Below are 60,009 nucleotides of genomic sequence, written 5' to 3'. Positions count from 1 at the left end.
TCACCTCACTATTACAAATGCTGTAAAACTATAACAAATTCTCTAACCCGCACGATCACCGTCCTGATTCTCCTGACCTGTAGGATTACCCGCTACACAATTTGAATAGTGTACCGGGATTGCAACAACACAAACCCGGTAAGCTTTTGACAGCTCGTATGAGTAAATGAAAGGATTGCACGATTTAAAGTAACCAAATCGACTCAAGCATAAATTTAACTCAAGTATTTTCTTTGCATAATAATTGAAGTGTACAACGTCACTTCAAGCATCAATCAACTCACATCTCAACATGACTACTCAAAAACAAACAACTGTTTACTCAATATATACTCACAGGCTTATGATTTATTTATATAAATCATCCCATGCAGTATATTATACTTACAGGCTTATGATTAATTAGATTAATCACCCCATTCAGTATATCATACTTACAGGCTTATGATTAATTATATTAATCACCCCATTCAGTATGTCATGTCATACCCAAGGGCATATGATAACTCGTTTATCCCCCAAGCAGTATGATGGCAGACAGACTAGAGCTCTAACTGTATCGTAAAGTGTCACCTGGGCCAAGGTTCACCTTACGAATGACTGCTTTTCTCAATTCACTCGACTCCTCATTTAATTCATCTCAACGACTCAACTATCGCACTTCACTCAATTACCCATTATCATAGACAACACAACATCTAAGATAAATCACATATTCCAAAGGGTAATGCTCAAAATATAACTCAGTAAATTACACCATCCAATATATATTCCACGTAAATATATATATACGTAGTCACCCACACAAGAGTGACCACTAATACCAACTATAGTTCACATGCAATAAAATCTAGAAATTCATTTTTTTATAGTTAAATACATTTTACTTACCTATGGACCGTAGTCGATCAAGTCCATATAATTTAAAACAAATATTTATTTTCATAAAACAATTTCCACAATTTCTCAATTAAATAAAATCACCGAATTTCGGTTCGTGAATGAACCATGTGCGATTTACTCACCTCGATATTCCCGCTGCGTCTTCAATTCAACACAATACACACCGAAACCGCTCACCCAAGGAAGACCGTCAATCACCTAGTCAAACATGACCTTAACTTAGCCAACAACTCAAAAACATACTCAAACAACAATCCAACGGTCGGATCGAAATTAAATGATGATCCAACGGTCGGATCCTCACGGATCGCCTTTAGGATCACCCTCCAAAAATCATCACGAAGATCCAACGGTCGGATCTTCCTGAATCGTCCTTACTAACATCTTCACAAATTTATACGAAAATCCGACGGACGGATTCTCACGAATCGCCTCCCTAATCACTGTTTTGCATTTATACGAAGATCCAACGGTCGGATCTTTGCCCATGACCACACAAAGCCACTGGGACAGTCATAAGATCATCATATCAAAACTACAAGTCCATCTGACGGTCCTAACTTCACAGATCACAAATCTAACGATCGAAATCGATCTAAACTTAAAAATTCATAACTTAATCATACGATATCCAAAAATTGCGTATAATATATCAAAATGATCGTATTGAAATATAGAATCTGAAAATGCACAGAAACCATATTTTTGATCCCCGGAGGTGGCCGGAAAGGGCCGCCGGAGTTAGTGGCAGAGCCGCCGCCGACCACCACCAATGGTGTCGGGGCCGGGCTGCTCTTCTTCCTCTCATCATGCTTAACAACTTTCATAACTACCATGTAAGCTGAAAATGACCGGAAGTGGTTGAAATTACCTAAAACAGTCGAGGTGGCCGGAATTTTTCCAGAAACCGGTGAGAATTTGCAGAAACCGGCAAAGCTCCGATCAACGTAAAAATGTCCTCCTTTCGCTTCGATTCCTTCAGGAGACTTGTTCAGAACTTAAAGAAGAACGCACTGGTTCAAGAATCACTCAAAACGAAGCTCTACAGCTCGAGATATCTTGATCGAAAGCGTCGGTGGCCGGAAAATTTGCAGAATCCGGCGAGCTCCCGTTCGACGTAAAAACTTCCACTACTCGCTTCGATCCCTTCTGAAGAGTTGTTCAGAACTTCAAGGCGAGCTCACTGGTTTAAGAATCACTCAAAACGACGTCCTGTAGCTCAAGATATTTGGATCGATAGCTCCGGTTTCGTTCTTGGTTGGGTTTGACTTGCAGCCACTGCTACGGGCCACGCCGCCGTGTGAGGCTGCTTCTGAGAGCTTCAGGAAGTTGAGGCGAGCTCGAGGATGAAGTTTGGTGAGTATTGGTGACCGGAAGCACGAGTTATCAAGCTTGGAACTAAAACGGTTTTCAAAACAAACCGTTTTCCGCCGTCGTATCCGGTTGTTCTGCAGAGAAAGGCTGCCGCCTGCAGCTGCGCAAGATCGAGTTGAAGCTGTGGGAGATGGTTTGGTACAGATTGGTGGCCGGCGGAGAGAGAGAGAGAATTGAGAGCTTTTGCTCTGTTTCTTGGATGCTTTCGAACGAGAGAGCGAGAGAGAGAGAGAGTGAGAGAGCTCGTGACAGAGAAAAAGAAAAGAGAAGCAATTATGCTTGGGACGAAAGAGAGAGACCGAGACAGCCAAAAGGGAGAGTGAAAAGCTAAAGGAAGAGGTGAAATGTTCGTATTATTCCTCCAACGAGGTTCGTATTATTCCTCCAACGATCGAGGTTATTACAATCTACCCCCCTTAAAGGAATTTCGTCCCGAAATTCAAGCACCTAATTCCACAAAGAGCTGTGGATACTTCGCTCTCATGTCAGACTCTAACTCCCATGATGCATCACCCTCGTCATGATGACTCCACAGCACCTTCACAAGATCAACCTCCTTCTTACGAAATCTCTTCGTAGAACTATCCCAGATACGAACAGTTCTAACCACAAAGGTCATATCTCAATGGTAACTAAATCAATTCATCACTTCACAAATCACCACATAGAAACTCAATCATAATAGTAATGAGTCACGTATCACTACTCAACAAGTGTTATATCATCTCATAACACAATCACGATAAGGCGTAGCCTTGGCTAACCCACACAATCTCCTCAACCATGAGGCATACATCACACAACCAACCATCCACAACCATTCCAGAACAAGAATCACAGGCAAAAGTTTAACTACAAATATTAGTCAAACTTAACCACACAAAATAATGTGTAGAAGAACAATGCTTCACTACACTCATAATTTAAAGAAGGTTAAACACCTCCACAACATCTTCTTATTTATCATGGGCCACTTGGCCTTCTTGTGGGCTCTGGGAGGGTCCACTAGTACGTGTTCACTCCAATGATGATAGCTTGGGCTAAGCATTTGAACCGGCCATTTGGGCTGACCATTTGGGCTGAACATTGGGCTTCCATTTGGGCTTAACATTCGGGCCGAACATTTGGGCTGGAAACTCGGCCCACCAACCTTCAGCTCGGCTACGGTATGAAGTTGTACATACCGTTGGTATACCGTATCGACTTTACATACATATACATACCGTACATACCATATGTATGAATACCGTACAGACCGTATATACGTATGCATACTGTACAGACCGTATATACGTATGCATGCCATACATACCGTATATTCGTCCGTATATCGAGCATATACGAGATCCAAAAATATTTGTAGGAGGTAAGGTTCGAGCTCCCGACCTCAAACACGAAGGTTTTGCTCCCAACCACTGAAGCAAGAGCTGCTTTCATTAATATATGCACACGCGTTATATTTATTATGTCATAGGCGACATAAATAAAATAAAGGGGGAGGCAAGGTTCGAAACCTTAACCTGCTGCACGAAACCTTTGTCCCCAACCACTGGAGCACAAGCTGTGCTTAATATAATGTGTACAAATTTTATACTTATTATGTCATAAACGAACATAATAAAAATAAACGAGAGGCGAGGTTCGAACCTCAGACCTCTTGTACACGAACTTTACACTCAACCACTCGAGCACGGCTGCTCACGTTATTATCCATACCAATCCTTTTATTTAAACCAACTGTTTCAACAATTCGGCCCAAAACATCCAAGACTGTTGCAGAAACCCAGCCCAACGTATCCAAAACTGTTACAGAAATCCGGCCCAACTCATCCAAAACTGTTTCAGAAACTCGGCCCATCATGTCCAAAACTGTTTCTGAAACTCGGCCCATCAGGCCTCCTCCCACAGCTACAGTGATGCCTTGATCCGAGACAGGCCCAAGTACGGCCCACTTGTGTCACGGCTTATCCCTTCCGTGATTTACGGCAGTCAAATCTGCTTTCGGCTACAGCTGTCTGCCACAGCGCCTCGAGATTCCCTCGGTCCCCTTACACGCTCTCCACGCGCCAACAACTTTTCCGGGTTTCAGGGCGACTTTAATCCAACGCGTAGAATGAATCACAGGAATCGTCCATCCAACGGTGGAGATCTGCTCACCTCGCTCTATAAATAGGTGCATTCTGGAGAAAAACTGTTCACACCAAAGAAAAGAAATTTTCCCCAGCCATTCTCTCTCAAACTCTTCAGCCTTCCTCTCGAAACTCAAATCCTTTCTTCATCAATTTCAATCCTTCTCCTCCCGATCTTCTCTTCCATCTGGTAGATTCAATCTCTTCTTTTCTCTGAACTTTCAGATCTCCAACCCACCATCATCATCCTTAATCCCTTTAACAACAGCTCCTTCAAACACCCGACAACTTTACTCTTCGATCTTCACATCCCCTCAACCCATCACCATGGAACCACGAACTCTGCAACTGATGGAGCTACAAACCCAGCAACAAATCGAGGATGGAGGAAACAACCAAGCAGCCGGGAGTAGTGCCAACACAGATTTCTGGCGAAGCCGTGCCAGGTGGGTTCCTACTCCAGATCAAATAAGGATCCTCAGGGATCTTTACTACGACAAGGGAGTTAAGACCCCAACTACAGAGCAGATTCACGAGATCTGTCTCCAGCTGCAACAGTATGGACAGGTTGAGGGCAAGAACATTTATTTTTGGTTCCAGAATGTCAGGGCTCGAGAGAAGCAGATGAAGAGGTGCAATCAGGCTGCTCAAGTGCCCATGGGAACTAGTTCTCCTGGTACTGGTGGATCCATTGATCTCAATTTTGGGTCCACTGGTTCTACTGGTGCTGGTGGATCCATCGACATCAATTTTGGGCCAGCTGGTGGATCCATTGACATCAATTTTGGGTCCACTAGTTCTACTGATGATGGTAGATCCATTAATCTCAACTTTGGTTCCACCGATTCTACTGGTAATGAAGGATTTCTTGATTTAAATTTGTTTCATACTCTTCCTCACACTTCAACACTAATACCAGTACAACTCTTTTGGCACAACAGGAGGACAAACATCCCTGCAACAACGAGGAGGAGATCACCAGGAGGTTGAAACTCTTCCTCTGTTCCCCGTGCACGGCGAGGACGTCTTTGGTAACCCGAAGACTACTTCCGAGGAAGGTAGCGCATTTGGTTACTATTCTGGTGGCTCAGGCGGTTACCACAGTGGCTCAAACGTTTCTCTTGAGCTCAGCCTCAACCCATCCGGAGCTGCTGACTAGGCTTAGTATAGCATAGTCCTCGTTTCCCTTTTTTGTAATATAAAATCAATAAGATTGTGTGCATGTTTTCTTTTCTTTTTGTTTAACCAACAACAACACCAAGGATCGAACCTTGGTCACCCAATACTATTTTCAAAACCATAAACAACTCTACTGCACACATCTTTCATAATGATGCAATAAAAACAATCACTCAAAAAGAATCCAACAATCAATTAAGTCGCATCGAGGTCTAGCTAGTATCCTCTGAGTCAAACCAAACACAAACAATTTCATCGATAGGATTAGGGATTTATAAAGCTAAACACATCCTGAGTTAGCTAGGAAAAACCCACGTCTTTAGAGTTACTCTTACAAATCTTATAAAATCTCAACCATTTCCTCTATTAATTGCTCCATTAAACTTACCACAATTCATACCCTATGAATTTACGATTTAGAAACCGAATCAAACTCCATATCGCATAGTAATTCACTTGAACCACTATGGATACCCAACAATGTCACTACAATCAATACCCAAAATTGCACTTAACCATTTCTCCTAAAATCCATCACCACAGAAACACACCCTCATCTAATAACATTTACAGAGAGTTGACTCTAAATCTCCCCATTATTTACCGACCAAGATCAAACTCCATTTCAAAACTTTAAGTGTCCCGCCTACTTAAACTTAGAACACAAACAACCTCAAATTCACTTCAGTCCAACTCCATACTATGATCCAAAACTTAAGAAAACTAGTTCACAAAATCAATTTCCTTCACTTAAATAAAACTATGTCCACAAGTCATAGTCAGGTCAACAGACCAAGGTGTCCAAACGGAGAATTTTCAATCCAGTTGTCTTTGTGAAACGCAAAATATCAATCAAAATGATGCTCGCAACATCAACCACGTATACAAAACATGTTCCTCGAATCTCGATTTAAATTTAGAAATACTAAAACTACCACTAGTCCCACTTCAAATAGCCCTTAAGATTTTAGGTACTCGGAGAGAACTCAAATATATAGTCGTTCGTCTCAATCACTCAAACACGAGATCAAACTCCGTTCTCGCACCTCAAACTCTGCTCAACAACTTACAAGCACATGGAAGAATTAACCACAATAATTTCTTCCCTAACCGCAACACTACTCACAACTCCACATGAGTCTAGAATCTATTCAGATGCATCTATATGTCCAACTTAAGAAGGCAAAATTACTATCAATTAATACTCGTATCCACATCAGATACGAGCATAGGTCCACACCATGCCTTCAACCAAACACTTCTACATACAAAAGGAAACTCATTTCCATAAACAATCCTCACTGACTCATCAGAGTTAAATCCGGAGGTTTCCATTCCTCGAAGATCACAACTCGCGGAAACTAAACTTATTCTAATACGAACTTAGAAGGCAACTCTACCGTCCTACGGACATACACGCTGTCTAGACCCCATACTAAGTCATACCCAATGATTATACCAATACCGAAGAGTATATGATGGGGATCCGCTGCAGACGGGCCATCACTCGGGAAGTATTGATTATCACCAAATATGTACCTTACGCTCTGATACCAAACTGTCACGCCCCGAATTTTGAATAATCAATTCAAATCCAAAACATGAATAATAACAATTACAATTAACGTCCTGAATTTTTTCTCACAAACAACCACACTTCACACCTCTCAATATTACAATAAATCAAATCCTCAAGTTAATTATTACAACACACTCTCACCAAATCAAATTCTAAGGCTCAATGAGCTTAACTCACCTCACTATTACAAATGCTGTAAAACTATAACAAATTCTCTAACCCGCACGATCACCGTCCTGATTCTCCTGACCTGTAGGATTACCCGCTACACAATTTGAATAGTGTACCGGGATTGCAACAACACAAACCCGGTAAGCTTTTGACAGCTCGTATGAGTAAATGAAAGGATTGCACGATTTAAAGTAACCAAATCGACTCAAGCATAAATTTAACTCAAGTATTTTCTTTGCATAATAATTGAAGTGTACAACGTCACTTCAAGCATCAATCAACTCACATCTCAACATGACTACTCAAAAACAAACAACTGTTTACTCAATATATACTCACAGGCTTATGATTTATTTATATAAATCATCCCATGCAGTATATTATACTTACAGGCTTATGATTAATTAGATTAATCACCCCATTCAGTATATCATACTTACAGGCTTATGATTAATTATATTAATCACCCCATTCAGTATGTCATGTCATACCCAAGGGCATATGATAACTCGTTTATCCCCCAAGCAGTATGATGGCAGACAGACTAGAGCTCTAACTGTATCGTAAAGTGTCACCTGGGCCAAGGTTCACCTTACGAATGACTGCTTTTCTCAATTCACTCGACTCCTCATTTAATTCATCTCAACGACTCAACTATCGCACTTCACTCAATTACCCATTATCATAGACAACACAACATCTAAGATAAATCACATATTCCAAAGGGTAATGCTCAAAATATAACTCAGTAAATTACACCATCCAATATATATTCCACGTAAATATATATATACGTAGTCACCCACACAAGAGTGACCACTAATACCAACTATAGTTCACATGCAATAAAATCTAGAAATTCATTTTTTTATAGTTAAATACATTTTACTTACCTATGGACCGTAGTCGATCAAGTCCATATAATTTAAAACAAATATTTATTTTCATAAAACAATTTCCACAATTTCTCAATTAAATAAAATCACCGAATTTCGGTTCGTGAATGAACCATGTGCGATTTACTCACCTCGATATTCCCGCTGCGTCTTCAATTCAACACAATACACACCGAAACCGCTCACCCAAGGAAGACCGTCAATCACCTAGTCAAACATGACCTTAACTTAGCCAACAACTCAAAAACATACTCAAACAACAATCCAACGGTCGGATCGAAATTAAATGATGATCCAACGGTCGGATCCTCACGGATCGCCTTTAGGATCACCCTCCAAAAATCATCACGAAGATCCAACGGTCAGATCTTCCTGAATCGTCCTTACTAACATCTTCACAAATTTATACGAAAATCCGACGGACGGATTCTCACGAATCGCCTCCCTAATCACTGTTTTGCATTTATACGAAGATCCAACGGTCGGATCTTTGCCCATGACCACACAAAGCCACTGGGACAGTCATAAGATCATCATATCAAAACTACAAGTCCATCTGACGGTCCTAACTTCACAGATCACAAATCTAACGATCGAAATCGATCTAAACTTAAAAATTCATAACTTAATCATACGATATCCAAAAATTGCGTATAATATATCAAAATGATCGTATTGAAATATAGAATCTGAAAATGCACAGAAACCATATTTTTGATCCCCGGAGGTGGCCGGAAAGGGCCGCCGGAGTTAGTGGCAGAGCCGCCGCCGACCACCACCAATGGTGTCGGGGCCGAGCTGCTCTTCTTCCTCTCATCATGCTTAACAACTTTCATAACTACCATGTAAGCTGAAAATGACCGGAAGTGGTTGAAATTACCTAAAACAGTCGAGGTGGCCGGAATTTTTCCAGAAACCGGTGAGAATTTGCAGAAACCGGCGAAGCTCCGATCAACGTAAAAATGTCCTCCTTTCGCTTCGATTCCTTCAGGAGACTTGTTCAGAACTTAAAGAAGAACGCACTGGTTCAAGAATCACTCAAAACGAAGCTCTACAGCTCGAGATATCTTGATCGAAAGCGTCGGTGGCCGGAAAATTTGCAGAATCCGGCGAGCTCCTGTTCGACGTAAAAACTTCCACTACTCGCTTCGATCCCTTCTGAAGAGTTGTTCAGAACTTCAAGGCGAGCTCACTGGTTTAAGAATCACTCAAAACGACGTCCTGTAGCTCAAGATATTTGGATCGATAGCTCCGGTTTCGTTCTTGGTTGGGTTTGACTTGCAGCCACTGCTACGGGCCACGCCGCCGTGTGAGGCTGCTTCTGAGAGCTTCAGGAAGTTGAGGCGAGCTCGAGGATGAAGTTTGGTGAGTATTGGTGACCGGAAGCACGAGTTATCAAGCTTGGAACTAAAACGGTTTTCAAAACAAACCGTTTTCCGCCGTCGTATCCGGTTGTTCTGCAGAGAAAGGCTGCCGCCTGCAGCTGCGCAAGATCGAGTTGAAGCTGTGGGAGATGGTTTGGTACAGATTGGTGGCCGGCGGAGAGAGAGAGAGAATTGAGAGCTTTTGCTCTGTTTCTTGGATGCTTTCGAACGAGAGAGCGAGAGAGAGAGAGAGTGAGAGAGCTCGTGACAGAGAAAAAGAAAAGAGAAGCAATTATGCTTGGGACGAAAGAGAGAGACCGAGACAGCCAAAAGGGAGAGTGAAAAGCTAAAGGAAGAGGTGAAATGTTCGTATTATTCCTCCAACGAGGTTCGTATTATTCCTCCAACGATCGAGGTTATTACAGTCATATCAAAATATAACAACCAAAGCTAGTGAAATAATGCTATTGTAGTGGTAAGTGGTTTAACTAGGGCTGTTACCATTACTAAATGGCACTTAGGGACACTGGTTACATAGTATTCTCGCACATTAAAATAATCTTCTCTCCAAAAATAAAATTGACTGCTCCAAACTGTTGGCCCTTACTATTTCTGAAAAATAAAAATTCTTTTGCATAAGAACTTTGCTGTTACCTTTTTTGTCTTACACAACAATACCTGGGAAAAAAAGATTGTATTTACAAAAGAACGAAGGACATAAATTGATCATCACATTGCAGGGGGTTTTTTGTTTCTAGGAAGGTAATATGAACAACACAGGGTAGACTTCAAATTCCAGCTACTGTACAGCCTTCCAATCAGAGAAAAACTCAAGATCTAATATACACAAGTAAAACCATGCAGATTAACAGAAGTCTTCCTTTCAACTGTACAAGAAACATCAAATCTCCTTTGAAGCTCCATTTCATAACAATAACTATGTGATACACGTGAACTGTGATAGACTTTATTTGTTTTTAAGAGAAAGAAAAAATTTAGTGATCGCAACGAATGATGCAATACAAGTGGACAAGAGGTCCACAACAGAGAAAAAACAGCAAACCCAGAAAGCTATACCAAATACAAGTAGTTAAACTACAAAACACCCAAGTGACTGTAATCTTAGAGTTTGGCTGCCTTCCAGTCAAGCAAAATATAAGAAAGGCTTCACTTTCTAAAGCCTATCGATAAAACTGACTGTGATCTTAGATTTTGCCTGCCTTCCAAGCAAAATATAAGAAAGGCCTATTGATAAAAAGCCCATAAAGCTTAAAAACTTGGTCTATGCCAGCTCCTCCAATCCTGCAGCTCTAATCTTCAAAGATCTTCTATTTCTTTTCATCCAAACCACCCAAACCCAGAGAATTTTAGCCTTTTATCTTTTGCAAAAACCAAGATGTCATGAACTTATTAGAGACAGAAACCCCACTGGTTCTCCCATCTCAATCCAGCCTCCATATACAACTTCTCCCAGAACAGTAAGGCAACTTCACACAGCAAAAAAAAGAGGCACAAAGATACTACACTCAATCCAGCCTCCATGCACAACTTCTCCCACAAATGTGAGGCAACTTCAGACTGCTCAACATGACACACCAATGAGAAGAACTCGGCCTTCTTTGTTGAAGCATATGTCAGTTCTTAACCCTTCCATGCGCCACATACCACCCTAAAGTCTTGATCTTGAGCGGAACCTGGGTATACCATATAAAACTTGCAGACAAGAAAATGGATCTGAATCATCAGCAATCATAAATCTATAAAAAAGATTTGACAAGATAAAGCTACAAAAGACTCCAGCTTCTGTCTCGTCAAATCCCACTTGGAGTCTTCCAATTTGACTCTTTCCTAAAACGCCAACAGCAAAGATACCTTGCCTGTTCATCATTTGAGTTTCTTCTAGAAACAAAATCCCAGCTCAAGAGGAAAGGGATTGGAATGGCTAAACTATCTGAAGGAAAAGATGTTTTGGCTGAATGAATCAATTGTATTCAATCATGTAACATATATACAGAGCACCTACTATACATGCATCTCGTGGTTCTCCAACAAGTTAGGAGACCAGTAAGGTAAGAAAACTAACACAATTACAATTGGAATCAAAACTATACAGACTGTCCTATCAAATCAAATCAAATCAACTTAATACAAATATATTCTTGCATATCAAGATAATCCCAATTCAATACTGCAAGATTTACTTTCCAACACTCCCCCTCAAGTTGGAGAGTGTATATCAATAACTCCCAACTTGCTCATGAGCTGTTTGAACTTTTCATTTCCCAAAGCTTTTGTAAACACATCTGCTAATTGGTGTGAAGAAATCACAAATCGTGTAACAACTTCACCTTTCACAATTTTGTCCCGAATAAAATGACAATCCATTTCAATATGCCTAGTTCTCTCATGGAACACAGGATTCTTAGCAATATGCAATGCAGCCTGATTATCACAATGTAAAACAGCAGGACTTGGAACAGGCAAATGTAAATCAGTCAATAAATAGCGTAGCCAAGTAAGCTCACAACAAGTACCTGCCATTGCTCTGTATTCAGCTTCTGCACTTGATAAAGACACAGTCTTTTGCCTTTTGGTCCTCCATGAAATTAAAGAATCTCCTAGGAACACACAATAACCGGTAGTAGAGCGGCGGGTAATAGGACAACCCGCCCAATCAGAGTCACAAAACGCCTTCAGGTTTAAAGAATTATTGGCATGAAGAAGTAAACCTTGACCAGGAGATGACTTCAAGTAACGAACAACTCGAAGGGCAGCAGTCATATGTTGCAAGCGAGGTTCATGCATAAACCAGCTAAGAATATGTACTGAGTATGTGATGTCAGGCCTAGTAATGGTCAAGTAAATCAGCCGACCAACTAGACGCCGATATGAGGCAGGATCTTTAAGTAATTCTCCTTTGTCTGAAAGCTTGGATTCTTCCATGGGAAACTCAACCGGCTTAGCACCCAAGTAGCCGCTATCTTTGATAATTTCCAAGCCATATTTGCGTTGGGATATGTAAATGCCTTTCTTGGAGCGAGCTACCTCAATGCCAAGGAAGAATTTTAAATCACCAAGGTCCTTGATGCGAAAACGAGTATGGAGGAACTGTTTCAGAGCATTAATAGACTCCATATTGTTTCCTGTTATTAAAATGTCATCCACATAGATTAACAATACAGTGAGAGATGTACCATGCTTGCGGACGAACAAGGAATAGTCAGCTTTGGACTGAGAAAAACCAGCAGCAAGGATAGCCTCTGTGAACTTAGAAAACCATTGACGAGAGGCCTGTTTTAGTCCATACAAAGACTTGTTGAGGCGACACACGAGATGCTCCCCCTGTCGCCGAAGACCAGGAGGAGGGGACATGTAAATTTCCTCCAATAAATCACCATTCAAAAAGGCATTATTGATATCCAATTGATGCAAGGACCAATTGAGACTAGCAGCAACAGCAAGAATGCAACGGACAGTGATCATTTTTGCAGTAGGAGAAAAAGTGTCGTGATAGTCGATACCTGCGGTCTGAGTAAAACCCCGAGCAACAAGACGAGCCTTATAGCGCTCGACAGACCCATCAGCCTTGCGTTTGATTCGATACACCCATTTACAACTGATCGGGCGCTTTCCAGGAGGCAGAGGAACAAGACTCCAGGTCCGATTATCAACAAGAGCTTGAAGCTCAGAATGCATAGCTTCCTGCCATTTTGGATCAACTGATGCAACCTCATAAGAAGTTGGCTCCTCATCCCGACTAACAGTAGCAATATAATTGAGGTGAGCAGGAGAATACCGATCATATGAAATATAGTGACAGAGAGGATACCGAGTACCAGGGGTGAAACCGGACAAGGCTGAGGACGACGGATGTGGAGGCAGAATCACCTGCGAGCAAACGTAGTCCTTAAGGCGAACGTTGGCTTCTCGAGGGCGCTGAGAACTGAAGAAAGGATGCGTGTTTGGGGAAGAAGGAGGACTGAAGAAAGGGTCAGAGAGTGAAGGGAGAGGAATGGGCTGGGCCGTGGTTTTGGTGTCAGTTGGGCTGGTGTTGGATAAATGGTGGAATTGGTCCTCAAGAAAAATGACATCTCTATTAGTGAAAATTTTTCGGGTTGCAATATCATAGAGTTTGTAAGGCTTTTGTCCCATAGGATAGCCCAGAAAAATGCATTTGGTAGCACGAGGAGAAAATTTTGAAGACGGATTGGGAATGGTTGCAAAAGCAAGACACCCAAATACTCGCATCCGAGAATAATCAGGAATTTTATTATGAACAATTTCAAAAGGGGTTTTCCGGTGAAGCAGCAAGGTGGGAAGGCGATTGATGATATATACGGCAGTGAGGACACATTCTCCCCAAAAATTAATGGGTAGATGTGATTGAAAACGAAGGGCACGAGCGGTTTCAAGGATATGTCGATGTTTCCGCTCAACGACACCATTTTGCTGTGGTGTATAAACACAAGAATGTTGAAAAAGAACACCTTCGTCAAGAAATAAATTTTGTAATGAAAGAAATTCAGCCCCATTGTCCGAACGAAGTTGTTGAACTTTTGTGTTGAATTGAGTGTTTACATAATTAAAAAACCGACGGAGTAGAGGTTGTGTTTCGCTTTTGTGTCGCATTAAAAAAATCCATGTAAATCGGGAAAAATCATCCACAATAGTCAAGAAATAATGAGCACCAGAAAGAGAAGGGGTTTTATAACGTCGCTTACCCACACCAATCATCGTCCTCGTAGCCAAGTCCTGTAAAATACACCAAGATGGAAAAAACGTCACTGAACAAGATAAATCATCGGTTGTTTTTCCAATAGACATGAGATCAACTCTAAAACTTGGCACACAGAGGACATCATTTAATTGAAAAGAATCGTTAAATCGAATTGATCCAGTCATAGTAATTCCAGCCGTGTCTCCACTAGGTAAAGAAACTGGTGCCAAAGAAGGATGCTTAATATTTATCAGTGATGTAGGAGAAGAAGTAATATGATGAGTTGCTCCGCTGTCGAGTATCCAACGATTTGGAGCAACATGTAACAAACCTATAGCATATTCAATTGCAGAAGCAGCATTGGCTTGAGGAGTCAAGGCAGCAATTACTTGAGTGTACTGATCCTCAGTGAGATTAGGAAGCATTCCTTGAAGGTCCTGGAATGTTGGGGTAGCATCAACATGATTAGCAGAGGGACTTCCTCGACGTTGTCTTGTAGAATTAGCTTCCTTAGGTCCTTTGTAGAGACGATGACCAGGAGGATAACCATGCTTTCTATGGCAGGTTGCTTCAGTATGATAATCCTTGTCACAATAAGTGCAATGCTTGATTGGGGCACGAGGACAAAAATTGCTTCCTTGGGTATTGCCTTGATTCCCTTGCATCTGTGGTTGTGATCTAAAATTGCTGTGTACTGCCATTGTTGCGGTGTTAGATGGGGCAATAAGAGAGGAACCAAGTTCCCGTTGTTTTTCTTCTTGAACGAGGGAAGCATAAGCTTGTCTCACCGAAGGCAAAGGGTTCATTAACAAAATCTGTCCACGAGTAGCAGCATAAGATTCATTTAAACCCATAAGAAATTCCATCAACTTACTGCGATCATTTTGCGCTCCACAGGTGCAAGTGATAGTGTTGTACGAAGCAAGCTCGTCCCATAAGCCTTTCAACTTTGTGTAGTATGCTGCAATGGATGATTTACCTTGTTCAATACGGTAAATGTCTCTTTGAACTTGAAATATGCGTGGGGCGTTGCCCAACGCGAATCTCTCTCGCAGGTCTACCCAAACATCATGTGGTGTGGTGCAGCAGAGCACTGAATCGGCAAGCTCAGGTTCAAGGGAATTGAGAATCCATGAAAGAACCATGTCATTGCACCTCTGCCATAGTGCATGTTCGTCAGGTTTCTTTTCTGCAGAGGGTTCCTTAATGGTTCCATTGATGAAGCCGGTTTTGTTCTTGGCACTCAGGGATATCCTCATAGCGCGACACCATGAGTTATAATTGTCTCCTGACAATTTCTTGGAGACAAGCAGAAGACCGGGATGGTCTGAATGATGAATGAAAAACGGATTGGCAGTATCATCAGAGGAAGCGTTGCTGGTGCCAATTCCACTATTAAGAGTTTCAGAAAAAAACTCATCACCAATTGCCATTGAAAAAGGTTGCGAGGCTGCTACTTAATAGCAGAAAGGGCTGCTTGTAATTTGGTAGAAAAACTGGAATGGAGAGGCTGCTAGTGACTGCAGAGAGAAGAAGAGCTAGGAATTATTCCTGCTTTGATACCATGAAGGAAAAGATGTTTTGGCTGAATGAATCAATTGTATTCAATCATGTAACATATATACAGAGCACCTACTATACATCTCGTGGTTCTCCAACAAGTTAGGAGACCAGTAAGGAAAGAAAACTAACACAATTACAATTGGAATCAAAACTATACAGACTGTCCTATCAAATCAAATCAAATCAACTTAATACAAATATATTCTTGCATATCAAGATAATCCCAATTCAATACTGCAAGATTTACTTTCCAACACTATCTTATTCTGGACATAAGGAATCTTGATAATCTGCAGGACTCATTTTACCACCTTAAGGACTCATTTTACCACTTGAGGACTCATGTAGTAACTAAGAAAATTTACCACTTTAACGACTCATGTTACCACTTTGAGGACAAAATAGTAGAGGACTCATTTTACCACTTTATGGCAATTGTATGCATGTCATACGTTAACACATTGTAGAATATCCCATTTTGGAAAGAGAGTCGGTAGTTAGTTCTCTAATCAATTCTCATTTATTAGTCATCTTCTTCTCGCTGACCCTTATTTTCAGTAAAAATGATAGATCTACATATCATTGGTATTTTAATTTTTTATAGCATGTTCTGGAAGAGAATCATGTATCATTGAGTATTTTTCTCCAGCCAATTATGGTTCATCCTTAGTTGGTTCAGTTAGATGGAATTCAATACCAGATTTTGCTCTCTCGTATTGTAATAAAAATAGTCCGAGTTTTCAAAACTATAATTTAGTGAAAAATTTGTTTCAGATTGTTCATACTTTCTGACGTTAACTCTTAGGTGCCCCTACGTTTTGTAATTTTGAGAAAATTAGATATAAACCCAAAAATTTAAGCTTCTATTGAGAAAAACCCATACATATTTTTCTTTCAGTTTACACCCATTCCACATAAGCAAACCTTTCGTATAGAGTGTATGTCTATAATTAACAGCTTTCCTCATTTTTTGATATATCTAATATACCCTTCCGATTGTAGAAAGTCAAATTCAGTATCTTCCTAATTAATCTTAGCATCTATTTGAATTTAAAATATTAAACTAAAAATCAGTTTGTTTTAACTTTACATAATCAATTACATCCCTGACTTCTTCCTTGCTCTATATTGTTATTGCTAACTTGAGTATATATTATATATGCTCATTATAAAAGTATTCTATTTGTAACACAAACTGTTAGTTCTTGTTTTCCTTACACATGTAGGTATTTTCTTTCCAATAGAATTTCAAATATTTTTTCCTTGATCAATTATTGTTTTAAAAGATGGAATACTCGAACACTAAGAGAGAATGGTTTTCCTGCTTTACAGAAAGGGCGGGGGCAAACATGCACGGTACTTCTCGTACATGTCTCCAACGGACAATTGAAGAAATGTTCTGAAAGAAAAGAAAGGAGTTAGAGACGGGGTCAGGGAGTGGGAAAAAAGTTTTATTCTATGAATAGCATTACGTTCTCACTTCTAGGCTCACATTCAGTGCCTTTCTACATACTCAAAAAAGGTCTAATTGTACGATACATATATCTTGTTCTTTGATTACTTTTTTTTTTTTTAGGTATATTATCATGTTAATCCCATGATAACTTTTCACTCTCAACTATTACATTTTTAATGTACTTACTACATTGGTAAATGTGATTAAGTAGGGCTCAAATAACATAACCTTCAATCTAAAGATAAGGTTGACTCACAAGATATATTCTTCCACAATTATAGGTATAATATGGTAGGAAACCTAACAAAGAGGTATGATACAAAAAAAAAATGACTCTTATATATAGAGGTGTCATAGGGGAAAATAAATAAATAACCTCATATTTATCAGATACCTTGAAAATCAAGTTAACTAGAGTGGGTTTTGCACAAGAGTGGATTGATACTATTCTAAGTTCCATTCGAACTGTGCGCTATTCTATTTTGTTGCATGGGAAACCTACAGGTTATATTTCTCCATCCAGAGGCATCAGGCAAGGGGACCCTCTTTCTCCATATTTATTCATTTTGTGTGTTGAGGGTCTCTCCTCCCTTATTTCTCATGCAGTTTCTCAGGGTTCTCTGAAGGGGCTGAAGATGAGTCCTCGGGCCCCAACTATTCATCATTTATTATTTGCCGATGACAGTTTTCTATTTGGTGAAGCCTCTGTGGTGGAATGCACTACCTTCAAGACTATTCTGAATGTTTATGAGCGTGCTTCTGGTCAAAGGATTAATCTAGAGAAGAGTAGTGTTGTCTTCAGCAAGAATGTGCATCCTGATACTAAAGCTAATATAGCTTCTATTTTGGGGGTGCAGTGTGTTGAGGATCATGGAAGATATCTAGGGCTTCCCCTTCATGTGGGAAAATCAAAAGTGGCAATTTTTTCTTACCTTAAGGAAAGATTAACTAAGAAGCTGATCAGTTGGCGCACAAAAATCCTGAGTTCTGCAGGGAAGGAGATTCTGATTAAGGCAGTGGCTCAAATTATCCCAACTTATGTCATGAGTTGTTATATGCTTCCTAAAGGTCTTTGTGATGACCTCCACCAACTTTGTGCTCAATTCTTTTGGGGCGGTTCAGATGCTAATCGCAAAATTCACTGGCGGTCATGGGATAGGATGTGCCTATCTAAAAGTGAGGGAGGCTTAGGTTTCAAGAATCTGCATGCTCATAACTTATCTTTGCTTGCTAAACAGGGATGGAGGTTAATCACTAATCCTAATTCCTTGTTGTCTCGTTTGCTCAAGGCTCGGTATTTTCCGGATGGTTCTTTCCTGGATGCGGATATGGGGGATTCTCCTTCGTATGCATGGAGAAGCATTATGGAAGCTAGAACTGTCCTTCAAGCTGGATTATTTTGGCAGGTTGGCAATGGCTCCTCTATTAATGTTTGGAGTGATCAGTGGATCCCAAATGTTTCTCATCATCAACTCTGTAAACCGACTGCTTGTACCATTGAGTTAGTCTCTTCCTTGATTGATATGGATTCCAAAAGTTGGAGGGTTGATATTCTGCAACGTCTATTTTCTCAAGAAGTTGTTGATGCTATCTTGTGTGTTCCTCTCAGTTATAGAAATAGACAAGATCGTTTGAGTTGGAAACTTGGGAAGAAAGGTAAGTATTCTACTAAAACTGCCTACTATGTAGCTCGGGATGTGGTGATGGGGGATGCCTTTGCTTCCTCCTCTCATGGCGATCCTTTCAGTGTTCTTTGGAAGTCACTTTGGAAATCTAAGGTACCTGGGAAGGTCTCTATATGTATTTGGCGAGCTTGTCATAATGTGTTACCAACTAGGGAGAGTTTGAGCAAGAAGGGCTATACTGGTGATATGGGTTGTCTGCTTTGCCATCACCAGTTTGAGAGTGTTGGACATGTGTTATGTGGGTGCCCTACTGCGCAGGAAATCCTTACTGCTCCTCCTTTTTCTATTCAGGTTCCTATTACTCATTCTTTTATTTTTAAGGAATGGTTACTTGAACAGGTCTCTACTCTTTCCTCTGAAAATTTTTCTAAGCTGTTGATGCTTTGATGGGGTCTTTGGAAGAATAGGAATGATAAATTGTGGAATGATAAGGCTAAAAATGCTTCTACAATTGTTGCTTGTACTATGGCTTGGTATGAAGAGTTCCTTCAGGCTAATAGGGGTATGACTTTGGTAACTGATAGGCGGACGAAAGCTAGAGTATTTTGGTCCCCTCCTATGAGTGGTTTATTGTGCTTGAATGTTGATGGTGCTTATGTTTCTTCACTACAACATGGAGGCATTGGAGGTGTTCTGCGTAATGAGAAGGGTGAGTTCATTGTAGGCTTTGCTTATAGAGTGGCTAATGTGTCCTCTGCTTACCATGTTGAGCTCCTTGCTATTAAATCTGGGCTGGAGCTTATTCAGGCACTTGGTGTATCTAATGTTGCTCTAATGAGTGATTGTTTAGAGGCTGTGAAGGCAGTGACAGCTGAGGATCCTGACTTCTCTACTTTGGGAATCATTGTTGAAGAAATTAAAGATTTGCTAGGTGATTTGCTTTCCATAGGTGTTCATCATACTTATAGGACTGCTAATCATGTTGCTCATAGGCTAGCAGGATTTGGTTTTGATTCTGACATTCATATGGATTGGTTTGTTCAAGCTCCAGAGTGTGTTCTGGATGCCCTTCAGTACGATTGTAATCGTATAAATCATTAATACAATTTCATCTTTACCTCAAAAAAAAAAAAAAAAAAAAGTTAACTAGAAACAGTATTTTAAATGATCAGGTACCTTATTTATACAAAACTTTTAGGTTGTAGTTGAAAATAATCTTTTCTTTTTTTTAAAAAAAGAAAAGTTTATTGAATTAGCGAAAGATATCGCTCAAGAGGGCATCCCAATAAGGAGCATACAATAGCCAAAAAAGGCTTGATCTTAGAGCTAAGATAGAACAAATAAGAAGGTGTACTACACCAACAAATTGTCCATATACAATAAAATACTGCTCTGAAACACTTATAGAACAACTAGCAAAAACTGAAGGTAAATCCTCAGCCTCCTCAAGATAATTACCAACAATAGAAGCATTGTCACGACCTTGAGATTTGTAAATCAAACCATCAGAATCTGCTATCCGGGAATGCAAGAAGTTGGCAAACCAATCAAATCTATACTCGTCCCAGCCTAAAACACACTGCTCGCCAAGGCACGCAATTGTGGTACTCATAGCGTGATTGTACTGAGACTCTTTATAGAATGTAGAAGTGAACAATCTACCTGTAAGTAAAAACAGCACCCCCAAAGAAGAGATAATAGAAAAATTGAACAAAAACTCGATCAAAGTATCTCCCGGGTCCCAAATCCAGCCCCCCTTGAGAAGTTGAGCCTAACAAACGGGTCCTGATTTGGGCCCAACAGCAGCCCAAAGCCTTAACCAAAATTGATGTGGACACCCAACTCCTGTGCAGCACCCAATTACAGCATCTCCGCGTGACCACTAGCCTTGACCGCGTCTGCATCTCCGGCATCACCACTTCCATCACAGCCTTGGCAGCGCCAATCAATGCCGACGCCTTCAACCACGACCCTAGCAGACCACCAAGCCCCATCACGACGCAGAGCAAAAGCTTTTCCGCAGCCATGCCGGAACATGGTATCTCCTTCGTCGTCGACATTCGGCGTGCACAACCACACACCACTCCCATCACCGTCAATGAAGCAAAGAAACAGCGAAGCCTCCATCTAGGGCCGGGATCCCAAAGCCATCTTTGATCCCCTGAGCAGACAACCCGCCCAAACAACGATCATTGCTCGCTTGATCTCGGAGAAAGGAAACAGATCTATCTGATCTTTTTTTGAATTGATGGTATGAGGGCAGCGTGCTACCCTTTGTCGAGATCACGGTGGACTTCGCTGGAATCAAGTGTCTCAGCACTCGGTGGTGGGGAAGCCTCGAGTGCTTCCATGGTTGAGATATGTCGATGGCGGCTTTGGGAAAGCGAGAAGGGCTCTCGCTCATGGCGGCTAGGTTTTTAAAAATCAAAACTATAGTAAGAAGTCTTTGAAAATAATCTATATACCTTAATTATAGAATTCTATCTTATATATAGAATAAATTCTCTTTCACCTACATTTTTCAAAAAAAAAAAAAAAAAAAACCAAAATTCCATAATTCTTGCAATAATAATGAAATTGTTTAAGGAAAAGTGATCTGGGAGAATGAATGTGTATTCCATTGATAATCGGGGCCTTTTTATATAGAGAATTACAAGATACAGAATCTGAATTCTACCAGGAAACGTAATCTTACTGTGATTCCCCGAAATTCTGTTATTAATTTCTGATGATTTCAGAAATTAGTGAGTTGTTGATTTGTGCGAGTATAGTTCTGGGTGCCTTTCATTGGCTTTGGAGTTGAGTGAAAGTGTTTTGGACCAATAATTATTGGAAACATTTTATTTTCAAGGAGTCAAGGGTTGACTTTTTATTCGTTGGGTTTCTCCAAAAACTTCCTTCACGAAAGTTGTATATCGTATCGGTACGAGTTCATGGACATGCGACATGCATAAATCAGAGATCATATGAAGAAGTATGGTTTGCTGAAGTTTTTACTGTTTCAGGAAATTACTATAAATAACAGGTTTCCGGAAATAAATATCATAACTGATACTTTGGGAAATTTCCATTTTTGGAAACCATTCACTCCGTTCTATCTCAATTTTCCAGCCATCTCCGGGGAGCCATTTGTCTAGAACGACTCGCCACTACCTCGGCTTGCTCCCCCAGCAGCTCACTTCCTCAGATAGCCACGGAGGCTGAAAGTTGGAGTGGCGTGACCCGATCGGACCTCTTTATTTGGGTGACATTTGGACATGAAAGTTATCAATCGATTTAAAGTGTAGAAGGAGAAATAGGGATTTTGGTGTCGATCCGGCAACGGGAGAGTCCCATGTGCAGCCGCTTCTGGCGGTGCATCTGGCCTCCCCAGGAGCAAATCCTTACTCTGTTATTATCCACTCGTCGATACGAGCTTTTTGATATATGGTTTGTAGAATTTGACGATCGTTTGAAATGTGTTGGGTTCATCATAGCCTCGATTCATTCGGTTTTAAATCCGTGAGGATCCGATCGTTGGATCAACTTGTCATTTTGACAAAAATCAATTTTAGGAGTGTTCCGGAGACTTTGGGTAGTCTCGGATGATGTTTCATCTCGATTGACGTAGTCTTCGGTATAGTTCGCGTGTTTCGAACTTAGAAGCTTGATGTAATTAGGTATCGAGATGTGACCTTGATGTAATTAGATACTCAACAGAACTGTTTTGAGCGGATTGTGGCGAATCATGTTTATCTCTGTTTATGTGTGAAGACGTAGGGGGATTCAGAGGTGACAGGTGAGTAAATTTCACAGTGTTCTTTTATGAACAAAGAACCTTATTGTCTTGGAGTTATTTATTTAACTATGACTATATTTAGTATTAGTGGCATTCCTGAGTGAATGACTATATATATATATATATATATATATATATATATATATATATATACAGGCGGGTTCTGAAGCGGACGTCCGCACTTCGCTAAAGTGCAGACGTCGACGGTTCTGCGGCGTTTCAAGCGGTGACGGTGGCTCGGAGCTTGCCAGATGGAGGCCGGAGGCATCCCAGACCGTTCTGGGCAGCGATCGAGGTCGGAGCAGATCGAGGTTGCAGGTTCTGGGCAGCGACCTGACCTGCAACTGCAATTTTCTGGGCAGCACTGCAACCTCGTTGCCGGCGACTCTACCCGACTGCAGACTGGTCCGTCCGACCCCTGGCCTCCGTCCGGCAAGCGGCGCCACTCCGTCGCGGCCTGAGCAGAGTTACAGTGTCGACGTCCGCACTTTAGCGAAAGTGCGGACGTCGTCTTTGGAACGCCTCCGTATATATATATATATATCTTGGTGAAATTGTGTATGTAGTTGTGATTATAGAATTTCATTTGTTGAGATACCATGGGTCTAGTATGACCATCTTAATTTTGTGATTTAAGATATGGTAGCATGTGTGGGAATATCTGCGTTACGACTGAAGAAACCAGTGTGGTGATCTTTGATGATTATTGTGTAAAGGTTGTGGAAATATTTGTGTGATGATCGGTGAAATATGTGTGATAGTTGCCCTGTAAAGGAGGTTGGTTTGCTATTAAGTTAACAACAATTGAGATGGTTGCTGTGATGATTTCTCTGTAAAGGAGGTAGGTTTGTTATTAAGTTAACAATGATTGTGAAGGTTGCTGTGATGATTGGCTTTACCTTCAGATGCGAGAGTATGAATTTTGTGATTATTACTATGATTTTGATTGATTGATTTTAATGTAATCTTCTGAACTAAACTATATGCATGGATTACTATGATTTGAATTGATTATTTTAATGTGATCTCCTGAACTAAATTATTCGTAGGAGTTACTGTTAGCATTGAAGCCACCCTCAAGTATAAGGGCCAAGTTATAGTATAGTAGGGGTTTAGATCAGTAAGGGATATCGTACCCAACGGATTGGTAAATCTCACTCTAGCTAGGCAGACTTAAAGGAAAACTAGAAAGAATATGCAAATGTAAATGTACAATCACAAACAAAGGCTCACAAGTGAACCAAAGTTCATGGTGAGTATGTGCAAGATGGTGTGTAGAGATTTGATTTTGATTTTGAGAATGGTTTCGATTCAAATTGAAACAAAGAAAGTAAGTAATGTAAACTAAGCTAAGCTAAACAAGTTGTTATCAAATGGATGGAAATTAGGGCATCGGGTTTCACCTTTTGCCTCCTTGCAAGCATTAAAGCAATTGAATATGAATGATGCAAAGCTGATTGTCCAACTACCCTCTTTGTATCCGGATAAGACTACTAAGGCTTAAACCCCTTTCATTTTATTAACTCTAACCGGATAAGTCTAGAGCTAACTACCTAGAGACAAATTCAATTACTGGATAGATCTCAATCATTTGCCCCTAAATGCATAAAGCTTAGAGTTTAGGTAACAAGCAAGCAAACCAATTCTATCTCTAGGTGATTTTAGCTCACTACCCTCACATGCACACATGGTGTGCTTTCATGTTCCCTTTTGCCTAAAGGTAATCAATCTCTAAGCAAAACTTCATGTCATGGCAAACACATAACTCAAATTGATTAGGTCTAAGTAATGCATTAAACTATTGAATTAAACTCAAATTGATTAGGTCTAAGTAATGCATTAAACTATTGAATTAGCATGAGAGAATGACAATATGAATTTGCATCAATTTATAAACAAAAGCATCAATACAAGCAAGTTTGGCTAGGGCTGAAAGCCCGAGCCCCAACTAGTTCACTACTCACATATAGCTAGATACACAAGCTTCAACATTCTATGAAACATCAAATACATAATGAGATAGGGAGTAAAGGGTGACTGCTGATGATGCCGGAAGAGGTAATGGAGATGGGTCTCCAAGAAAATGATGTGGTGGTAGTCACCTCCTTCTCAGTCCTCCAAGCTCTTGATATTGGTGAGAATGGTGAAATTTAGAATCTCTAAGGTGAATTGTGGTGTTGAGTAGTGGTGGAAATGGGGGTTGTAGTGGTGGAAATGGTGGTGTCTTCTCTAGAGAGAAAATGGGTCTTGGCTAGGATGAAGATGATGGAATGGAGTCAAGAATGATGAAGATTAGGTCTTTGGCTTCTTTTGATCAGCTATGTCCTTTTGGTCCCAAGATGTGCAGGAGATGCTCTTACACCATTGTCCCTCAAATTGTCCCAAATTTTCAAGGTGACAAAAGGATAAGGTGTAGGGAGATGTTTGAATTTAAAGTGGTGGGAGATTCTCACAACCATGGTCCTCCTTTGCTGGAGAAAGGATCCTCCATGAGTGGCGGCTCGCCGGAAAAGTTCACCAGAAAAGTTTGCCAAAAAAATCGCCGGAAAAGTCGATTTGCACTTTTCTTCCAATCTCCGTGTCTTCTTCTCCTAGCTTCAAATCTCCATATTTCACGCCTCAAATGATCATTTTATTCTCAATGCATGGTCTCTTACAAATAAAAAGAAATGGATTAAAAAGGGTAAAATAGCATGGAAGACAAATCAATTTTCATAGTTATGGGGCACAATTGCATAAGTAATTTGTGACTCAACAGTTACTATGAATTGATTTACCTTGTTTTAAATTGTTATTGCCTTGTTGTCTTCTTGGAATTATTGTTGAGGGTTTGAATGATTTGAAGGGTCAGAGTGGTGACAATTGTTCTCTATGTTGAAAAACAGGGAGTGATTTATATGGTGTCATTTTGTAATTAATTTGTCGTTGTGCATTAAAATGATTTTCAAACATTACTTGAGGCGGTTTTGTTTGACTGTAATTTATGTAATTGGATGCTAAGTTGAGAATCAAAACATGTGGGTTTTAGTCACGAGTTGACTTATGTAAGCATGATATGGAAGGACATGGAACTGATGGTTGTAGTTGTGATATATGTTTATCGCTTGTTTAGATTGAGATGACTTGAGTGTCATTAGACATCACCACTATTAAATCGGTCAGGATTGCACCTGATGTTAAAAAACATTTTAACATCAGTTTGTGAAGAAACCGATTTCTATTGTTATTATGGACATCAGTCACCAAATAAACCGATGAGAAAAGTTTCGTACGGAAAATTTACAAAAACGCGGAGGGACTAAATTGAAAAATTTGAGAAACGCGGGACTTAAAATTTCATTTCCCCCACACTTAGTTATTTTTCTCACACGACTTGCATTGACTTTGAGTCATTCCCAAACCCTAACTCATTTTCACCCGACCTCCTCGTTTTCCTCCTCCGCCTCTGAGCTAGCCATCTTGGGCACCTCCATTCCCTTCAACTCTCTCAAGCTCGATTGTAAGCATAATCAATCTCTCTCTCTCTCCCTTCACCGACGACTACTTCTCCTTGTACCCCTGCAAGCTCGAAGACTGGTCCTTCTCTCTCTCTCTCTCTCTCTCTCTCTTCCGTTCTTTCTGTTTCTCTTGTTCTGAATCTGAACAAGCCTCTGTTGATTTCGTAATCTAACAATCTGTTTCTTCTGTAAAGCTCTAATTGTAGGCGTCGGAGAACCCCATGAGGGAAATCAAGGTCCAGAAGCTCGTCCCCAACATCTCCGTCGGCGAGAGCGGCGATCGTCTCACCGAGGCCGCCAAGGTCTTTGGAGCAACTCACCAAGGCCGCCAAGGTTTTTGTTTTTGTTTTTCTTTTGTATCTACTTTCTGATTATCTTAAATTTTGAATTTGGATTTGGATTTGATTTGCTTGCATAATCACCGGTGCAGAATGAAAAACCCCTATTAATTAGCTGTCAGTGTTCTATACTTGTCTACTCTACTCATCTTGATCGCTCAGTCTCAGACTCTCTATACGACTGTAAGTTCACTTTGTAGAGCTTATTATTTTCAATTGTGTGCATTTTTCTTACTTAGGAAAGATGATCGATGATGGTATTAGCTATGTATTGATTCATTACTGTGTTTTACAGCAAAGAGAAGCAGAAAAACCGAACTCTTGATGTCGCTCTATTTGCTTTCCCTAACTTTCTTTTGTTTGCTCTGCAGTCGGTGTCTATTTGATTTGGAAACCTAATTTATTTTCGTTAGTGCTTTCATTTTGTTTCTGGTTTCAATGGCATTTTGCTCAAAACAATATTTTGTTATATATTTGCAGCTAACAACAGTAAGATAAGAAGATATCAATCTATTGATACCCCCATGTTTTTATATTCAAAGATATCAATCATCTTTATGCACTAATTTTCTCTCTAAGGGCCATTCAAAAGTGGGTATCTTGATTTTGAATCATGGATTGAGATAAGCATATAAATCTCAGGATGTGTTCGAAAATTAATTGCTGCTTTCCAATCGATTTTGGTTTTGGTTTATATATATAGAGTGCTCTATAGACATTTCTGTGACGTTTGTATGCTTTTCTGCAGCCAAGTGAACATGGGATTTCATATGTATTGAAGGAGGATAAGGCTATAATCATAGATTCATTGACGGGGAGTTATAAACATGTTTCTGTTTTGTTGCTTTGAGTTTACTCATACAAGCTTAAAAAGCTTACCGGATTTGTTGTTGCAACCCGGTGCACTATTTAATGGTGTAGGGGTTAATTCTGCAGGTCAGAGTAATTGTGGCTGAAGTTAAAGTCTTGCGGTAGCAGTTGTAGGAGTCGAAAGCTAATTTTGTTTACTCTGATTTTATTAGACTTCTGTTTAGTGGTAAGCTCATTATGGAGCATTTACTTATTATTTTGTTAACACAACTTAATTTGTAAATTTTATGTAGGATTAAATTATGTTTAGTCCTTGTACTATGCCCTTTTTTCGTTTCAGTCCCTAACATTCTCAATTAATCTGAAAAGTCCCTAACGTCAAAATTTCCGTGTTATTGGTCCCTCCCGCGTCAAATTAGGAGTTGGCATTAGGTGAAATGTCCAATATACCCCTATGTTATTTCTTTTTCATTTTTAATTTCTTTTTCTCCTTTTTTTTTTCTTTTTCCTTTTTAATTTCTTTTTTTTTCCTTTTTAATTTCTATTTTTCCTTTTTTTCTTTTTTCTTTTTCCTTTTTAATTTCTTTTTTGCTTTTTTATTTTTCATTTTTCCTTTTTAATTTCTTCTTTTTCCTTTTTTCTTTTTTCTTTTTAATGACCATCGTATCCTGCTGCATCGGTAGCGCCACGTCGGCGAACCAATCCAGATCGACCCGAAACCCCAATTCTTGTTCTCCAAGCCGGCGGCCCTGTTTTTTTTTCTTTTTTCTTTTTTCTTTTTCCTTTTTAATTTCTTTTTTCCTTTTCCTTTTTTTCTTTTACCTTTTTAATGACCATCGTATCCTGCTGCATCAGTAGCGCCACGTCGGTGAACCACTCCAGATCGACCCGAAACCCCAATTATTGTTCTCCACGCCGGCGGCCATTTTTCTTTTCCATCACTATTCTTCTTCTTCACTTCTGGTTTTGGTCAACTTGGCCATCAAAAACCATCATTTCAACCAGACCCAAAATCCAAATCACCATTTTGAGCAAGACCCAAAAACCTCAGGGTCTGAAAAAATGGTAGTTTTCAGTGAAAAGTTTCCAAATTGAGGCTTGATGTGGAGAGAGAAAGTGAGATTTGTGTGGGAGAGAGAGAAGTAGGCTGTGAAAACAAGAGGGGAGTGGTTTAGCGGCAAATTTCCGAGTTGATTGGGATCTGCTTGTGTTTGGGAGATGGCGTCGGCGACGATGGAGGCGAGGGCGGATCCTAACAGAGGGAGATGGCTTCAGAGAAGGTGAAGAAGTGATCGATCAGCTCCTAGCCTCTTGCTTTTGCTCGATGTCCATCTTTGCACCGCCAAGCTAGGACGTCTTTGCTGGGTTTGGTTTCAATTTGGGGAGAGAAACAGATGGATTGTGGAGTTTGATCAAAATGAGATTGGTGGGTTGAGGAAGGAGAAAGTAGGCAAAACGAAAAGAAAAAAAAGGAAAAAAAGAAATTAAAAAGGAACAAGAAAAAAAGAAGAAAAAGCAAAAAAGAAATTAAAAAGGAAAAAAAGAAAAAGAAGAAAAAGGAAAAAAAAATTAAAAAGGAACAAGAAAAAAAGAAGAAAAAGAAAAAAAGAAATTAAAAAGAAAAAAGAAAAAAAGAAATTAAAAAGGAAAAAGAAAAAAAAAGGAGAAAACAAAATTAAAAAGGAAAAAGAAATAACATAGGGGTATATTGGACATTTCACCTAAAGCTAACTCCTAATTTAACGCGGGAGGGACCAATCAGACGGAAATTTTGACGTTAGAGACTTTTCAGATTAATTGAGAATGTCTGGGACTGAAACGAAAAAAGAGTCATAGTACATGGACTAAACATAATTTAATCATTTTATGTAATATAATATTTGACTCTAAATAAGAACGAGTCTGTATTGACATTGTGGGTTCTGGACTTCATTGTGTACTTGTTTTTAGAGAAATAAATCTACAGGTATTTAGGGTTGATGTCCTAACTATCACCCCCAGTGTGTTTGTGTTTGTTTAATTGTTTATTTCTTGTGTTTGAAAATTGGGGCGTGACACTTATAATGATTGGGATATCTTGTAGATATCTACCCTAACCTATTACAATTGAAACAAGTTACTAGAGTTTGAACTAGACACATATTCTAGATATCTTTGACCACTACCTTTGTCCTTGCAACTGTGGCTCACTCCACAATAACCTCTCACTCAATTAACTTGGCTATCTTTGTAGTGTCGTTTAGGGCTGGGCGTCCGGACCCGAAAAACCGAAGACCCGACCTGAACCGAACCGAGCAAAAAAGCCCAATTCGGTTCGGTTTTGATTTAGAAATTCTCGGTTCAGTTTGGGGCCCGACCCGAATATATTTTTTCGGTTCAGTCTCGGGCTTCACATATTTGGAGACCGAAAGCCCGATCTGGCCCGATTTTCCTCCATTTTGACGATCTCAGCCTCTGTCTCTCTCGACAACATCTCAGCCAGTCAACCCGTTCATGGCTTCATCTGCAAATCTAGCATTGCATCCCTTTCTTTAAGCATCTTCTCTGTTCTCTCTTATCCAATCTTATCCTCTCTAGCTTCTTCCTCATCAGTTATCGCACTCAGCTCCTTAGCCAAAGAAGCGTCCATCACCGCAGTTTCGAAACCATCTCAGCCAGTCAGCCCTTGTTCTTCCCCAATTTCTGAAAACCCAACCCCATTATCAACAATTCAATCCCAGACCTATTAGCAATTTTGGCTGAAAACCTGAAACTCCAGACCTGTTAGCAACTCCACTTTGGGCTCCGGCGGCGGCGGTACCCAATCAGCAGCAGAACAGTTAGATCTAGAGATCTGGGCACCTCTTCACCCAAGTCCTTGGGTCAACCCAGCCCTATCCTCACTCCTCCTAACCGAGCCCCTCTTCACTCTCCCCTCCATCCAACGCGCCACCGACGAACTGCATAATGGGGATTAATTAAGGAGGAAGAATATATATATATATATATATATATCTCTCTGAATAGAACTGCAGAAGAATAAGATTAAGAAGTGTCGAAGAAGAGACTAGAAAAGAAAGAGGGAGGAAGAAAAAAAGAAGAAGAAGAAGAATATATGAATAGAAGTATAGAACTGCAGAAGAAGAAGAAGAAAGTGTCGAAGAAGACCAGAAAAGAAAGAGAGAGTAGAAAGTAAAAGAGGGCAGAGCCTTTTGTTTTGTTTTATTTCTACCGCTTAGGACAAATAAATATAAACGTCGAATGTAATGTTCCCATAGCGTCTCATGCTCCAGTGGTTGGGAGCAAGGATTTGGTGTAAGAGGTCGGGGGTTCGAACCTCGCCTCTTACCGAATATTTGTATATTTTGCATATTGGGCCCGAAAAGCTTGAAGACCGAACCGGCCTGTTTGGGATCGGTTTCTGTTGGTTTCCAATTTCAAAAAAGCCCGAATCGGCCCGAACCAATTATTTCGGGCTCGGTCTCGGTTTTACCAAATTTCAGGCCCGACCCGAACCGAGCCCAGGCCTAGTGTCGTTATGCCTTTACATCCCAATTCCCAAAACAGAATGCTCCACCGGCAAAGAGAGCTTCTTCGCACCAGAAGGTGATGTTATATAGTGTTTTTATTTTATTTTTTTATTTTATTTATTTTTTTAAGAAGGATGTTATATAGTTGATTTTCTTGGAATCTTACTGGTGACTGTTTCAAAAGGAATGAAGGGCTCTTTCTTTGCAAAGGTATCAGAGTTGTACGTGATGAGCTTGGGATTGCAGGTAAGACAACATGGTTTGACTCACGTTATTTAGGAATATGATGCAAAGGAAATTGTCTTTGATTTTCAATGTTTGGAGGAAAATTGGTATGTGGAAGGTGTTTTTATTAAAGAAGTTCAGTTTATTATGTTTCTTTTGTTCAGTTCTTGTAATTTAGTCCCACGTGATTGTAATCGGGCGGCACACCTTTTAGCAGAGAATGCACTTCTGGTCTTTGACTTTCATGTTTGGGTCAATGATAGTCCTCTATGGCTAGCTATCTCGTATTGTATACTCTAATGTATGTTAACTATTTATTTCAATGGTAATTCACTACTAGAATAATGTCATTAGACATCGTCACTATTAAATCGGTCAGGATTGCACCTGATGTTAAAAAACATGTTAACATCAGTTTGTGAAAAAACCGATTTCCGTTTGTATTATAGACATCAGTCACCAAAGAAAACGATGAGAAAAGTTTCGTTCCAAAATTTAAAAAACACGCGGAGGGACTAAGTTTCAAAGTTTGAGAAACGCGGGGACCAATTATTTCATTTCCCCCCACACTTGGTATTTTTTTCCGCTTTCTCTAAAACTGTCGAGAACCCTAGCTAATGACTTCAGCAGCTCATTCACCTCAACTGTCGACCTCATCGTTCTCCAAGCTGACCTGCTTCGAGTCCCCGTCCTCCTTCTCCAAGCTGACGTGCTCCAAGTCCCTCTCCGACCCAAGCCGACTGGAGCCGCCTCCGACCTGACCCCAAGTCCTCGACCTCGCTCTCTGACCCCGTGTTCCCCTGCCTCGCTCTCTCACCCCGAGTTCCCGATCTCGTTCTCCAGACCTCGAGCTTGAGATCCGATCTAACCTCGAGCTTATCAGGGGACCTGAGCTTGTCATTCTCCAACTTGAGCCAGCTCTAGCTAGTTCTCCAACGTCTAGTCTCGTAGGTCCTCTCTCTCTCTTCTCTTCGTGACCACCAATACTGATTCCCTGTCCGGTTTTGATCTAAAGTTCAGTTTTTTTTGTTTAATTCTTGTGTATTTGAGTTGGGTTTGTCTTTGAATGGCTTAAATCTGTGGTATTTTGAGCTGGTGCCTATTGATTGTGTTTGATTTTAGTTCTTGCACATGTTGGCCGTCAATCTGCAGAGGAAGATCCTAGATTGGAACAGGAACTGTGCAGCAACAACTGCGAGAGCTTTTGTGACTGTGAAAGCCTCCAACCCCAATTTCAGAACTTTCCTTCTTCCTCTTCACTCTCGCAGGTAAACAGACAATTGAGCTTTTAATTTCATTAGGAAAATTGGAATTTCTGAAATTTATTTGGTCTGCCGCTTTGCCTTTTAATAGACCTATAATCTTCATCTAGGTATCTGCTAAATCATCTTGAAATTTAGGATGAGGGAAAATGACCTTGCCAGAAGCCTTCTGTCAATTTAGTTACTGTTGAAGTAGTCTTGGACATTAGGGGAATTGTTTGGCTTTACAAGAGTTATGGACTTTGTTCTTCTTATTGAGTTTGGCATGTTTGAATTGTCTCCTGTAGCAAATACAGCTTCCTTTCAATAAGAATTGTTGGCTGCTTAAGATCCAAGTCACAGTTAGTCTGTAGAGATGAGAGGGTGTTTATTTCACTACTCTAGTGCAGAGTAGAAAGTATGATATTCAAGTGGTCAATTAGGTGATCTGTTATTGAAGAAATATTTCTTTTTCATATGATGTTAGTTGGATGGCCTTGTAGTTGCTTTAGTTACTGTAGAGTCTAATTCTAATGGTTTTTAAGCTTCCTGGCATGTGATTATGAGTTATGAGTTACATATGGTTCTTAGGTCCCTGTGTCGTGTTAGCGCTACAAACAATGAAGAGGCTGCTGCCAAGGTAGCTGCAGCAAATGCTGACAGAGGAGCTCCAACAATGTATCGTCCTTCACATATTAAAACTGGTTTGATCTCACTTTCAATATCAGGGCATAGTTTTCCATTTAGAGTATTCTATTTTACTGTTAAGTTTTGATCAATTAAAACATTGAGACTCGGTGCCGGTTCCGATTTAAGGAAAGTATCCAGAGAGAAAAATTAGAATAACTTTTCTATAGTTAACTTTTGAAGGACCACTTGCAGAAGATTAGAATAGCAATACAAATAATCTTCTACCACATGTTCGAAACCGCATTGTCATGGACAACAGATTGAGTTAATATGAGCTTAATAATTACAGTAAACAACTATTTTGCAGCAAATTTCATAGAGAAGCAAATGACAAATATACAAATGCTTGTTCTAATAGTTTTTGATAGATTAGAATCCTGTTGCAAATGATCAAAGATGATAAAGGAGATATGAGTAAGAGGTTCATTAAATCTAATTCAATGGATTTCAGTATATAACTTATGGGGTCATGCATATAGAAAAGATAAAGTACCTTGTCAAGATAATTGCTTCTTCTTTTTTCTTTTTCTGTTTAAACCGGTATGTTATTTACATTACCCTGAAATTGGTAAGGGCTAAACGGAACTGAAGTACATCTTATGACAGTGATAATATCATCCAAATTGACAATCATCTTATGAATTCCTTCTTCCCCTATATTCAGATTTGACAAGATCATAGCAAAGGAAATCCCATCGACCATTGTATACGAGGATGATAAGGTCCTGGCATTTCGGGATATCAACCCACAGGCTCCCGTGCATGTTGTTATCATCCCAAAGAATAGGGATGGGTTAACAGAGCTGGGAAAGGTAACATCTGGCCATTTTTCTACCAAACCTGCTTATTCTTACATTAATCCTTAATTCAATGAAACCAATCCCATTTCTGTATTAGGATTTGTTGAGGAAATTATCTTGTCATATACGTTATGTATATCAGTCTGCAGAAGAAAAAAGGCTTTCTTTTGATCTATGCATTCTGTCATTGCAGGCTGAATCTAGGCATGTGGAAATATTGGGTCAACTTCTATATGCTGCAAAAAAAGTTGCTGAGAAAGAAGGTATTCTTCACGGGCAGAGCAAATACAAAAGACAGCAAATACGATGGTGAGAATTTGTTTTTGGAGTACTTTATGTTTCTGCTGCTACGTACTAAGATTTGGTATGGCTTTCAGGGTATGTGGCATGGTTCTTATGATAAATTGGATAATGATTTGCACATCCTGTAAGTACAAGGAAATTTGTTTACTTTCTTACCTGGTACCTTAAACTATATTTTCTTTTCGTGGTATGGTTTTGCTTTTCGTTCGAAATTTCTCATCTTTTTGTGAATTGACTGAAGATAAATTGTTTCTTGGGATTAATGGAAGCGTTTTAATGGGATTTGCAGGTTATATTACAAGACTACTGGGAGAAGCGGAGGATTTGGGTTTGCGACCATGTCTAGTGATCAGGAAGTAGAAGCAGCTGCTCGATAGTTTAATAGCTATGTAAGTCACCATATTATATCATTTGTTTGTATATATGCGAAAATTTGAAACAAATTCTAGATATGAGATAGTTGGATTGGTGTAAAATTGAGTTAACATTTCCAGGTGGTGAAACATTTGAGTTAATATTTCTAGTCAGAGTAAAATTGCACTGAGTTTCTTTTCAGATTGCTTAATTTGGAAGCGTAATTGGTTCATACAAGAGAAGAGCTGTAAGATACTTGCTTTAATTTGTGCGTATTTAGTAGTCGGGGGACTCTGTATGGTCATTTTTTATTCTTCTGATGTTAAATAACCATTGAGAAATGGTGGGAGCGAATGACCTATTGGTTATTGGGCCAGGAGTACTTGGGCATTTAGTTGCAAAGAAATGGCGGGAGGTACTTATCTTTGTCTACATTTTGATTAGTTTTAGTGACGAAATAGTCAAATTTAGTTCAATTCTGTAATGGTTAAGCAATTGAGCTTATAGGAGCATACGGGTTGTGAAATATATGGGCAAACGGTGATCGTTGGTCACCATGAGGAGTTGATCGAGGTGGTATTAATTCATGTTTGAAGGGGGACCATAAATTTCCTAATGTCATTTTCTGTGCTCCACCATCTAGAACCTCCGATTATCCCAATGATGTTTGGTGAGTATGTGAGTTGTTTTGAGTTAATTGAATTGAAATGTATGTGGAAGGCAATCTTTGTTTTCTTTTTACTAGATTTTTAACATGCTTTAGAATGCTATATATGCACCATGCTGCATGTCTTCTCAGTTATCTTTTCTTTGTTAGAATCTATCCGAAACTTTGTGGTCTGGAGGTAGATTTGAATCAATTACCCCAAATGAAAATATTCAATTCAGTTTCAACCATTTGAACCTTTGGGCATTTCTATAGGTTTGATTGCTTAAAGCTCTTCATATCTACTGCATATATTGCAAGCCCCCTCAACTTGTCCTTGGCATGTCTACGTAAGTTAATCCTTCAGTTATCATTTTCTTTTTTAAAACCTACCCGAAAGTTTGCTATCCAAGATATAGTTTTGATTAATAATAAACTTGCATATATATTATATTCTATTCAGTTTCAACAATTTCAACCTTTGTGGGTTGTTGTATTGTGCTCTTGTATTCCTATCAGTTTTATAGTATATGAGATATTAAGATCTTGTTGGCTGGCACAGAGGTGATTAATTAGTTTTCTTTATGGACTCCACAATTTTAGGGTATTCATGCCCTTTGATTGTTGTTCTATGCATTCTTTTTTTCAGACCTAACACGATAATATTAATTTTGTGTCTTTTCATGAGGCCTGATTATTCCACTGAACTGGTTAGCCTTGCTTGTAGGAGCCTTTCAGCAATTGCATCATCAACAGGTGAGTGATCCTAGACTTTCTATTTGCAGTCGGTTCTATTATAGGGTGGCACTACAGGTGAACCTTTGTTCTCAGTTATCAAATGTGAGAGGTGTCCTTTTTATTCTATTATATGCATCTAATTGCACATTAGTTTGTTACTAAACTTCCTTGTATACTTGAGTAGTTTATGACCTCCCTCGCTGCTTGTATCCCTTCACTGAAATATTTTTATTGTTAGTGATCTCGTAAGTGAATGAGAAAACCAAGTCCACCAAACCATAAACATGTGATACTACAGAATTCCAGTTTACTACTTAATTACCATCAATGGATTGGCAGTGGATTCGGGTTGGACTTCATTTTGACTAGTACTATATATGTTTAAATAGGAATTGCTTTATTAAACTTTTGCTGATAGAACAGTCTCTAGGTATTAAATAAATTGTTTAAAGTCAATTACTTCTTTTGTTTTTCTTTTGCACTAGTGCATAGCTTTCATACATCTTCTTATTGTTTAAATTCAGATTCATGGAGGATGCAGTGGAATTGGCATATTTGCTATTCATATGGCTAAGTACCAGGGAGCAACTGTATCTGCAATAGCAGGTACTGATGCAAAGATAGCTAGGCGGTAAAGGATCGGAAAGGGTATACCCAACAACAACTTGACGAGGTCCGCATTGAAGTAGCCGACTACTTACAGACTCTGCTGTAGGTTCTGACCAGTTACTTGATTTTGAGTTAGGCTAGCTTTTAATTAACTTTTTTGTAGCAATTATGAACAAACATGAATACTAATTGTTAGGCTAGCCTTGTAGTATATAGGTGCATGAAATGGGGTTTTATTTTGCCCATTTTGTAAACTGTTAAGGATGATGAATGTCGGATATAATACCCCAATTTGCAATTTATAATCACAGTTCTATTTTGTGGACATCATCCTCTTTATAGAATGTGATGTTTAGATATAAAGTTGAAATAAGTTTTAGCCATAAAAACTGATGTCCAGTAATACAGATATATCAGTTCCAAAATGAAAATCGATGTTACTAAAATATCCAGACATCGGTTCATTGTCAAAAACGATATACTACCGAGTGCCAGACATCAGTTCTGAAATGAAAATCGATGTTACTAAAATATCCAGACATCGGTTCATTGTCAAAAACGATATACTACCGAGTGCCAGACATCGGTTCCGGAATGAAAATCGATGTTACTAAAATATCCAGACATCGGTTCATTGTCAAAAACGATATACTACCGAGTGCCAGACATCAGTTCCGGAATGAAAATCGATGTTACTAAAATATCCAGACATCGATTTTTAAATAGAAACGATGTGCAATAGATTATTAACATCGTTTTCTCGTTACACACTGATGTTAATATAAGTAAATATATCGGTATATGTGGCAGATTACGTTTCAAAATCATGAAGAACAATAAATGTTTATGGGAACCGATGTCTGTAACAGTATTACTCATCGGTTCTTAAATCAATAACGATGTTAAAACGCAAACTTGTGTTGTATAATCTATATTTCTTTAAGCTTTAAATACAATAAAATGTGGGTTTAACAATAGTAAAGCATGCAAGTTTGTTATCATTTAAACCTATTTACATCGGTTTATAATAAGGAACTGATGTCTACACGAATACTAGACATCGGCTAAAAACCGATGTCTGCATTTTCCGGATCTTTCTCATCACCCACAAAGACATCGGTTGGGTTTTTGTTTCTCATCGGTTTTTTGCCGATGTCTGGGGCCTTAATTCTAGTAGTGTTAATATTCCACATTCTCGATCAGACGAAGATAAAAATTGTTGATTTTCTTGACACTATTAATGACATATTTGATAGTCTCCCTCGATCATTCAATTTCGGATGATGATTAATTTGATAACGCAATAATCAATAACACAACAATTACCTCTGCTCAAGCCTGAGATACATATATATGCACCTGTTTCTTATGAGGCTATTTCAGACTCTGCAGAAATAGATGTATCTAAGATTTCAACATATATAGTTAATTGTTGTTTCATAAACTTGACCAACATTATTGATTATTAAAAAAAGAATGCGCCTCACGCGCCAAAGAAAAAAAAGAAAACCAACATTCATGTTCTCCTGGCCGGACGTAGCTGGCGATTCTGCCGCTGCGTCTTGATCCGGGAGGGGAGCTTTGTTTTCCTCAGCTTTTCTTAGTTTCTCTAGTTTTTTGGCCTTCTTAGTAGGTACTGGTGTTTGAAGGAGGATAGCAGAGGTCGGGTGGAAGATCCATCATCGCCGACTTGGTTGCTCCGAGTGTAGGCAGGCCTTGTCGGGGTAAGACTGATGCAGCATGGAGGGAGGATGGCGAGATCAGGATCTTTCCGCCTTAGCACTGATCGTGGAAGCGGCGCAAATCCATTAGAGATTGGGGTTTCAATTTCTGCAGCAAGGCGATCCCTGGATGATGGGTTGGAGGAGGGCGACGGTCGGTGCCCCGGATCTGGTTTTGCTCTTCATAGAATTGGGGACTCTTGTATGTTGGAGAGGGATTTAATGGTGTTGGGTCCCTGCTGGATCGTAGTGGTGTCTTACGGTGATCGGAGGAGGGTGGATGGCAATAGGTTGTTGGGCGGTGGGTGTAGCGGCCCACAGCATGGATGTCCCTTGCTGGGACGAAAGGGGGTTGGGCCGGGTTTAATGTTTGTTGGGCCCTTGTTGGTGGGCAGTTATTACTCGTTTCTAGGGTTTGGTTTCTTTTGTTTTGTTTTTCAGCAATAAGTCACTATCAAGGTTTTGTTTTAAGTTTTAGTTGTTGGGTCGGGTGTGCTGCAATTTTAGGCATAGACAATCTTCTCTTCGACGGTCTAGAGGTCATTCCTGTTCTGGAGTTGGGTCAGTAGCGGTGGCGAAAATGTCTGGCGGTGGCATATTGGCATAGACAATCATCGATCCTTAGCCTTCTAGTGGGTTGTTCCTGTCTGATTTCGGGTCGGAGGTGATGGCGATTTAGAGTATTTGTGGATTGATGGTGTTGACATTAGGGCGGCAATGGTATTGGGTTTAATTTAGTCTTAGGTCTGACGGTCCATCATTTCAATTTGGTCTGGTTCAAAGTCACAACGAGTGTAGACTTGGTCGATCAAAGGCAGGTTAGGAGTACTCTGGGTGGCGAGTTAGTGTTGACAAAGTTGTGTGTCAAGGATTCACTGCTCCTGCGTATATTGTCTTTGCCTTTTAATTGTTGTGCAAGTTTTAAGTCTGTAGTTGAGGTGGGGCCTTTTGGCTCCGTCATTCAGTCATTTTGGAGTTCCAGTGTGAAGTCCAGTGGCCATTTATGTGTATGAGATGGTGTCAAAACTCATTGTATCCAGTTCATTATTAATGAAGTTTCTTCTTGATAAAAAAAAAAAAACATTATTGATTATTAAGTTGACAGACCTGATACTCAATTAACTTGCTGATTAGTTTGGAATCATGTTATGACAGCCATGCATGAATTGATCAAGTAGATGGTGCCAGTTTAAAAATTGGGTTCATGGAATGAACGAAGCATGGCAATTTGCTCTTGTCGATATCTCATGTATACGAAATTTAACATTAAAATTATTCTGAATTGAGCAACATGTCGTAAAAAAGATGTAGCATATGCCCTCGATCAATTATATCGAGTAGCATAGAACAAACAACAAAATTGAGCCAAGTAATTCATATGTAATATAGATGAATATTGATTAGAACATTGAGATAATCCATAGGCAATACTTGTTTGTATTTTGGAGAGGTTCAAGATTTTATTTTGAACAGGTATACATATAATTAAGAACTAATTAGCAGGCATTTTCATGTGTATGTCTCTGTGGCTACTCGTTTCTGGCTTAGATTGTGCAACTATGATGAGGAAATAAATAAGAACATGCCTTGATTTCCCTACATCGATTATTTATATATATAACGTCATTCTTGGTATTAATACTAAGATTATAGGCTATGAAGTGAGACTTTCCCAAGAAACATAAGATCGATCTATAAATCTATAGTATGGAAAGTTTAAACTGCAGCTCGCCTCAGTGTCCTCTTGCGTGGTGTGTATGTCTCTTTGTATGCACTGCAGGCTCCTCATAATCAAGTTGCAACAAAATTGTAGGATTCTTCGGCTTCAGCTGATTTCTGATGCCTCCGGCCGCTCTCGTTTTGATTATTAATGTTGTTGTTATAGTATTGATGATCCTCATGATCTTTCCCATTACATTTCCTTAATTGGCCTTCCTCTCTTTTTCATGATCATGTGTTGGACGTTCCTCGAATTTACAGTGCTACTATTATCTTCGACGCTGTTTGGACTCTCTTCCTTCTGCTCGTCCATATCGATCGATCTTTGTATATAACTATGAGTCTAGCAGCTAGCTAAGTCTTTAAGACATATAAAGTAGATATATGATCGAGAGATTAGGTAGGGCATGCGTGTCACGTGGCAGTATGAACAGACAATCAATGCATATACATGGGTTGTTTTTGGTATTTCATTTTAATTAATTAAACATGTGTAGTTTTGGAATACAATGAAATCATATATAGAAAAACATGATTGGCTGGGCGTACCAACCACATGGCATGTCTGCCCTACTTAAGAATTTCTCTATATGATCAATGTTAGTCACAGATGAACTTATTCTAGCTAGCTAAAAGGCGAGAGGCAGTTGAAAGCTGTAAATGTTACAGCTTGCAAAACCCCAAAACTACAAAATGAAGAGCTTTTGCTTATGGGAAATGGGAATTTAAGTACATTTTTTCCCCACTCCATTAATCAGATGTGTCATGGTTTGATTATCTTACTAAAAATAAAAAAAAGATGTGTATATATCCCTATATAGAAAACCAAGGATGATGGTCATGCGTTTTCAAAGGGTTTTGTCTATTTACACTAATTCTAGGATTTTTTCCCCTTACACCACTCACTTATTTTTTTTCCACTTACCCAGAATGACTCTTATAAGTTGTTACCTAATACCCAATTAAGTTTTTTTTTTTTTTTTTTTTGAGACTATTTTGCCCTCACCCCTTTATCACATAGAGAGAGAAGACATAAGGGACTTCACCGGAGGTCGCCGGTCGCAAGAATTCGAATCCGGTAACCGGAATCCGAATCTGGTAATGGTCATGGGAATCCGAATATGGTCACCGGACTAAACCAAAAACATCACCGGAGGTCATTGGAGGTCCCCAAATAAGTCGTCAGAGACTTTTATTGCACCCCAATAAACATGTATTGCCCACTTTTTATTGGGGGCTAATTAATAAATGTTTATTGGGGAGAAGGGGAACCAATCTCCCTAAAATTAGACAAATAAAACTTTGATTGAGAAAGAAGATCAGAAGATTACATAAATTCGACACTTTTTATTGGGGGCAATAAAAGTTTATTGGGAGGTAATAAAAGTTTATTTGGGGCAATAAAAACTTTTTCTCCATACAAACCCATTAAAACCAAAAATGCATTGTTAAAAAAAAAAATTTCAAAACCAAAAATGCAACACATCATTGCAACCAAAACCCACATGAGCTTGCAGTTTTCATCTGAGCCTCTTTCATTTTGTTCATTAATTTCACGTTGGCACTGTGACCTTGCAAGCCCAGAGCTAAAGTCAAATTGTTTACACTTGAGGCCTGCGAGCCATTCTTACCCAATTCCTCAGGTTCTTGCTTCTTGACTTGATCAATATATGTTTCACTTCCTATACATCTTCTCACTCAGCACTGGTCTCACTCACTAGTGTTCTCCACATCCTCCATGTCCTCAATCCTTTTCTCAACTGCCTTCCTCTACTCTTCTATCAAAACAACAGCCTTGTAGCCAAACTTCCAGCAGGGCCGCTCCTCATCTGAGCTGGGTTCGACAGTTGAGGAGTTAGGTGTCGTTGAAATTTGGGTCCAGCGGCAAAGCAGAAGGCGAAAGCTGTTTTTGTGGTTTCAGCCATGGGATTGGGAACGAGAGCTAAAGGAGGACGGTGATGGCAACACCGTCTGGTTTGAAGAACTGGTGCGTGGTGTACATCGCTTGGTTCTCGTGGTTGTCGACGTGGCTATCATACGGGCTTCTTTTTAGCAAATGAAGCTCCGACGGCTTGCAAACGGCGTCGTATTCTAGGTTCGGTTTTCCCGTGAGGTTGGCTCGCCGAGCCCTAGAGTGTACGGATAGCTCCGCATCTCGCACTCGATCGAGTAGAGGATCTTATGCGGGGGGGGGGGGGGAGAGAGAGAGAGAGGCATGGATATAGTTTATTAGTTAGGTTAAGGGCAAAATTGACATTTTACTTTAAATTGGGTTAGTAGGAATAAAAATCTATTGTTGGGGTAAGTGTGTTAATTTTAACTCATTCTTTGGCTTTGGGTCAATACCCCTAAAATATATGGTGGATCAAAAATGTTGTAATTGCTATCTATGAATACAGATATACAGCTAAACTATTAATTATTACAGCTGAGACTTCGAGAGAGTAATCAGTTTGGTTTGAAATTTTTAAATGACGCACTATTACAAAGATTCCCCTCAAATCCCGTCTATTTTTAGGCAGTGCTTTGTAAAGGTATAATGTAATTGACATATCCCACTACAAAATTTCTGTTCAAATCCCGTCTATTTGAAGTTCATTTTTTTTTTTTTATTTTGTAACTGACGGTGTACATTCAGCTTGAGATTTCCAAGTCCCACCAAAAGAAAAATCATGCAAACAGTACCTGATTTTTAGCCCACTATAAACTTTAATTTAGTATCTTAGTTTTCTAAAATATGATAATGTACCTAAAAGTTTTGACCCCAACACAACATAAATACCTGGAGCCGTTAACTCGGTTACGGCATTAACCAATAGACATAACTTGCAGGGTACGTATATGGGTAATTTCAGTCTCTAATGTATTTTCATTCAATCCCTTCTAATATGAATCTACCCACCACAAATGAAAATTCAGATGGAGATATCAATCGAAGAATACAAAATAAGATCCTTGAAACCCATCATAATAATTATTGAGATCCAGCAAGTAGTAACACGTAAAAATTCAAGAACCGAAGGCTTTAATATGAGCAGGTGAGTTTCTAATTTGACCAAAGAGAAGAAACCCAGAAGGCAAATTAAGATGCATTTTCTATTAGTTTTTCAAGATCTCCCCTTATGAAATATTGAAATTTACATAACTCATCACGATCAGTAGGTATCAATAGAATCGTCAAGGGTCGGGATCTCCCATGGGTATCTAGAGTTTCTGAAATCCCATGTCGGCTGAGCCATAATCATGAAGATCTAATTACATACCAGCTAGCAAATCTAATTACATAGTCATAATCAAATCTAATTACAAAGACCCAGATGATGGGAGGCAGCTGAATTGGAGGTCATCGATCCAATGTCTCTTAAATCCCACTTACATTCACTGTAAATTCATCTTCGCTTTTGTTGCAATTTGATTACTGGTAATTTGGTTTTAAGTTTACTCGTGATGAGAGCTTGAAACGAAGGGATTTAGGTGATAGAATTAACAAATGACTTGTTTGGGTTAGTAAGTGGAATTTAATTATGGAATTGCTAATTTATTTTTTTCTAATTCAGATAACTCACCTGAGATCGAGTGGAATTTCGTTTGAGGTGGGTAGCAGATCTTATTCCTATAGCTGTGCTCATTGTTCAGTATCAACCGGTTTATCTCATATCAGCATTATGTCAAACACCATATGGGCATAACAATTCAATGATACAAACAAATCTGCTCTATAGTTTCATTAATCAAGGCCTGGAGGGAGAGAGAGATAGAGAGAGAGAGAGAGAGAGAGCGTGTAAATGAATCTCTCTGGAAGCAATAAACTGAATCGGTTTCTCTCATTGAATAACAAGAATTGTTTTCTTCATCAATAAATTTTTCTTCATCAAAGATCATGGCATCATTTGGGTGGGGAGAGGGAGAAAGTAAAAAGGAATTTTAAAAGGGAGCTTCTATTCATACCTCCAATATTGGTATTTGGACCTCTCCCTTTTTTCAAATAATAGTTGACTTTGTCAACTCATGTCAAATTACCAATAAATGCATAAATTAGGTAAAAAAAAATCTCTTCTTATCTCTACGAACAATAATACTCTTTAACTTGGGAAAAACTTTCTCCTCCAATGTAAACGCTAAAATATATATCGCCAAACGTTATTTAACGTTGTAGTCAAAATTTTCAGAATTTGACTTTGTCCTCGTAAAGTGATAGATTTCCTTGCTCACACAGCTGACAATTTACAAGATCTATTACTGCGCTATAAAAAAATAAAAAATAAAAGGAGAGAAAATGAGAAATACAAAGACATCTCAGTTGATGAAGCCCTACTCATTCTGAATGCAAACAAATATGTGAACGAGTGACGACAAAAAGTAGTACTCCAACACGTTTATATGATAAATGCAGCAATAGGTAGTTGTCCACAAGATCGATCTTCCCGCACATCATCAGTCAGAGCAATTTTATGTGGAACTATTCTATAGATATGATGAAAAATTCAACCTTATGATATAAATATATAGAGAATGCACTAGACTCATTGTTGATTATTGTAATTTCCTCCACTATCCCATACATATCTAAAACAAAAGAACCATGTTCATTTCAAGTAGCTATTGAATCAGTTTAGGGATAATGACACCTAAATGCAATGAAAATAATACTTGGAAAACATATTTGTACGAGATGATGACCAAACATGGTATTGTTGCCTACGCTAACCAAGAGTCGACAATTCACTGAAAAAGTGCTAGCACCTCTGTAACTCGTATATGGAGGATGAACTTCCAAACAATAAAGAAAAAAAAAATTGCTGCAATTCCAAATCTTCAAAAACTAAAGGAGGTCCAACTAATGATTTTTGAAAGTATGAATAGAATCTTAAAAAAAAGGCTTTTATTGATTTTATTGGATGATGGGCATTTTAGGAAGATTAGAGAGGTGTAGATAGCAAAATGATTATTTGTAAAAGTAAGTTGGATGTCTATTAAGTGGGGAGGTCCAAATGCCAAATTTGGAGGTATGACTAAAAGCTCCCATTTTAAAATGACGCATTGTTAGACGGTTCTTTATAAAGGGCTAATGTAATTTGACATATTCCACAACTTCAAATCCCGTCGATTTGAAATTCATTTTTAAACAAACGGTGTACTTTCAGCTTAGGATTTACAAGGCCCACTAAATTGTCATATCCCACCAACACATTCCTTACCCAAATAGTGCCTTTAGGTTTCAGGCCCTTTCACGCTGATAACAAGAATGTATACGAACAATTTTAATTGTAGTGATTAAATGAAAGGACAAAATCCCCGTCCCAAATAGTTTCCGTGAATTACAACACTCAGACAAATGTTAACTTCTCATAACTTTCTACTATTTAATTATACAATAACAATTAATGCTACTTTGAATTAATTTTTTTCCATCTCTACCCTTGTTTTGGAAAACAGAGAGACCCTTCTCCTTCTACTTTCCATTATCACCACAAGCTTCCCGCACCAGAAGGCTTAATTACCTCAAAGTAAACTTTTGAGATCCCTTATTTAGAAAGAAAAAAGAACAAGCTTCTGAGATCCAATTTCCAGCTATCTTAGTTACTTTCATGGGTTGCCTTTTACATTGAAGTAAGATTCTTAATCAATTTATGCGATTTTTGTGTTGGTAGTTGGTACTGATAGATACTCATAATGGTCCCTAATTAAATTGGTACTCTATTGTGAAGTAATTCTTACACTTATTTATCTAACTTAAATCTCGTCATTTTGCTTTGAAGATGTTAACAAGAAAGAGAGTTCAAGCATTTGATACTTTACTATCTCTTCTTTATCTGGCATAAAAAATAGAGGACCTATAACAACTCTATTTGATGTAAAAATATTAATGCTTGGCCGAATGCATCCAGGAGTAATATGGATGCTGTTAAGCAAAGAGGTCATTGAACTAAGATTGTGATGGAAAGATTACCTTTCAAATAAAAAAAAAAAAGTGTGACAGACACTACAAGAAAAAACATGTTTAACAACATGCAATTCATGTTGTCAATCACTTTCGACAAGATTCGGCGCATGTTGTAGATGCCAGAGTCATTAAAAGTCTAAGAATCTTTAACATCGCGCTTTGCGCATTGTCGAAAAGAGGCTAAGCAAGTTGTTGTAATTATTCAACAATGCACTTTTCATGTTGTCGTAAATTTTCAACAACGATTCAAGTGCATGTTGTAATTTTTAACAACACTCTATGCATGTTGTCTTTAGTTTTCGACAGCATACATGGTATGTTGTCATATTACTGAATACGTTGTTATATGTTTTTATATATATTATTGCACCCAGATTGCTGGGTTCTTCTTTCCTGTATCTCTATACACATTCAGCATTACTTAAACACATTCCCATGCCAATATCAGTACAATATAACCATGTAAAAAGAAAAAACATATTTCATTAAGAGTACCACATTGTCTGATACATAATTTCTTTACAAAACATACATGACAAAGTTTCGAATTCTTTGTGCATCATTGGTAATTGACAATACATGCATAGTATTTCAACTTCCTGACCTACATACCAATATGGCAGAGCCCTACAGTACTCTAGTAAAGGAAAAGCACATCATAAATTTAATATTAAGAGAGAAACATATTTCTTCAAGTTTCTATCTTTCTATTGCAGATCAAGTTTGGGATTTTGGCGAAAATGTCTTCGCGAAGAACAAGAGCTCCAAAGAAATAAATCTAGCACCTCTGTCAGCAAATCATTCAAAGTAACCAAATAAGAAAATGCCACAAACTGAAAGAGGAAACCAGGAAGAAATTAGCTGCAGTTATAAAAGAAAATTGACATATAGGATTGTGGTGAAGCAAATGATACAGAAAATTGTCCGATTAAAACTGGAAAAGCAAACTTGGCATATTATTTCCAGAATGTATAACTTTAAGTCCATTTTCCACAGACCTATAACTTTAAGTCCTGCCAACAATTAGATGAAACTACAATAACAGAATGTATTATAAAGAAGGAGATATGTCATTTTGGAAATTATGATCATCAGAATTAGACATCGATGCCTAGAAGAGAATAAGTGTTGCCATCAGAATATGCCACACGATATAGTTTTCTTGAATACTTGACTTGAACCCCCAACAGACAACCAAGGGTAGCTTTCAGCTAGCAGGTAAAACTGTAAGCAGTTCTAACTCTCATTTCATTTATGACTGACTGTCCTGCGTCTTTCCATTTATGATGTCTTTTGGCAACCTAAAATAGTAATTACCATAAAGAAAAGTTACCTACAGGAGTCAACAACTGTAGGCCAGTCTACAAATAGTCTGAAGCTGACTCAAGTTTTTGCAGCTGCTATAAAACTTAGCTATTTCCCCAACTGGCTTTCTCACTCTCATACAAGATGTGAGAATTATGTTTCCCATAAACTTTCTATCCTAATTTAGGTGCCTCAAGTGTCCATATCAGCAGTACTGAGTAAGTGTTCAACATGCTTTTAGAAAGGCAGATGCATTCAAAACCTAGTTTGCAATCCATGACACATCTATTTTGGAAGCAGATCCATTCTTATGTTTAACATGAAAATTTAGGAAGCAGCACTATGAATCTTTTTCTCAAACCTCGCAACTATTTCCTCTAGTTTCAGAGAATACAATATAAAAAAGTAATAAAAAGTTGCAGTTACAGCAAATCTAACAGGACAATTAAGACTAATAAGATTGAAAATCATAAACGAAATCAGATAAAAATTAGCTAAATGAACCACAATACAGATGAGTAAAGAACTAAAGATATAGCTTGAGCATATGAAGCATCACCTCCTTATCAACAGCTAATGTTGTGTGGACAATAGAAGCAATTTCTTCAGCCTCATAATCTACCTCTAAGTCACTGCACAAAAGAATTCTGTGTTAAAAAGAACAAATGCTCCTCCACAGGTAAAACAAATCCCAAATTCAGATCAAGTGTAAAAAATGAAAGTGGAACAAACGATCTCAACTTCCCAGAGATAAATATCCCTTTAGTCCTTGATACAGAGTTGGCTACAACATTACCTATAAGTCTCAAACTCTAGATCAACCTAGCATTCTCACCCATTACTTCAATATACCAGATTCACCACACTACTTCAAAATGTATCGAAGTTTCTCAAACTGGATCTACCCTAACATATCTTATTCTTCCTCCCTAATTAATACTTACGCCACTAGAACTGCTCCCTAAGTTGGTTGTACCTATAAAACTTAAACTTTGATTTCATCTAGTAACAGTTCCTCTTTTCAAGCAATCTAAGTACATCTTTCATAGTTTCACATCCTGAATATACATTCCATTCAAACCTACTAACTCTACTTATTGCAATATTGCATCCAAACCACAAACAAGATCAGCACATCAAAAGTAGGGATCATAAAACAAACGTAGAAACTGAAAATAAGGAAAAGAACAGAGAGCCCTCCTTTTTTCACATGGGACTTTTAATCCCATCTAAAAGTCATCTCCCTCCTTTATCTCCCTCATCCAAACACTGCCTAAAAGAACTTGATGAAGCAAGTTCTAGTTCAATTTCTAGAACACTGATTCAAATGACTAAGCTAAAAAGTATGGACCAGATAAAAAAAGCAAACTTAACCTGCATCAAAGTCAGTGCAATAAGAATAGGATCAGGTAATAGTGCTCTCTATCTCAGCTTCAATGTGGTGATCTAAGGTTCTGCTGATATAGTGTAGTCCTAACAGTACCTACCATACACAACAGAACAGTAGAAGCTGTAATTGTACTCCTAACACCATAAACCTCACCCAATTTTCAACTGCAGGAAAGATTTCATGAGAAACTGAACAGAGCACTCACCTCTGCGCCTGTAAGTGCTCAGTCTTACTCTCCTATTCCAGCTGCACCAAGCAATTACATCAATCAGCACACAAATCACAATCAAAATTTCCCAATTCAGTCAGCAATAACCAAAATTATCTCAAATTTCAACAATTCAATACGAGATCACTCTAATTCATTGAATACTGATTCGTTACCTTTCGTTTGAGCCCCTACAACCTGGAGACGAGGAATTGAGGTGACTAACAGTGTCGTCGCAGAGCATGTCATCGCGGTCGACGGCTTTGGTGACGCTGTTGATGAAGGCGGACATCTCCTTCTAGATGCTGCAAAATTTGTTGTAATTGCTACAACTTCAATATTGTATAATTTTTTTTACCAATTTGTTCTTAGTTCCTCTTGGCATGGAAGTCTTCGTTTTTTTTTTATATCATATAATGTTTGTGCTCAAACGGTTTATTTTAAGGCAATTCAAAATCTAATTTTTATCATTTCTGTCCTTGGGAGCAAAGACTGGTATCAATAAATCTTGCCATTTCATCCTAGGCCAAGGACTAATGTTAGTAACGTAGGCCCAAAGTCAAATATGCCTTCTAATGCATGGATTAATGCTGGAAACAATCTAACGCATCTACATCCATACCTTCATTGTTGTCCTAAATAGGTGCTGTTAGGGTCAAAGCCTTATAATCTTCATTATCGAATACATCATTGAAACACCATGATCAGGTTGCTCTTTAAACGAATTTTATGTATGTGTGTTTGTATAGTTTTTCTATACTAAGGAGGTCCGTTCCTTAGCTAAGGAACCGATTTCCATATTTTGACCATTTTTCGATCACATATTTACATCTTAACTTTTTAGGTCCTAATGCATAGACTACGACTGCAAATTTTCAGCCAAATTAATGATCGTTAAGGTATCGAACTCGATTAAATTAATGAACGAACTGAATCTATCCAACCTGACCTTGATTCCTAACCGTCGTCGACACGCAGACGCTGGTGGTGAGCCAGTCAGAGACTGAGGTGGTGATGCCGATGCCGCATCATTCACATCTTGGAGCCTCTAGTCCGACCGTGGTGCAGGCGAAGTCTCGCGCCGAGCGTGGGGCTGCTGGCCGGAGCAAGGCTCATGCCACTCCCGAGAAGATGAAGCAGAGAGTGCCCGCCAATCGGCGTAGGCCCCAGAGGGAGAGGGCGGTGCCGGCGAAGGAACCCGTTACCATTGCGGGGTTGGAGCCGCAGGCGCCTCCAAGGCCTACCGCTATGTTCACCATGATGCGCTAAAAGCAAGCGCATAATTTAACCCTGAAATGTCATTAGTAGTATAGAATAAATAGGGATCGTTCTATTCCGGGGATTGAGGGTACACCTGTCATTGTCAAACAATTAAACAATTAAAATCAAAACAAAGTATAATATTCACACATATGCACATTATTTACGAATTAAAAGGGGGTTTTTGATTTTGGTTTTTCTGAAAATAAAACTAAGTTAATAAAACAATTAAAATGCAAAAACATAAAATTATAAATGGAATGCAAGAACAAAGATCAAAGTCGAAACTCATGATTAAAGTTGATTCAAGTTCATCATTGTTCATCATAGTCATGCAAGAGGAATTGATCATGTGAAACGTTCAAAGCAAACAATTTCCCATATTTTACTTTCAACGCTAATTAATCTAAGTGAAAGCACATAGACTAATCCTATCAAACATGCATTCAAGCCCTAGAAAGCTAGTCAATCATACATGTTCAACGCAGTAATCATTTAGAAAGGCTATCAATTCAAATGTGCAACTTAGTATGAAAAAGTCCACCTAATTGCAATCTTCTTTGATTAAATTCGGTTTTTGTACAAAACCTTTACTACTTATTGATTCAAGAACACAAAACCAAAAAGTTGATTCATGTTCTTAAATTCGTAGCACCAATTATATAAAAACCCTAAAAGTTTCGAACCCTTTAAGATTAACATACAAAAGATTTCTATCATGCAAATTTAATCAAACACTCACACATAAGCAACTATAAATCGCAAAACATGAATCTGAAAATTAGTAATTAATCATAAAATTTCAGAATTCGAAACTTGTTCAAACACATGTGTCAACTAGGGCATAACCAACGAAAATTACAAAGCAAAGGTTACAAGGAGAATCGGATTACACCAAGAGATGGAGATGGGATGAATGGTCTCTTGAATTTTGAAAGCAATCTTCAAGGATGGTGATGGATGATGTGCACGGCTTGTCCTCTTCTTCCTTGGCCTTGCTTGAACTTCGTGGTTGCCCTAGAGGATGGAGAAGAACACGGCTAAGCTAGAGAGAGTTTTCTGATTTTTTTCTAAAGTTGTAAAACGCAAAAGTGGGAACCCAAAACGTCACAATGGAGAGGGAATATATAGGGGACGGCAAACTTGGTCTCCAAGCCGTGTATTTCTTCTTTATTTTCCATGGAATTAATCTGAAAATGCCACATAGTTTCCTCCAATGATAGCTTGCCAAATAAGCCCTATGATGTGGTCCAACCAATCATATAATTCCAATTTAATTCCCTAAATAATCTTGCCGAAATTCCATGGATATATTCTGATTTTATACTTTAAATTCGGCCAAAACTCCTTTAGGGAATATAGGGATGAACCTAGACACGTTTTGAACCTTTTCTTGATGTCCACACTTCTTCTTTCCTTAAAACTCTCCCTATTTCTTCTCCCAACGTTTTCTTCTTGATTTTTCTTGATTCTCACGTTGTTCTCTCTCTCTTTGCACGGCAAAGACTCTTAAGTCTCCCAAAAATATTTTCTTTCCATAAAAATTTTCCCTAGAAATCTCAACCGAAATCTTCTTTTATTTTCTGATTTTTCTCACGGCAAACTCCTTGTTTCTCTCTTGATTTTCACGGCAAACTCTCCTAGGGTTTGTTCCATGCGTCACAAACCCTAATTGCATGGGCTTTGTGGGCCTTGTATCCATTTTGCCGAAAATCCAATAAGTCTTGAGAGTTTTTGGGCCTTGTTGCTTCAACTTCAAGCCTTTATACATTCCAACGCCATAACACTTCATTCTTCCATTTCTCTTTCATGGTAACGTTGGAAACTTCATTGGTAAGCTTTCCTCCCTTTCGCAGGGTTTCCTGGTTGAAGCAGGAAAACTTCTTTTCTTCATTTCTGCTCATTTCTGCGGTCCATTGTTCCTCATTTTTGCTCCCCTTAACGTTCGCAAGCTCCTCTTTCCATTTGTGAGTTCATTTCCACTTTTTAGCTCGGAGGTCCTGAAAATAGAAACTAGTAAGAAAAAATAGAAACTTTCCTAAAATGAAAAATAGCAACTTTCCTAAACTGAAAATGGGAAACTTTCTAAAAATGAAAAATAGAAACTACCGAAAATGGATACTTACTAAAAATGATAAATAGAAACTACAAAAATAGAAACTTTCTACAAATAGGAACTTTCCCAATCAAAGAATGGAAACTTTCCTAAACAGAGTTTTATTAAGGAAATAACGCAGAAAATGTAGGGAAATGCAGTTAAAACGTCGCATTAAAATGCTTCTATCACACCACACAGGGGCCTCTTTAGAAGAAATGGCAGCAAAATGACGTCGATGAAGGCGATGAAGCGGATGACGCGGAGACAATCGGGGCCCGCCAACAGAAGAGGGAAAAACAGGCATCGCGGCCAGTGACTGGGGCCGTCGCCAGGGAGCTGCCGCCTAGCGGTCTGGACTCGTTTTCTGCCTACGCAGAATTTCTGACCGATCCCGAGAGGGAGTTTCGGTTCCATCTCTGTGAACGGCTCGGGTTCAGTAGACTGGACTGGACAGTACGCCCGACAGCCCTCCAGCAGTCGCCGTTTAGCTCGGCTTTCGGGCACCTGTCCGTCGGGCTCCACGAGCTATTTATGGCGGCGTTGAAGTCGTCACCTGCTGACCAGCAGCTGAGGGAGGAAGTTGAAGGCCTTCGGCAGGAGTGGGAGCAGACGTCGAAGAAGCTGGCGGAGACCGAAGGCCTTCGCGCCAAGGCTGAGGTAGACCTGGAGGACGTGCGTGGGAAGTTGACTATCGCTACCGACAGGGATGTTGAGCAGAACGCCAGGGTGGGGCAGCTGGAGCGCGACATGGTTCTGCTGCAAGAGCAAGTGGGCTCCAAGGGCCGGCGTGTGGAGAATCTTCAGCGTGAGGTTGCCGGCAAGGTCGCGGAGCTGAAGAAGCTGGAGGGCGAGGTTGCCCGGCTAGAAGCGGAGAGGACCCGTGCCCATGCCGCTGGCATTGAGGCCTACAAACAATCTCCAGAGTATAAAACAAGCTTTGATGGAGGCAGCGAAGGCTGGTGCTGCGACCAACTTCGAGATGTTGAACCAGAAGGGCGTGATCAACTGGGACAAGGCTCCCCGGCCTGCCAGTACGTCGAGCCAGCAGCCAGTGCCTGCAGGTGGGCCTACTGCCAATCAGCTTGAAGGTTTGCGTTCCGGTAGTGGCGAAAGCGACCATGGTCCGGCGGATGACTTGCAGCGGACTCCAGTGCCTACCTAGTCAGAAGTGTCCCGTGTCGAGTTTCTGGCGGCTCATACTCGTGCGGACGGTTCCATGGTGACGCCGAGCCCTACCGCCCCTGGCTCCGGTCAAACAAGCTGCCTGGCTGTCCAACAGCCGCCGGTTGATGGTGAAAATGTTTCTGCTGCTCCCAACAATCCCTGAAGATTGTCCTAGCTTCGTAGCTCTTAGTTATTTTTTTTTTGTTGCCGCCGCTGAGGCGTTTTTTATATGTAAGACAATATTTTTGGGCGGGGAGTCCCGACCCTAAATATATGAAGTATTGCTATTTGCCTCTGAAATTTTGCTAAGTGTGGAATTAATTGTTGCTGATAACATGACTATTGTTTGAATGTTGATATACCGCTAGAGTTTTGACTTATGCTTTTGTTAATCAATGAAACATTAAAGGAATTAAAATTGTTCCAAGTGCACAATGTAGCGGACGTGGTCCGCTGCCTATTGTTGGCATTGCCAGTTAACTTTTATGTTGTGGAAAACAATGGTTTGAATAATTCCTCGTTTCATTGATAGCTGAGAGATCAGCTTTTACAAAAGAGGGGTTGTACCCGTTGGGTAGCTTCCCTTAGCTAAATATTGAACAAAAATTTAGCTAAGTCAAGATGCTCTTGGGTAGCGACATGACTATTTGTAGTAATACCGGAGGTGTTCGGTATTCCAAGGGTGGGTCGTTGTGACACTATCCTTGTCCATTAAATAGAAGGTGTCGGGGCTGACGACCTCCACTATTTTGTATGGTCCTTCCCAAGTGGGACGGAGTGCCGGTGGCGGTGGAATGACTTCCTTCATGACCCAGTCCCCAAGTTGGAGGTTCCGGGCTTTGACTCTGGCGTTGTAGAAACGCGATACCCGTTGTTTGTTTTGCAAATTGTGCAAATGGGCCTTGTGGAGCTTTTCCTCGAGGAGATCTTTGTCAAGGTTGATGCCTTCGCCGTTAGTCTCAGAGCAGTAGCCCTCGACCCTAGCGGTAGGTTGGTTGATCTCGATGGGTAGGACGACCTCAGTCCCAAACATCATACAGAATGGTGTTTCACAGGTAGCGGATGTTGGGGTAGTTCAGATGGCCCACAGAACTTCCGGGAGCTTCTCCGCCCATAAACCTTTGGCGTCGTCGAGCTTGTTTTTTAGCAGCCTCTTGATTATCTTGTTTGCCGCTTCGACTTGGTCGTTGGTTTGGGGGTGAGCGACAGATGCGAAGCTCATTTTGGTGCCCAAGTTAGCGGTGAAAGATATGAGCTCTTTGTTGTTGAACTGTGTTCCATTGTTTGTGATGATGGTATGGAGGACGCCGTAGCTGCAATAGATGTTCTTCCAGAGGAAGTGAGTTACCTTGGCGGTAGTTATTGCTGTGAGCGGTTCCGCCTCTATCCATTTGCTGTTGTAGTCTATGGCGACAATGATGTATTTGAACTGACCTCTAGCGGTTGGGAACTTGCCAAGTAGGTCCAGGCCCCAAGTGTAGTGAATCCATGGTCCGATGATTATCGAAAGGGGCTCCGCCGGGGCATGGGGGAGGTCAGCGTACTGTTGACACTTGTGGCAAGACCTGGATACCATTCTAGCGTCATCGCTGTGCGTGGGCCAGAAGTAGCCTTGCTTCATGGTGCGATTGGCCAGAGATCTGGCACCTGAGTGGTTTCCACATTCTTCGGTGTGTATCATTGCCAGAACGACTTTTCCCTCTTCTGGGGTCAGACACCGGAGGTTGGGATGGGTGAACCCCTGGCGGTAAAGCTTGCCATTTTGGATGTTATAGCGGGTTGCTCTCCGCTAAAGTTTCCTTGCTTCGACCTTGTCTGTTGGCAGTGTTCCATTGCGCTTGTATTCGATTATTTCATCCATCCAACTGGGGTTCACCTCAATGTTGAAGATTTCCGCTAGGGTTTTGGTGATGCTTGGTTTGTCAAGGCATTCCACCCTTGTGTCCGCTGGACTTTGGTGTGGTTGAGCGGTTGCTAATCTTGCCAGTGAATCAGCCTTGGCGTTCTTTTCTCTGGGGATCTGTGTGATGGTGTGGAATTTGAATTTTCTGAGGAGTGTCTTGACGTATCCCAAATATGCCGCTAACTGTTTGTCTTTGGCTTGGAAACTGTCGTTGACTTGGTTGACGACTAGCTGGGAGTCGCTGAATATGTTGACGCTGTCAGTACCTGAGTCGATGGCGAGGAGTAAGCCTGCAATGAGCGCTTCATACTCCGCCATGTTATTTGAGGCCGTGAAATTGAACTTCAACGCATACTCCACGTTCAGTCCCCCTGGGCCTATCAAAATAACGTCGGCGCCACATGCCTTGGCGCAGGCGGAGCCGTCCACATGGAGGTTCTAATCTGACTGTTGCTTGGGTGCTGGTTCCTCAGCGGTTGTCATGGCCGTGTCGCCCTTCGTTGGCTCTGGGATGGGCGCATCCTATTGCTCCGTGAGCTCAGCAATGAAGTCGGCCACCACCTGGCCTTTCATAGCGGTTTGTGGCTTGTAGTCAATGTTGAACTCGCTGAGCTCGATTGCCCACTTGTTGAGGCGCCCGGAGTGCTCAGGGTTCTGCAGTACTTGTTTCAGCGGTTGATTCGTCAAGACATGAATTGTGTGGGCCTGAAAGTACTGGCGAAGGCGTCTAGCGGCGACAATTAGTGTGAGAGCGAGCTGTTCCAAGGGGGTATATCTTGTCTCCGCCCCGTTCATGCCTCTACCGGCGTAGAATACTGGGAGCTCGTCCTGTCCTTCTCGCCGTACAATGACGCAGTTCACTGCTGATGGGGATACCGCTAGGTAGATGTAGAGTATCTCCCCCTGTACAGGAATGGAGAGAAGTGGGACTGCCGCTAGGTACTCTTTCAAGATCTGGAAAGCCGCCTCACAGTCTGGGGTCCAGTCAATTTCTTTCTTGTGGGTCCTCTTCATGACCTTGAAGAATGGGAGACATCTATCGGTGAGCCTGGAGATGAACCGAGAAAGGGCGGTTAGTTTACCCTGGAGGCTCTGAACGTGCACTTTCCACACCGGAGCCTTCATGTTGAGGATGGCTTGCACCTTGTCAGGGTTAGCCTCTATGCCTCATTCACTGATGATGTATCCCAAGAATTTGCTGTCGGTGACGCCGAAGAAACACTTTTAGGGATTGAGGAGCATACCATAGGCCAAGAGAATGGCGAATATAATGCAGAGATTTGCGACGTGTCCGCTGGCCTTGATGCTTTTGACTAGCATGTCGTCCACGTAGACCTCTATTATCTTGCCTAGGTGTTCCGCGAACATGGCGTTCATCAACCGCTCACTACAAGAAAAATGGCCTTTTGCAAAGAAATTTTTCCTTGTAAAAAACTGAAAATTCATTGCATTAACCCAAATGCAAGGAATATCCCTTGCATTTGGGTCCTTGGAAAGAGGCCCTTGTAAAAGAGCAAATACAACCACCTAAAAATTCCTTGCATTTAGACAATCATTTGCAAGGAATTCGTCCTTGCATTTTACAATTTAGGGTCCACATTAGTTACCATATGTAAGGATAATTCCTTGCATATCAGTCTTTGCATTAAACTATATGCAAGGAATTTTCACTATTTTTCCAAATGCAAGGACTAATATACAAGGAAATTTCCTTATATTTTCGTAAAAGTATTGAGCATGCAGATATCAAATACAAGGAAATTTCTTTGCAAATTGGTCTTTGTATTTGCTTTTGCGTAAGCTATTGCAAGGAATTTGAGAACTTGCATTCCTTGAATAATTTTTTTTATTAAATATAAATTGATTTTACTAGCAAATAAAAAAATAAGCTGAATATAAAAGAAATTCTTCATATTTCACATTGAATAGATAGTGAGTTCCGCCGCTATCTCTGGGGCTAGCTGAGCGCCGATACGGACGGTCAGCTCAGGGTGTTCCTCCGAGAGGCTGATGACCTGTAGGGATGTTTCTGGGTTGACAGGTTCCTTTTTTACATATTCCTCCTCATCGTCCCTAGGATCCTCAATTGCATCTGTCAACGGCACATGGTTTCCCACCGTTAGGATGTCATGGCGACGTGTTGATCGTGCCACAGTAGTTGAGTAGCACTCTCGTGCTAGCTGCTGGCTTCCCTTCACACAGCCCGTGCCGTTAGGTGTAGGGAACTTCATGAGAAGCATATACCCGGCTATGATGCACTTTAGTTTGTTGAGCGCCGGTCGACCGATGATGGCATTATATGAAGTGAAGCAATCGACAACGATGAACTCTGTATGTATCTCCGTCGTGCATGGGCTAGCGTCGATGACTAGGCACATGTAGTCAGAACCTAGTGGTTGCGTGAGGTCGCCGGAATAATTGAGCAGGGGTTCGTGATCCTGGAGTAATTTCCTATTCCGCTGGAGTTGGTTGTAGCAGCCATTGAAGATGACATTGACAGCGGATCCACTGTCAATGAGGACCCTTCCCAAGGACCATTTATCGAACAGGGCGTCGATCAAGAATTGATCGTCATGGGGTAGATGTGCTCCGCGCTTTTCTTCCTCAGAGAAGGTAATGGGTTCCCATCCAGATTTTGGTAGTTTAGCGGATCTCTCATAGCGGATGTTGCAAATTTCTTTGGGGTGGTTGGCGCGTGCATATCGCTTTCTTGCCCTGTGAGACATGTTGGTGATCAGAGCACCGTCGTCGATGGTGTTGATGAGGCGCATGGGTTCGATATTGGCGACCACTGGCTGTGGCTGCCGAGCCTTGAATTGTTCCAACTTGCCATCACGATACAAAGTCTCGATTGCTGTCTTAAGATCGTTGCAGTTGTTGGTGTTGTGATTGCTGTCCTCGTGGTATTTGCACCACTTGCCGGTGTTCCTTGGTTTTCCCACCCTTGGATATTTTCTTGGGGGTGGCGGTGGAATTTGGTCTTTGCACTGATCGTATATTTCTTTATAGGAAGCTGTGAGGACTGTGAACACTACATACCGCTGGGAGGACTCTGTCTGCTTGTTATGGTTATCCCCGTGGGATGAGTGGTTGCCCTTGTTGTAATGCTGGTCCTTTTGCCGCTTGCTCTGGTAGTTGCCTTGTTGCCACTCTCTATTCTTTTCAGTTGGCAGTGTAGCAAAGGTTTTGTTAGCGCTCTCCTGCTGGCTGGAGGAGGGCTGAGTGGATTTTGCTGGCGTTGGCGGTGATGGTGGGGTTTCTCCGTATGTGATGAACTCTGCCTGTGTATGGATGACGGCTTCGCTCATGACGTGGTCATAAGCGGCATTTGGATGATTGTAATTGAGATGATAGAGAAATGGTCCCTTTTGGAGTCGTTGCTTGAAGGCTGCCAGTGCCATTGTTTTATCAAGATCGCGGTATTGAGATGCTGCTGCTCTTCACTTGGTGACAAATGCCTTCAATGTTTCCTCTGCGCCCTGCTTGACGGTGAACAACTGGCTTGTGTTATGATGCCCAGCGGCCAGCAGGATGAACCGCGATAGGAAAGCGTTTGACAGTGCATGGAATGAGTCGTTGGATCCTGGTGGGCATTCAAAGAACCAACTCATGGCCTCTCTGTCTAACGTTTCGTTAAAGAGATGGCAAAGGGTGGCGTCATCGAATCCCTTATTGTTAGTGCCTTTTTTGAAGGTGTACATATGGATGAAAGGGTCGGTCGTGCCGCTGGATTGTGGCATCTTTGGCGTCTTTACAAGTGCTAGTCTAACGGCCTGCAAGATTCTGGCAGTGAATGGCCCTGGCCTGGGGCGCCTGCCTCCGCCGGGATTAGCCTTTGCTCTAATTGTTGCATCCTTTCCAGGATCAGAGCTGTTGCGACGCCAGCGGGCCCCGCTTGGAGGTTCCGCTGTGCCAGCTCCCGCCTGGGGGCAGGCGGATTACCTTCAGTTCTAGCCCTAGCTGCGGAGCGGCTGGTGTGCGGTTGTGATTCCACCTATTGTTTTAACATCATTCGTGGTGGGGGTGGAGGACCCATCCCCAACAGTTCAGTCGGGTTCATCGGTACCTGTATCTGTATTAGTGGTGCGGGTATCAATCGTCCTGGGTTAGCGTTTGCCTCCAGCGCCTTCTTTAGTTCGTCAAACTTTGACATCAGCGTGGCCACCTGCTTCTGGGCCTCGGCCTTTTCTTTGCGCTCCCTATTTGCCTTGTGGAGGTCCACTAATGCCAGCTCATACATAGAGGTGAGGTCTTGGCCAGGTGGGCGACGACTGCTGCCCGGATGAGCCTCCATTGAGACCTGGGTTTGTTGGATTTGGGGGGTGGCCTGCGGCTCTACACCAGGATTGATTGGAGTGTTGAATAAGGCGCGGTTAACGTTAGCCGCTGGGTTAACGTTATCCGCTGGGTTGGTGGGTTGGGGGTTGGCGGATTGATCCGCTTGCACTTCGGCGTTTCCCCCGCTACCGTTAGTCATGGTGATTGTTGTGGTGGGACGGCCTTTTGCTCAAGGATTCCCACAGACGGCGCCAATGTTAATGTCTAAGATTCAGCGGTAGCTAAATCTCGATTAACGCTGGTTCGATGGGTGGACCGCTACTTGTGATGCTCTTGTGACTCCCGCTATATGTCAAATGAAATACAAAGGGCGTCAGAGGGAGACCATGGTTGGCGGTCTTCTCTTCTCTGATGCCTAAGTTAGTCAATGTATTTGTGTTGACATAATAACAGTAGGTAAGTAGTAAATGCGTAATTAATGAGGAGAGAGGAGTGAACCTTTTATAGGTGGGGAAGAGGCTGACC

The 60,009-nt window shown here is 40.3% G+C and overlaps 2 protein-coding genes across 5 annotated transcripts; one reads left to right on the top strand and one right to left on the bottom strand.

The window, feature by feature from the left end:
- Positions 1-31,901: 31,901 nt before the first annotated feature.
- Positions 31,902-36,819, top strand: LOC133711659 (uncharacterized; the record flags this gene model as incomplete). The annotated part of the gene is made up of 8 exons (XM_062137762.1): positions 31,902-32,060; positions 32,266-32,381; positions 32,946-33,032; positions 33,709-33,856; positions 34,038-34,153; positions 34,222-34,271; positions 34,437-35,903; positions 36,410-36,819. Coding segments are annotated over 7 exons (747 nt in total), but the record flags the coding sequence as incomplete, so codon positions are not given.
- Positions 36,820-46,380: 9,561 nt separating this feature from the next.
- Positions 46,381-49,171, bottom strand: LOC133712565 (uncharacterized). Of its 4 annotated transcripts, none has more exons than XR_009847478.1 (4): positions 48,958-49,171; positions 48,779-48,819; positions 47,743-47,815; positions 46,381-46,711 (listed from the first exon to the last, which is right to left on the bottom strand). XR_009847478.1 is itself a non-coding variant. In XM_062138669.1 (4 exons), the coding sequence occupies exons 1-4, from the start codon at positions 49,071-49,073 to the stop codon at positions 46,586-46,588; spliced, it is 408 nt and encodes a 135-aa protein (XP_061994653.1). In that variant the 5' UTR covers positions 49,074-49,171; the 3' UTR covers positions 46,381-46,585. The 4 variants fall into 4 exon arrangements, 2 of the variants coding, with proteins under 2 accessions (XP_061994653.1, XP_061994654.1); XR_009847479.1 differs by having other exon boundaries at positions 46,381-46,665; XM_062138669.1 differs by having other exon boundaries at positions 48,727-48,819.
- Positions 49,172-60,009: the final 10,838 nt, after the last annotated feature.

This window comes from Rosa rugosa, chromosome 5 (genome assembly GCF_958449725.1).
Source record: "Rosa rugosa chromosome 5, drRosRugo1.1, whole genome shotgun sequence".
Classification (NCBI taxonomy): Eukaryota; Viridiplantae; Streptophyta; class Magnoliopsida; order Rosales; family Rosaceae; genus Rosa; species Rosa rugosa.
Note: the sequence above shows the minus strand (reverse complement) of the source record. Positions and strands in the feature narration are given on the sequence as shown.

What these genes read in the sequence shown, in the direction of transcription:
- LOC133712565 (XM_062138669.1), bottom strand. Translation starts at nt 49,073, where the DNA reads ATGTCCGCCTTCATCAACAGCGTCACCAAAGCCGTCGACCGCGATGAC. An exon ending in TTCCTGCAGTTGAAAATTGG is followed by an intron (nt 47,816 to 48,726) that starts GTGAGGTTTATG and finishes TCTTTTGTGCAG; the next exon opens with TGACTTAGAGGTAGATTATG. An exon ending in CATTAGCTGTTGATAAGGAG is followed by an intron (nt 46,712 to 47,742) that starts GTGATGCTTCAT and finishes TTCCTCTTTCAG; the next exon opens with TTTGTGGCATTTTCTTATTT.